Raw genomic sequence first — 72,089 nt, 5'->3', positions numbered from 1 at the left:
TATTTTACTTACAGTCCTCAAGTTTTAAGTGATCTAAAATATTTTTTCAATACAGAAGTTTAGGTTTAAGATGACCAATGAAAACGACCCCCTTTTAAGAACAAAAGTAAACTGATTGAATAAATAAATCTCTGTTTTCTTCCATTTATTTCAACATAATGCACAAGTTGCTTAGTGTTTATGAGGAAATCCTTCCTCCTGGCAGGTAGCTTACAGAGTGGGGCACAAAAAAACCACAACACATGCGTATTTTGCTTGGCTGCAGTTTGAGAAATAGAAAGTGGTACCTCTTTGACCACTTACTCCCAGATGATCAGTGAAATGAAAATGTTTAAGCTTGTGAGTAAAGCCCACATGGATGGGAGATACAATATTGTATACCTGATCGAGATTCTTTAAAGAGAATCTTCTAGAAAATTACTACATCAGATTCTCATGGTCTTACAGGGAATATTTTGGTAACGTGAAATTTCTGGAGAAGAAAGTGAAATAATTTGAATTTCTTAAATATTTGTGAATTCAATTTAGTCTTCTTTCTCATTCAAATGTAAAGGTACCTTTTCCTTCTTGACTCAATCTATCAGTATAGATAGAAGTTACACATATATATCATTGAATACAATTATAGTTTCTTGATTAAGAAGACATAGAATCCAAATAATTTACACAAAAAAATTTATAACTATAGATTCAGGACCAAAAATTGAGACTACTCCACATGTACTCTCTCATCATCATGCCTATAAAGGAGAAAAAGTATTACCGGCTTAGAGGTGTGGCACTGACTCTAAGCAAACATAAGAATGAGACCATATAGACTCTGAATTTTCACAGACTAAAATGACCCACAATTTCTTAGCATGAGCTACCTCATCTCTAGAAGCTGGGATGAACTTACTATTCTTGTTTTTATAATAGTTACTAAAAGGTGCTATGATTCTATTATTATTACAATACTGGAGATAAGCAGGGCTAAAAATTATTATTATTATTATTATTTTCCTTTAATGATGGTGCTAAAGTTCCTTCTACAAAATTCTTTACAAATAAAGATGGTTTCATCAATACCAGTTGTGAAAATATGACTGTTAGACTTCCTGTTTCTGAGAGAAAGAGCATTGTTCCAGTGCCTTTTCCATGTTCATTTGTCATACTGTATCTGGAATGTTTTGTAATACTAGCATGTTTCTTAGATGAGAACATGTAGGACCCCTTGTGTCTCAAAGTTTTTATGATTTTTCTTAATTGCATTTGTTGGCTCCACTTTTATCTTTTCTTTTAAAATAAACAGCTGGGACCATCCCAAAGGACAAGCCACGCACACAACTTTAGTCATGTATCTCTGCAACGCATCAAATTAAATGCATGCTTTTGTCATGTCAATGGTTTCTGTTTTTGTGGAATTCCTTTGAACATTCCCTTGCTCTATTTTATTTCCAATAGTGAAAAGAAAGGTGTTGTGATCATCTTTGTCATTTGTTTTAATTATAACATAAGAAAATGCCCTTCATCATGTACATGGTGACTTTTTAATGAAGATCTGCCTGCAATATCACTGACAAAGGTGACACGGGACTACTTATCATTGTTCATGCCATTAAAAGTGTGAGGGCGGTGGTGTTTGTTAGGGCCCTCAAGTTGGCCCCAACTCATCTCTCTATGGCAGAGTGAACCTCTGCCGGGTCCTGAGCCATCCTCACAAATGATTTTGTGTTTGAGCTCACTGTGCAGCTACTGTGTCAATCTATCTCATTGAGAGCCTTCCTCTTTCTGGGTGCCCCTCTACTTTACCACGCATGGTGTCCTTTTACAGGGGCTGATCCTCATTGAAAAAGGAAGAAAAGCAATTGCCTCTTCATTGTTGATAATAAAGCATGTGTTGTATAGTGGATAGCGTATGAATCTAACCTAAATGTTTTCAGAGTTGTATTTTCTACATTTATTTTGCAACATCATTGTTTTCAAAATTGGTGATTATTTCAGATCTATATTTTAAAATTGAGTTTTTTATATACCTGAAGATATTTGTGATTTTTGTTTGAACTAAACATTTCTTTAAGACCAAACTGTACAGGGGATGCGAGTTCACAGAGACAAATTAAGAATAAATGGCATGGCATACATCATAAAGACAATAATTTTCAGCTACTGAAATACTGATTAGTATTTGGAGCCCAGGAGAGCTATAAACGAAAGGCTTGCCTATATCATTCTAACGCCTCTCAGAGTTCTAGTCTGGGTTCCAGAGCTGCAACTACACTTAAAGCAGTGAGACTTTTTTTCTCTATTTAAAAAAAAAAAAGTGAAATGATTTGCATCTGGGAAGGATGGTGGCATTATGCATATTTATTATAAATGCTCTCTAAGTTTTAAAATGAAGAAAAGGAGGAAAAAATGTCCGAGAAATCACAAGCAAGCTGGAAAAAGTTCCAACATCTTCATTCTAAATTTGATAAGTTCTCCCATTGCTTAATTAATTTTTTTCCAAATGGAAAATAAATTCAAGAAAATTATAGATAGTTTTGCTTCTCCAAAGAACAATGTTTGTTATATGGCAGATAGCAAGTGCAAAAAAAATTTTAGGGAGAAAAAAAAGACTCAGAATATTACACTAATATCCTATTCCATAGTTAATATAAAACATCTCAAGATAATATATTTTTTTAAATCATGATTATTTCAGAGAGACTTACCCTATATACTCATGCATAAGCTGAGTTTTTCAGCACATTTTTAATTCTTCCTTTCTCCCCCCACCCTCCTCTAATCCTTCTGGTATCTCTACTCTCCTTGTTGGCCCTGAGGGGTTTATCTATCCTGGATTCCCTGTGTTTTGAGCTCTTTTCTGTAGCAGTATGCATGCTCAGGTCTAATTTGATTTGTAAGGTAGAATTGAGGTCATGATAGTGCAGTGAAGGAAGCACCACAGAACTAGAGGAAGGAAAGCTGTGTGTTTCATCAGTGCTATACTGCACCCTGACTGGTTCATCTCTTCCCTGTGACCCCTCTGTGAGGGGATGTCCAATTGTTTGCAGATGGGCTGTGGGTCTCCACTCCATGCCCCTCCCCCCTTCACATTGGGTATGATTTTGTTCTGGGTCTTAGACGCCTGATACCTGATTCCATTGACACCTCATGATCACACAGGCTGGTGTGCTTCTTCCATGTGGGATTTGTTGATTCTCAGCTAGATGGCCGCTTGTTTATCTTTGTCTTTAAAACCCCAGATGTTTTATATTTTGATAGCCGGGCACCATCAGCTTTCTTTACCATATTTGCCCATGCACCCATTTTGTCTTCAGTGATAGTGTCAGGGAAGGTGAGCATCACAGAATGCCATTTGTTAGAACAAAGTGTTCTTGTGTTGAGACATTACTTGAGTTGAAGCCCAATGTCCATCTGCAACCTTAATTCTTAACATATAGATATGAATACATAGTTCTATTCCCCTCTTGTTATATATATATATATTTACATATGTGCATGCCTGTATTTAGGCCTCTATAAATGTCCCTTGATTCCTGGTTCTTTCCTCTATTTCCTTTTTACTTCCCTCTAGTCCCACCATCATGTTCAGGCTTCATTCTGGTTTAGTAATTCCTCACTACTACATTGCCCTTGATTGAACCCCACTAGGCATCCTACAACCTTTCTTTCATTGATTTTAGTTCACATGTTGTTCCCCTGTCTCTGAGTTGTTCACATGTTGTTCCCTGTCCTCCCCATCTCCCCTCTCCCACTTCCCCTATCCCACCTCCCTTTCTCCCACACACCACCCCTTTGAACCACTGGTCATGTTCTTTTCATCTCTGAAGTATTTATCCTGCCTATCTTATCTAGATAGACACGCAGCTACATCAATAAGTGCAAAAACCAAATAAAACAACAAAGGAAGTCAAAACCAGCAAAACAATAATAGCAAAAGCCAAAAACAAAATAACAATAACCAAAAGAAAGCCACTGACAAAAATGGAAAAACCTATAAATAGTTCAAGATCCATTTGTTGGGTTTACGAGTGTTTTCCAGTTGAGTCTGATGGGGTGCCACACTTTTTCTCCACAGTCTATTTTTGGTATTCCCCAGGGATTTCATCACTCTGCTCCCCCTGTTGCTCTGCTGCATCCCGCGCCCCCCCTCCCCACCAGGGTGCTGGGGCCAGACCGTGCACTATTTCCGCACTGTCTCTAGTGCTGTCCCCCGCAGTATCATGGTTTAGTGAGGGATGCCGTGTCCCATGGTGGGGTCAACCCTACAGTCCTCCCAGTGTGTTGTCTGCTTTGAGCGGGAACATCGTCCTTGGGGCTTGGTGGCCCAGGATGTCTTCTCCTCCCTGTCCATCCCTTTGCATTTCCCCTGTGTACTCTAATCCGATGCATCCCTCTCTCCAAGCTGTAGCCCCAGCGGACCCGCAGACCTCTCTATTGGTTCCTGGGTACATGCCGGGATGTTGTAGACACGTCTTGGCACATCAGGTTGAAGCCTGGTCTCTCTCTCTCTCTCCTGTGGAGATATAAACAATACCCTCCCCTTGGGTGGATTAGTGCCCTGCTCCCCCCGCAACTTTTTCTCTCTCTCTCTTTCCCCCTATTATTTAGTTGGCTGCCGTATGTATCCCTTGGATTGGGTTTTTCCCCTGCCATATTTCTTGGACCTCACCCCAGGGAAATATGTATATAGTAACTTTTCCCCTATGCCCCGTTTTTCTTTTTCTTCTTTTTTTTTAAGCTTACCTCATTAGACTCATGTTGTACTTGTCCTTTTGTGCTTGACTTAATTCACTTAGCATAATTGCCTCCAGTTCTTCCCATGTGGTAATGTGCTTCATGTGTTCATTGCTGCATTTTAGGTACATGTAGTATTCCATTGTATGTATGTACCACAGTTTTTTGATCCATTCATCTGTTGATGGAAATTTGGGTTGTTTCCAACTGCTTGCAATTGTGAACTGTGCTACAATGAACATTGGAGCACAGATGTCTGGCCGTGGTTTGTTTCTTGCCTCTTCTGGGTATATGCCCAGTAGGGGGATTGCTGGGTCGTATGGTAGCTCAATCTCCATCTGTTTTAGATATTGCAAAATTGATTTCCATAATGGCTGTACATACCGACAGGTTCACCAGCATTGGACGAGAGTTCCTAACTCCCCACAACCTCTCCAACACTTGTTACTTTCTGACTTTTTTAATTGGGCTATCTTTGAGGGTGTTAGGTGGTATCTCATAGTTATCTTAATTTGCATTTCTCTTATGGATAATGATTGGGAACATTTTCTCATATGTTTATTGGCCATTCAGATTTCTGGTCCGGTGAAACTTTTGTTCAGGTCCTTTTCCCACCTCCTCAGTGGGAAATTAGTTTTTTTCTGATTGTAAGCTTGCAAAGTATTGTAGACTTTAGTAATAGGCCTTTTTCTGATATGCTATTGCTGAAGATGTTTTCACAGTCTGTGGGTTCTCTTATTACTCTGTTGGTAAATTCTTTAAATGTACACAAGTGTTTTATCTTCAGTATATCCCACTTGTCAGTTTGTGACTCCTCTGTATTTGTATTATTCCCTTTTACTGATTGCTTATGTATTCCCTGTGCCAAAGTTCTCAGGTTTGTCCTGATTCCCTCGTTAATGGCCCTACTAGTTTAGAGTTTTACCTCAAGGTCTGTGTTCCACCTTGAGTTTATTCTTGTGTATGGAGTAAGGCAAGTGTCTTGCTTCATTTTTCTGCAGGTAGATATCCATTTTTTCCAGCCCCACTTATTGAAGAGAGCATTTGCTTCCCACTTGATATTTTGGGGGCCCTTATCAAAAATCAGTTGCCTGAATGCTAATGTTTTTAATTATGAGTCTTCAGCTCTTTTCCACTGGTCTGAATATCTGTCGTTATACCAGTACCGCACTGTTTTGACCACTGTGGCCATATAATATGTGCTAAAGTCAGGTAGAGCTAGTCCTCCCACTTTGTCCTTCTTCTTGAGGATTCTCTGCTAATTCTGTGCTTCTTCCCTCCCCATATGAAGTTGGTAATCAGTTTTTCCAATTCTTTGAAGAAGGATGATGGTATTCATATTGGGATAGTATTAAACTTATATAATGCCTTGGGCAGAACTGACATTTTTACTATATTGAGTCTTCTCATCCATGAGCATGGAACATTCTTCCATTTGTTGAGGTCATTCTTGGTTTCTTGTAATTGTGTTCTATAGTTTTCCTCATACAAATCTTTTGGTTTATTTAGTCAGGTATATCCCTAAATATTTCAATTTGTCCTTGGCTATTGTAAAGGGTACTACCTTTTTAATTATCTCTTCTGTGATCTTCTTTGATATGTATAGCAGTTCAATAGACTTCTGTTTGTTGATCTTGGATCCTGGCACTGTGCCATATTCCTCTATCACTTCTATTATTCCACTTGTGGAGTTTAGGGGATTTTCGGTGTATAAAATCATATCATCTGCGAATAATGTTAGTTTCTCCTCTGCCTTTCCCAGACGAATACATTTGATGTCTTTTCTTTGCCTTATGCTGTTAGCTAGGACCTCCAGTACGATGTTAAATAGGTGGGAGGACAAGGGGCAACCTTGTCTAGTCTCCTTTTTCAATGGAACTTGTGTTATACAGGGTTCTCTAGAGAGACAAAAACAGATTGCTAATAATTTTATATATATTTATCCAGATAGATACATATGTAATATACAAAATAAATAGTTAATTAAATTATAAAGCAGTACAAATGGCTCTGTGCAATTCACTCCCATGAGACAGTTGTGAGACAGTGGCAGTCTTTCAAGTCTTAAGGGTTGCCAGGTAGTCCTCTGTAGAGCAATTCAGGCTATCCGGGGACAGGCAGCAAACAGCAAGGCAGGTCACCAACAGTCAGCCAGATGACAGGGTCTGAAAGTCCCCAGCTCAAGAGATGTATATTCCAATTGTGTGGTGAAGCAGGTCTTGAAGGAACCTCAAATTGCAGCGACACAGTTCAAGGGTTAGGTGTCACAGGTAGTGTAGCTTGAAAATTGAGGCACAGAACAAGCAAGGCAGCTGCACACTGGTCCGATGATCAAAGCACAAAAGACAAGAAAGGCGAGGCTCGCCGAGCTAGATAGCTCTCTGCCCTTCAATTAATCCCACATGTGTTTACCGGCCAGGTTGGCACAATACACTAACTACCTCAGAATTGTTTTAATCTTTTCTCCATTGGTTACCACATTGGCTGTTGGTTATTCATATATAGCTTGTATAATATTGAGGAATTTTCCTTCTATCCCTATCTTCTTGAGTGTCTTAAACAGGAATGCATTTTAGATGTTGTTGAATTCTTTTTCAGCATCTATCAATATTATCATGTGTTCTTATAATTTTTCCTGTCAATGTGGTGAATGATACTAATGGTCTTTCATATGTTGAACCATTGCTGCATCCCTGGTATGAATCCCACTTAGTCATGGTGATTTTTTTTAATATGCTTTTGTATTCTATTGGCCAGTATTTTGTTAAGGAGTTTTGCATCGATGTTCTTTAGGGATATTTGTCTGTAGTGCTCAATTCTTGTGGGATCCTTGCCCGCTTTAGATATCAGAATTATACTAGCTTCATAGAAAGAGTTTGAGAGTTTTCTGTCTTTTCCTATGTATTGGAAGAGTTTGTGTAAGATTGATGTCAGTTCTTCCCTGAATAATTGGTATACTTCTCCTCTGAAGCCATCTGGCCCAAGAGATTTTTTTTTGTTGGTAATCCCTTGATAACCTATTTCTTCTATTGTTTTGGGTATATTGAAGTTCTTGACATCCATATGGGATAGTCTAGGGAGGGATTGTTTTTCCAAGTATTTGTCCATATCTTCCAAGTTGTTGAATTCATTAGACTACAGGCCTTCATAGTACTGTGTAACTATCCTTTTGATTGCATTAGGGCTGTTGTAATGTGCCCTGTTTCATCCCTCATTCTTGCTATTGAAATTTGTTCCTTCCTTTCTTTGGTTAGGTTTGCCAGTGGTCTATCAATTCTATTACTCCTTTCAAGAACCAATTTTCAGCTGCATTATTTTTTCCCATAGTTTTATTGTTTCCCTCTCCTGTATCTCAGCTCTGATTTTATTATTTCTTTACTTTTGCTATTAGTATGATTGTTCTGTTGACTACTCTATTGGTGTAGGTTTTGTGCCAGCATATCAACCACAAGTGCCTCTTCTTTTTTCATGTGTGTATGTATTGCTATCAACCTTCCTCTGATAAATGCATTTTCTATATCTCAAATGTTTTGGTACGTCATATTTTCATTCTCATTGGTTTCTAGAAACTTCCTGATTCATCTCTGAACTGGGCCAATACCCGCTCTTTTTTCAATAGAGAGTTATTCATCCTCCAATTGTGTGCTGTTGTTTTCTTCATCGTACTTTTGTTTATTTCCAGCCTTATAGCACCATGGTCAGTGAGATGTATATAATAATCTCTATGTGCTTGAATTTACTCAGGTTCAACTTGGGTCCCAACATGTGGTCTATCTTCGAGTATGTGCCATTTAGATGTGAAAAGAATGTGAACTATTTTGTATTTGGGTGGAAATCTCTGAAAATATCTATCAGGTCAAGTCATTCAAATGTCCTGTTTAGATCTGTAGCCTCCCTGTTAAGTTTCTTTCCCTGCAATCTTTCTTTTTAAGAGGGTGGGATATTAAAGTGACCTATGATAGTTGTTGAGCCTGTGATTTCTTTTTTCATCTTTTGGAGTCTGATTTACGAGTTTGGCGGGCCTCTCGATGGGAGCATATATATTTATTATGATCACTAGTTCTTCATCTATTGTTCCCTTGAGAATTATATAGAGCCCCTCCTTGTCTCTTGTTGTGCCTTGTAACTGGAGATCAATTTTGTCAGAGATTAAGATTGCTACCCCTTCTTTTATTGCCTTGTTGCATTGCCATTTGCTTGGTATATTTTTGTCCAGCCTTTAATTCTCAACCTGTTTTTGTCTACAAACTTGAGATGTGTCTCCTGTAGGCAGCAGATCGATGGGTTATAATTTCTGAGCCAGGCTCTTAGCCTCTGACTTTTAATGCCTGCATTCAGTTTATTGATATTCAGTGTTATTATATCCATCTGTGGAGTCTGTGATGTCATCTTGTACATTTGGTGTTGGGTGTTTTCCTACATACCTATCTTATCAGTTTGTGTTGTGTGTGTGTGGCTCATTTTTGCCTTCTTTCCACTATTGAGCTAATGCTCTCTTGGGTCCTATTTTCTCTTTGTCGCCCTCTGGGTGGAGTTGTTCTATGTGACAGTCTCAGACTTGTGTTTGGTGAATGTTGGTCTTCTGCCCATACTGGGTCAGCAATGATATTTTGTAGGGCTAGGTTGCTTTTTTATGTATTTTCTGAGTTTTTCCTTGTCTGGGAAGACTCTTAATTCTCCATATATCTTAGCAGATAATTTGGCTGGGTATAGCATTCTTGCATTTGCATTATTTTCCTTCAACTTTTGGAATATGTTACTGCATTACCTCCTCTTCTTTGTGTCTGCTGATAGGTCTGAACCTATTCTTATTTGGTACCTTTATAAGTGACTGTGTTTCCCTAGCTGCTCTTATGATTTTCACCTTTTCCTCATAGTTGTATAATTTAACTATTATGTGTCTTGGTGACTTCTTCTTGGGATTCAGTTTGGCTGCTGTTCTTTCAGCCCCTGAACAGTTGCCTGATTTTCATTTATTAAGTTTGGGAAGTTTTCTTTAAGAATTCCCTTGCTATTTTCACTGTAAAGTTCTTTGTTGTGTCTTGTTCCAGTAGTCCAATTATTTTAATATTGTTCTTCTTCATAGCATCAAACATGGCTCAAAGGTTTTCTTCAGCTTCTCTAATTGTCTTAGTTGACTGCTTTTCCCATTTGTTGAGGTCTGCTTGGTTATCCTCTAGGTCACAGATGTGATTTTCTGCCTCCTCAACTTTTTTGGAAAAGTCTGTTAATTTGCTACTGGATTTTGTTATTTTATCCTTTAAGTCTTGCATTTCCCTTTGGTGCGCTGCCTTTATCTCCTCTATAATTTAATCCCTTTTCTGTATTTCTTCCCTCATATCCTGTGTGACTCCAAGCAGAATTCTGAAAATTTCTTTCTGTGTCAGGTCAATGTCTGCTTCTTCTATGCACATCACTACGTTCATGACTTCTTCTGGCATTGTTTTCTATTTCTCCTGCTTTTTCATTGATGCTGTTGGGGCTGGTTGCTGTTTACATATTGTTTTAGACAGACCCAGCCCCACCTGAGTCAAAAAGCAAGGGCTCTCTCTTGGGGGACTCATATGAGTGCTTCTATGAATTACCTACAGGTAGCTGCACTGTAGTGTCAGGCTACTGCTGTATCTTCCTCTGGTTTCACTCACCCTAGCCAATCAGTATTCCATTAGTGGAATTTGAGTTGGAAAGTCCTCTTCTAGGATGCTGGTTGAGTGGTTATGGGCCCACAAGGGTGGCGTTTCACTGGCTTATTGCTCAGTAAACCATAGTGATGTGTCTTGTGGTTCTTGGAACACCTCAGGTGGTGTGTGGTATTTCCCTCTGCAATTGGAGTGCCGCAGAGATCATGTGGGTATACCCTCCTTAGTGTAGAGCACCATAGATGGCAGATGGGGATTACCCTAGTCAGAAAGATCACTGTGCAGGTTAGTCAGATGTTACCGCAGCAGTATGGAGCACCCCAGACGGTATGTAGGAGTTCCCCGAATCACTTGTAGGGCCTTCGGGTGTAGGCAGGAGCTCCCACAGCCATTTGAAGGGGAGGTTCCCCCAGCCGCTTGGGGTATGGTGACAGATGGGTATGATTTCCCAAGCTCCATGTAAAGCTAACAAGTGCTAGTGGGAACTCTCCCAACTGGCCCACCAGAGTTGCTCTAGGTGGAGGGGAGTGACCTGGAGGTGGGTAGTGACTTGTGAAAGGAATGAGAAGGGGAAGAGAAGAAAAACAGAGAAAGGATAAAACAAAGATATGAACAAAAATAAAAAACAAACTAACACACACACAAGTGCAATGACAAAACAAAAGTAAAAACAGTCAAAAAGAGAAAACAACAAAAAGGAAAACTGGATCTGCTGAAACTGTGTAGCAAAAGGGAGAAGATATATAAGAAGAGAATAAAGAAGAAAATGCAAAAGAGGAAGAAAAGAAAGAAAAAAATATAGATAAAGCAATAGCTGAGCCCCGTGCCGTGACATGTGTAACACTGTCTCTTGACGTGTGCGGCACTGTCACAGGGGTCAGGCTGGAGCTCTCCCCACTGAGTGCATGGAGTTGCCCTAGGCTGGAAACTTAGGTTGGGGGCTAGAAACCAGCAGTAGCATGTGGAAGGAAAGAGAGGGAGAGGAGAGAAACATAAAAGAAGAAAGAGAAAGAAGAAGAGAAGAAAGAGAAAGAAGTGGAAAAACAACTGTGCTCGCTAAGATTGACTGTGGTGGGAAAGAGAGAAAGAAAAATAAAGAGTTAAGAGATACCTGATCCCTGACCCCCTGAATGTGGGGCTGGAGGGGTTTAAACCCTGCCCCAAGGTGGCAGGTTGGTGTGCCCTTTTAGTGCAGGGTCCCATGGTGCTGGGTGGAATTTCCCTAGTTAGCAAGATCACCATACAGGCCAGTTTGAGGTTTCCTCCATAGCATGGAGCACTGTAGAGGGCTGTCACAGCTGCCTTGTGTGTAGTGCAGTGCTCCCACAGAGGGCAGGCTGGAGTTTCCCCCTGACATTTGGGTTGAGTTGCCTAGGTGGGAGGCTGTGGACCAGAAGCCAGCAGTGGCATATGAAAGGAAAGAGAGTGAGAGAAGAAGAAAAAGAAAAAAAACGAAACAAAAGTGGGCACGTTGAGACCGACTGCAATGGGAAAGATAGAAGAGAGAAGAAAAAGAGTAGTAAGTAAGGAGATAACTGAGCCTTGATCACCTGACATTGGGGCTGGAGGAGTTCCAACCCTGCCTCAAGGTAGTGGGGTGGTGTGCCTGCTTGGTGTAGGGTCCCACAGATGCTGGGTGGAATTACCCTGAAAGGCAAGATCATAGCAGAGGCCAGGCAGTGCTTCCCGAAGCGGTGTTGAATGCTGGAGTTCACTGGTATAGCTGCCCTGTGCTGCAGCACAATGGGGTATTCCCTCAGCCCTGTGTAGAGCCCCAGGAGAAGCAGGACCTCCCCAGCTGTGTGTAGGATCAATGAGAGTGGAGTAGCTAGCCCACCCCTCCCATCCCCGGCTTGTTGTCTTAGCTTGTGCCAGGATTTCTGATGCCCTAGTAGCTCAGAGGTTTTGTGGGTTTTTTGTATTTTTTTCACACCCGGCCAGCTGAGTTATTCTGAAACTCAGGCTTGCTCCAATGGGTCTTTATTATGTTGATAGCCTCTGCAGCCAATTTCTGGAATACCTTAGCATGGGCTCCCTTATTATGCTAATGTATGTTAAATAACTCATTCTACCACCTGTCTTGGAGTTAAACAATGAGCCTGGGATTTGCAGATTTTATCAAGAAAATAGTTTGTCTCTCCTTTTTTATATTGGGCTTATGGAGTGCCCTGATTTGGGGGCTGTCACCCTGACCCCCAGAGAAGGAGATCCAGCTTATCAGAGAGGTTGTTTGCTTCTCATCCAACTGGAACTGAATTCTCCCCCTGGACTATGACTATCCGTTTACTTTCTGCCACACTGCGACCTGACTCAGGTGAAATACCTTACTTCTTTTCAATTGCTCCAAATCTATGGCAACCTGCTAACTCCGATCCTCAGGCTATGAGATCAAGGCAGCTAACAGCACGGTGAGCTCTGGTGTGGGGTCCTGTGACTACCTTTCAGAGATTCTCCTCCTGTCTGGGATTATGCCCCTTTTAGGGCATGAGCCTGGGAAAATTGCTACTCACTGCCAAATTAGGATGCAGGTAGCTGCTCAGCCAGAGCCCCTGACCCAGCATGCCAAACCTAGAGCAATTTAGTGCATTCTTGGTTCACTTTGTGAGTGGAAATTAAAAAAAGTAGGGTTCAGGACAGACCTCGGTACCCTGATTCTAATTTCAGGACTCCATCTCCCAGTCTCCTTCACCTTACCTCCCAATTTTCTAGTCTGGCAGCAGGAGCTCCGGGCAGGTGAATCTAACTAGATGCCATCGTCTTCTTCCTTCTCTGACTATAACTGTTAAATGGGAGTAGAAAGCCATGTCTTACTTCCATGGACTGGCTGGTGGTTTTGAACTGCTGATCTTGTGAATCGCAATCCAATTCGTAACCACTAAGCCACTGTGGAAATTAATATACAAATTATAATGGAACTTAAAATGCAAATGACAAAGTCAATTTTACAATGGTCACAAATTGAAATAGATTACAGCCTAAAAAAATCTGTTGTGGGTGCATGTTTTCCATGCAGATTTCATTTAAGGATATTGGTATTTTTGCATTGGAATATAAATTTCCATTTGACTCTTCAAGAAGTCACTCCATGCTGTATCTACTCTTCCTGCCCAGCGTGGTTACAACTGACCACCAAACCAACTAGACTAAATAAACCATTGTGATAATTGATATTAAAGAGAGTAATAGAACGGAAACACGAGAGAGACATCTAACTGGGCTAGACATTGGAGAGGAAAGAAAGTAGGGAAGGCTAGTTGGATAAACAGTTATTTAATGATTCCCAAGGGATAAAGACATAATCTTGAAAATGAATGCATGACCGATTAAAGAAATAAAATGAGTCATGTCTTAAAGGCATTTCCTTGAGGAGCTCTACCTAGGTAGGCTAGTAGTGATGGATAGAAGGGCTTGGTTGGAGACAAAGAGAAGTAGGAAAGGTAGGGGTGAGTCCTAAGTGGCCTGGTGGGCCCAGCTAAAGAGGTTGAAAGGTATTCTGAAAGAATTTTCAGGGAACCATTAGTGATTCCCAGCTGGGACGATAGCTCTATTCTAGAGTATCATCGGAAATGCAAAAGGTGATCACCATTGTCACAAAATATGGAAGATTTTCTAGGCATTTTGTCCAGAGGTCACGGATGTTAAAACTGCTATGTGGCGACCAGTCTTTTAAAACAAAACTGTGTCCCTCACAAAACACAAAAGGGTATTGAGACAGTAACACAAGTGCTGTGATTCACATCTTAGAAGGATAATGCCAGCAGCAATTTCAGGGCAATCTTTTAATGTGAGATCTAAGGCAAAGAGGTGAAGCAATGTTGGGCAAAAACGATTAGGGAGTGAGAAGTCAATATCCCAGGGGATGGAGAAAATGAAGGATATGAGAGATATTAAACAGACAGACTCAGGAGAACTAGATTTTAAAGACTGAAAGGTGAGAAAGGCAAGCAGTTTGAATTCTCAAGTTTCCGGGGAAGGCAGCTGATTGGAAAGAGCTGGCATTTACTGAGAAGGGAATATGGAAGAGCACAGATCTGTGTGCTGTGTACTCTGCACCATCCAGGTGGATACAGGGCACAATTATGCCTCAACCATCAAATAGAGTAGTTTTTAGACCCTTTGTAGTGAATGAATTCATTTAAAAAGGCACCAAGGGAGAAAAGTGGATTGAGAGAGTAGATCACTGGGAAATGCTGATGTTTAATGGGAGAACAGAAAAAGAGGAATGTTATATTCTTATTACTAAAAATATTTCTTAATTATAGAATAGTTTTGGCTATTAAAGGCAATCATGAATTGTGGAAAGGATAGTGTGAAGCTATCTCTAACACAATTAAATATTTAGACTTTTATGCCGAGACTCAAAAATAATAGAAGGAAATATAGAGAAAGATGAAAGGTCCAGTTGAAAATCAAACTAGACAAAGATAGCTATAATACCATTATCAGAGGAACTGTAGGGAAAAACACCACGCGTGGTAAATTAGAAGGGCAGCAAAAAAGAGAAAAGTCCTCTAGGAGATGGACTGACACAGTGGCTGCAACAATGAGATTACGCCTAAGAACAAGAGCGGAGATGGCTCAGGACCGCAATGTGCTTCCTGCTGTTCTGCATAGAGTCACTATGGGTCAGAATCCACTTGATGGCACCTAGCACACACTTAACGTGGTTATACAATCCTTTATGGTTTAGACTTGTAATTATCTGCAGAATTAAATTTTTATGAAATCAACATATTCTGTGATTTAATTCACACTGATATTTAATTGTGTAACTCTCTTACAAGATGACCCTGGTTTTTGTCAAACAAGATGATTAACCACAATTTAAGGAATGCGTATATGAAAGTATATGGGCATAAGCAATTATAACTAAATGTCACCCATACTGCTAAGAATTAGTCTGGGAATAAGTGAGGAAAAGCATGTAGATTCAAGTTATAACAGAGGAAGGTAAAACTGCAATGAATGATAATGTGAACTATTTTCCCAGCAGTAAATTTTATTTGAGACTGTTAGCAGATAGTGCATATAATGAAACACAGGTGGAGATACAGGATGATCACAATTGTTAGCCAATTTAATAAGGAAAAATGCAGCACAAATTGAAGACATCTGAAGGAAAACTGTGAGCTGGGGCAGGATCGGGAAGATTCAAGTAGGAAACTGAATTCCAAGCCCCGCCCTGAAACATCGAACATCTTTTGCTTCATACTATTGTGCATTGTGGGCTCTAACAGTTATTGCCTTACTGTCTTCAAATCAGGACTTTTGTGTTTACCATCTCCAGGTAGCTTAACTTGCAGACCAAGTTTGAAAATCAGACCCAACTAATTTTTATCAAAAGCAATAGTGACAACTTCATCTGTTCAGTCTCCTGTCTTCAAAACTCTTGATTTGATGAAAAAACCTTAGCCCTCAAGATTAAATAATCCTTTTTAAAACAGCAGCAGAAGCAACAGAATTCCAAACCAGACTCTTGGTGATCTCTCTCCAGACCCACGCTCCAGCCACATGCACACCAGGCTGCCCTTGTCACCTTCGCGCTGGATGATTTGTTCCTTAATGATTTCACTCTGGACCAGATGATTTCATCAACCATCTGTAGAAGGACACTTTCCAACTCAACTTAGTTGCCCCTGACCTAGTATTTTCTAATCAGCCACACATTTTATCATGTTCAACCACCCTTCCAAATGAATCACTGTCATGTTTCACTGCCATGTGGAGCACTGTTAGACTGGGGTTGCGTAACGTTCCTCTTTGTTCTTCCTTATTAAAGGGAAATGTCAGTTACATGACTTTTGATGTTTGTTCGTTATCCCACGTTGCCCCTTTAACCTATTCTTCCCCTCAAGTGCTTCTACAATGTCCGGGGTTTTCTTTGCTCTTCAAAGAAAATAAGCTCTGACTGTTGCAGGCCTCTCTAGTCTCATTCTTTTTTCTTCTAAGACAGAGATCGTTCTCCTTCTTCTGCTCAAGATATTCTGTCATGCCTCTCAGGATGATCGTGTCACCTCACCCACCCTTGACCGTGTTTTCTTTAAATAAATGCTTCTCTGTGTCCCCTACCCCTCTCTCCATCTTTCGCTCAGGATCTGTTTCTGCTTCACTTCTTAACCAACCCTTTACAACCTATCTTCAATTTCACAATTTGGCTGAAATTTGTCTCAAAGTTCACTAGATTTAGCGTATTTCTTTCTCAAGTTCAGTCTCCTAAATAGCTTTTATCAAACTTCATGAGTCTCATATGGAATCCTTATTGAAACTTTTTTTTATTGGAAGTAGGCGATGCCCTGAGAAAGCAGGAGACTTGGGTTCTACTAGCTCTGAACTTGCACCTCTGTCCTGCTCATTGCCAACTACATGTTCTTGAGATCTTGAGCTTTTCTTCTCAGTGTCCCTGTCTATGATGGAGGGTTGATCATCGTTACATCGTTACAGGTGTTTGGAAAAGATTAAACAACCTTGCTAAATGACAGGCACTTAACAAGATTTCAAAATGTAATCCTTACAATCGAGCTAGGACTTAAGTGTCATTACCACTGTTGTTGGAGATCTGAGGAAACTGAGGCCCACAAAACAAGCAATTTGTTCCAAATTTTAGCTATAAAAGTTGCCTGCCAGAGTTATATCTTTTTGCCATGCTTATTCAATCTCTATGCCGAGCAAATAATAAAAGAAGCTGATTTATATAAAGAAGAACTTGGCATCAGGAAGGCTTATTAAAAACCTTTGATGTGCAAATAACACAACTTGCTGAAAGCAAGGACTTGAAGCCCTTGCTGATGAAGATCAAGTTTTCAGTATGAATTACAACTCAATATATATTTAAAAATCCTTAAAACTGGACCCATAGGCAACACCAGGATAAATGGAGAAACGATTGAAGTTGTCAAGGATTTTATCTTGCTTGGATCCACAATTAATATTCATGGAAGCCACAGTCGAGATCAAACAACACAGTGCATTGGGTAAATCTGCCGCAGAAGACCACGTTAGAGCCTTGGAAAGGCAAAGATATGACTTTGAAGACTAAGGTGGCCTGACTTGAGCTAGGCGTAGTATTTTCTTTTTTTAAAAAACAATTTTATTGGGGACTCATACAACTCTTATCACAATCCATACATACATCAGTTGTATAAAGCACATTTGTACATTTATTACCTTCATCATTCTCAAAACATTTGCTCTCCATGTAAGTCCCTGGCATCAGCTCCTCATTTTATCACCTCCCTCCCTGCTCCCCACTCCTTCAGGAACCCCTGATAATTTATAAATTATTATTTTGCTTATCTTACACTGTCCGACATCTCCCTTCACCCACTTTTCTGTTGTCCATCCCCCAGGGAGGAGGTCATACATAGATCCTTATAATCAGTTCCCCCTTTCCACCCCACCTTCCTTCCACCCTTCCAGTATCCCCACTCTCACCACTGGTCCTGAAGGGATCATCCTTCCTGGATTCCCTTTGTTTCCAATTCCTATCTGTACCAGTGTACATCCTCTGTTCTAGCCAGACTTGCAAGGTAGAATTAGGATCATGGTATTGGGGGGCGGGAGGAAGCATTTAGGAACTAGAGGTAAGTTGTATGTTTCATCGTTGCTACACTGCACAGACTGGCTCGTCTCCTCCCCGCAACCCCCTCTGTAAGGGGATGTCCGGTTGCCGACAGATGGGCTTTGGGTCCCCACTCAGCACTCCCCCTCATTCACAATGATAAGATTTTTTGTTCTTTGAAGCCTGAACCTCATCCCTTCGACACCTCGTGATCACTCAGTTTGGTGTGCTTCTTCCATGTGGGCTTTGTTGCTTCTGAGCTAAATGGTCACTTGTTTACCTTCTTTTTTTTTTTTACAGTTTTATTGGCACTTCATCCACATATCATCCAATTCAATAGTTCAATCATACCAAGAATCAAGAAGAGTTGTACAATCATTACCACAATCCATTAAATTTTTTTTAATTAAATACCTTTATTGGGGGCTCTTACATCTCTTATCACAATCCCTCCATTCATCCACATGTCAAGCACATTTGTACATATGTTGCCATAATCTTTTTCAAAGCATTTCCTTTCTACTGGAGCCCTTGATATCAGCTCCACATTTCCCCCTCCCTCCACACCCTCCCTCCCTCATGAACCCTTGATAAGTTATAGATTGTAATTTTCATATCTTACATCATCCTCTGTCACCCTTCACCCACTTTTCTGTTGTTCGTCCCCTCATGCATGGTATTTTCAATTGTCTCATATGCATGTGAAATTTGGGCATTGAATAAGGAATACTGAAGGCCCCATGCAATTGAACTGCAGTGCTGGCAAAGACTATGGAAAGCATCAGGGACTGCCAAAAGGACAAACAGATCTGTCTTGGAAGAAGGACAGCCAGCCAGCCAGCCAGAGTTCTCCTTGGAGGCAAGGATAGTGAGACTGTGTCTTACACACTTCAGACAGATTGTCAGGAGAGACCAGTCCCAGGAGAAGAGCATGATACTTGGTAAAGTAGAGGGGCAGCGAAAAAGAGGAAGATCCTCAAAAAGACAGATTGACAGTAGTGGCTGCAACAATGGGCTCAAGCACAGGAACAATTATCGGGATGGTACAGGACCGGGCAATATTTTGTTCTGCTGTACATAGGGTCACTGTGAGTTGGAACTGATTGGATGACAACAGCAGCATATGCATTTGAAAGCTGGACAATGAATAAAGAAGATTGAAGAAGAATTGACATGTGTGAATACGGTGTTGGCTAACAACATTGAAAGTGCTACGGAATGTCAGAAGAACAACAAATGTAAGAGACAAGTACAGCCAGAAAAGATACAACCAGAATGCCCCTTAGAATCATGGATGGAGAAACTTCATCTGACATTCTTTGGGCTTGTTATTAGGACAGACTAGTCCCTGGAAAAAGACATATGCTTGGTAAAGTAGAAGGAGCAGCTGGTTTTTCTAACTGTGAGCCACATTAAATACTTCTGAGTTAAGAATTTCTTTTTCTTTTTCAATCCATGCCTGTTGTCTCTAACATTTATTGTTCTCTTATTGCCAGGCACTTATTGCCTCTGTTAACTTAAATCTTCTCGTTACAAAATTTATTTCATATGAATTTTTCTAAGTGAATTTACAGACTACAGATATACAGTAGAGATTTTGCAAGAATCCTAAATCACATCTTCATATTGGCATGTGTTCTTCCAGACACTAGTTAACCCAGTCTAACACATCCATCTTAAGAATATAGTTGTATAGTGAGTGGTTAGATCATGTGTGATAAATCTGCTCCAATATTTCTATCTCCTAAATTTCAAATTATATTTTTATCTGCCAAAAAGATTGTGGTGTCAAGTTCTTTTAGTATGGGGTACTTCTAAGACTTAGTTTAGTCAACCACTGATAATAATTATAACCTTCATAGAACTCTGTTATGTTCAAAAATGATAAAGTTTGTTGATTCCAAATTTAACAGTTCTCCTTTGACTACTATTTGAAAGCCCACCCCCATACATATTGCCTGTATTTTAGACACTTTAAATTAATTATGTTTTCCATGGTTTAAATATGAAGGCCTCCTGCTGAAACTGACCTTTGAAATGCTACCCCTTGAGGCTCTAGGATCTGATGCTAGTTATAAATTTGGAGACAATAAGCTGTTGGGGGAGTGAGGTCTGAGGAGAACTGGGCTTTCCTTGTAGGCATCTTGCATTTGAAGAAAAGCAGAAATATTACTACCAGGCAAGAAGGTTAAGAGGCCTTTTCAGTTGTCTAGAAGAACTTAATTTGAAACAAAGTATGCAAAGATCATTCTTCCAAAAATTTTAATTTCCATGATCATCACGTTTTCTCACAAGAGGTCTGGTGGTATAGCGGGTTACATGGTGAACTGATAACCACGGGTATGCAAGTCAAACCCACTAGCCGCTCCAGGGGAGGAAGAGGAAACTTTCTCTCTCCTAAAGATTTATAGCTTTGGAATCCTAAAGGGGCAGTTCTACTGTGTCCTGTAAGCCTGCTTTCTATAAGTCAGAACTGAGTCTATAGGAATAGGTCTGGGATTCTTTTTATGATCATCATTTAGTTGTTGGTTTGTCATATTGTGATGGCTTGTGTGTTGCTGTGATCCTGGAAACTGTGCCACCAGGATTTCAAATACCAGCAGGGTTGTCCATTATACGTCCAAGGTTTCAGCAGAGCTTCCAGACAAAGATAGACTACGAAAGACCTGGGTATGTAATTCTAAAAAATTGGCCAGTGAAAACCTTATGAATAACAGAGAAACATTTTCTGATACCGTGCTAGAAGATCAGCCTTTCAGTTGTAAGGCACTTAAATGCCACTTGGGGGTTAATGCCTTACCACTCGAAATTGAATTGACCTTAAAACACAAATGGAATAAAGCCTTCAAGATCCTTATTTAGTAATATGACAGAACTCAAAACAAGAAGAAAAAATCTGCAAACAGATTTGAACTATTCAATTATAACAAGGAATACTGGAAAATACAACATAACACACTAAGATTGATGTTCTAGGCATCAATGAGCTTAAATGGGCTATTATTGGCCAATTTGTATCACATGATTATATGCCAAAGAGGCAAAGTGAAGAAGAGTGATGTCATATTTATGATCAAAAATAGCATTTCAAGATTTACTCTGAAATACAACGCTGTCAGTGGTAGGTAAATATTCAGATGATGTGAGATCCAGCCTCACATCTGGACAGGTCCTAAAGAATGCTTGTGTAATTGAAGGGAAGAAATTAAGAGACAGACAAAAGTTTTGGGATGCTCACCTCCACCATGGCTTCAGGAACCAGGTCTGTGCAGCGATAAAGATTGTATTTCCAAAAACAGCTTATATACTCTTGGATAGCTGACAGCACTGCTCTTGTTTATTTGTTCACCTTTTCTATGTCCTCAAATCCTTTCATGTCCCGCTACATTTGCGGAAACAAAAAGAAGTTTCCCAGAGCGAGGTCAGGTGAGTAAGTTGTGGGGGGCAAGAGAAGCATGCTGTATTTTGCCAAAAACTGGTGCACTGAGATGTCTGAGTGAGTAGGTGCATTGTTGTAGTGTCAAACCAGTTTCCAGTCTGCCACAAATCAGGTCTTTTTTTGTTGTACCATCTTTGTAAAACCTCTAAATAGATAGCTTGATTAACAGTCTGACCTAGTGGAATGAACTCCAAATGAACTATCTTTCTCAGATCAAAAAACAAAAATAAAAACAAATGAGCTTTGATTTCATTTGACCAGTTATTTGGGGGTGTGGGGGTGTGTGAGGTGATGATGGCATCTTCCACCAGCTTGATTGATGTTTGCTTTCGGGCTCAGAAGAATTGCATCATGTCTCATCACTAGTAATGACCCTTTAAAAAGTCTGGGTTGCTTCAGAGCTGTTCTTTCAAAGCATGGCATATTTCCAATTAAAGCTCTTTTTCTGGGTCAGTCAGAACCAGAGGCACAAATTTTGCATCCACCCTTCTCATTCCCAAACTTTCTTTAAAATTTGCTGAGCCATGCTCCAAGATAGTCCAGATAACTTCCCCCTCTTCAATGGTCCATCGTCAGTCTTGAGCACAAGTGCACGAATTTTCATCCATCTGGGAAGTTAATGGATGTCCATAACGTGGTTTATCATCAATCGCTATTTCACCTTTTTGGAAATGAGAAAACCACCAGTACACTTGAGTTTTTCCCATGCACTGTTCTTGTAAGTTGTGTTCAACATCATGAGAGTTTCTGCAGCATTTGTCCTGAGCAGGAAACAAAATTTCACATACAAGCGCAGTTCTCTTAAATTGGTCATCACAAAAACGAGGTTCTAGTGAAACTGCTTTAACAAAAAAATTCAGTTACTAGAGAGAACCTTCCCAGGTGCTGCCACTGGGTGCACTAACTCAGAGAGAGTTGCTGGATGCTCACCTAGCAGGAAAAGCGCACACTATGAAAGTTCCCCCCAGTGGAGCCTTCTCCATTTTTACTGTTTTGTTTTGCTTTGTTTGGGGAGGGGGCTGGTGTCAGGTGATACAATGTGAGAAAGACTCAACTGACCATGCTTGGTTTTGGAGTTAAAGTGACCTGGACCTAAGGAATGTAGATATACTCTTGGGAAAAATCAGAAGACAAACTCTGCCTTCAGCTCTGGGAAGAAAGGCAGAGTTTTCTTGTGTTTGGTTTTTTTAAGCATTTCGATGTTGGTTCAGTGACCCACTTCAGAATTCGGATATCCAGAAATGTTGGACAGGAGATTTGCCTGGTTTTAAGTAAATAAGTTAGTAGTCACTTGTTACAGTAGCAATGAACAAAACAACGAATAAAACTACCTCTATATTGAAACTATTACGTATGCGTTAGGGATTGATTTGTGTTCCCCCCCAGATATATTTTGAAGTCCTAACCCCCACCTATGAATACAACCTTATTTGGAATTAGGGTGGGAAGACCCGAATTACTAGGAGGTCGTTGAGGTGATTTCCAATCTAAGCCAGCTGTTTGCTGATAAGACCCAGGGCAAAGGTGAAAACATGAGGGCAGGTGCACAAACAGAAAGGCAGCTAGGCCAGTGCAGAGCTGTCATTGAAGTGACGCATCTACAAGCCCAAGAGCCCCGGTAGGGCAGCCTCCATCAGAGCAGGAGGAGGCAAGGCAGAATTCTACCCAGAATTCAGAGGGAGCATAGCCCTGCTGACAGCTGAGTTTCAGATTTCTAGCCTCTAAAGTTCTGAGAGAATTAGTTTTCATTGTTTTAAATCATCCGGTTTAGAGTACTGTTGTATGGCAACCCTAGAAAACGAATATAACATTTAGCTCTGGCTGGCCCAATGGAAGTCACATGACTAAACCCTAATTAGGATGGAGATTGGTAAAGCCATCCCCACCTTTGTGGCTTCGAACCTCACCTGTGGTTTATTGCTTGGGAATTTCCTAAACAGGGTTTAGATGCTTGATAGCAAACAAAACAACATAGTCAACTGTAGCTTTTTACTCATTAATTTGAAATTAGACAGCAATAAAAATAGTAATAAATTAGATATATTGTTTGTTGTCGTTAGGCACTATTGAGCCGGTTCCAACCCATAGCAACCCTGTGGACAACAGAAGGAAACACTGGCCAGGCCGGCTCCATCCTCACGCTGGTTTCTGGGCGCGAGCCCCTTGCTGCTGCCACTGTGCCGATCCGTTTTGTGGAGGGCCTTCCTCTTTTTGGCTGCCCCACTTCTCTGTTGAAGCCCGTTCACTTTGCGCAACCCTGCTGGCACGTGAAATACCACTAACGTCTCTTCTAGCGTCGTAGTAAACACACGAGCCACCCCAGTACAACAACTTACAGACAAGTGGTGGCAAGTTATATATAATGAACTACTCTCCATATTTAGTTAAAAAGGAGACATATTATAGTGCATATATTTTCCTTTTTCTAAAATGAAGGGCTCTTTTAAATCAACACTACTGACTCTTGGTTCTCTTTCTCGCTTGCGTGCGTGGTATGTAGACACAAGTCTTTCTGCAGGATCCACAAGAGTGGCTAACACTGGTGTCTGCTAGGATGGAGGCAAAGCAGACTGTTTTGATATTTGATTGATAAGATTTTTTATTCGTTATTTTATTAACCATATATGGAGTGAATGAGTTATAAAGTCAAGTGCACACGACCATACTACTTTTTATGTATAGCAATGCAATGATTATGAGGTTGATGGTGGGAGTGAGCTCATGTGTGGTGATGGACACTCAATTTTAACTTATTAAAGTCAACCTGACTTGTCTTGACAGACCCAGCTGGTTTCACGCTAAATTACCAGTCTCTGCTTCCCTGAAACCACCCTTTAGAGGAAACCCTAACTTATTATGTTACCATTTTCTTGGGCTGCTCCTTTCCAAAAGAAAGCTCCCAGGGTCCAGTCTGACACTAAGGACTCCATTAAATACCTAAAGATCTTCAGGATTCTCTACTGAGTATTATCTGACTGAACACAGGTTATGACCCCTACAGCCATGATTATAAAGCTCAAAAATTAGAATCCAATGTGATCTTCAAGGACACTGCTAGCATACTTGAGCAAAGACACGCATTTTTAAAATGTATGAAAAGTCACAAAAAGCAGAAGTATTTTATTATGATATTTTATTATGGGTGTCTGTACGAAAAAAAGATCAACAACCACATACAAGCTTACAAAGTTAAATGTCAGCACATTCTCCATGTTTTTGTGACAAAGGCAGCCCTGTAATTTGTTTTGTTGTTGTTGTTGCTGACTTTTGCAAAATGAAGGGAGAGGATCCTGAAGTGATATGCAAATCAATCTTTTTGACAGGAGACCTGAACAGATGTGTGCACCTTTTTTTGAGTTGAAGTCAACAATTCAAACCTTGAGTTTTAAAAGATAAAGTACATTACATAGCACCATAACATGTGTCTTTAAAGTTTTCCCAAATATTGGTAATCTTATCGAGCAATCGACAGGAAAGGGAGAAGCACCGTGAAAAGCATTTGATGCCCAAGATTAAAATCACCGCGACTTTCAAATATGTATTTAGATCCTTGCATTACCTCTAACTTTTTTTCCTACCAATATTTTAGGGAACAAGTCAACGAAATTCATAAGTTTCACCAACTTGTATAATTTTTTCTTCTTCTTCAGGACTCAGAATTCATCTGTGCTTCTGATCAGGTTGAGGTAGTTGAAACAGGGAGGTTTTTTTCTAATTTCGTGCTTGACTGGTCAAAAAGAATGGTCATGTTTTTACGGTGAGTGTAGTCATTGCTCTGCAGGTGGGCTAGGATGCAAATAATGTAACACAGTGTTATTGTAAGAGTGTTGAAGTTTATTTATTATAGCACCATTGAGACATTTTGAAATGGGAGTTGGTAAAAAAATAGAAAAAAACACACATTTGAATTGTAGTTGATGGAACAGCAAAAAAATATCATTATTTCTCAAATTATAATTTTTCCCCAAAATTTGGAAATAAATAACTGGAATTTAGTTGGTCACTTGTACTGGTTGACAAGATTAGAACAAGAGGAACACATGGCGTGTGAAACTTTTTGCTGGGTTTTCAGAGAGAGTTTAGTTATAAAAAGCAAACAGGGCCAACGTCCGCACCGAACTCTTGATCAGGGCCACCAATATCATAGGGTGCAATGTCTATAATCGGTAGTCTCATAGCCTTGCGTGTTCGATATTCGAAGACTGTCTTGCCCCATTCCCCAGTGTGTTTCTGTAAAAAGAGCAAACAATGTAAGTGATAATTTCATTACAATTGTTTAGACAGTTTCACTGACAATGCAAGTTTTTTTGTTTTTTAAATGCTGCTTTAGGGAAGTTGCCAGTTTGCCATGTCTATCTTGTAAGGTCAGCAGTTCAAATCCACCCATTTCTCCACACACAGAAGAGGAGGCCATCTGCAAAGTGAAAATGTACAGCCTTGGAAACGCTATGCAGGCTCATGATGAGTGGAATGCACTCAAGGACAGGAGCTTTGGATATCTTCCATTCAGGAATTGAAGGCTGTAGAGCCTTTCGAGATGGTAAACCATGTTTTTAATTAAAAGACTATGTGGCATATTTAATCAGCAGGGTAATCAACATAGGGTAGGCCATTTTTGAAATTTTTAAATTTGCTCATTATTACTGAGAATAGAGTCAGTTTACTAAGGAGTAAATTGTTCCCTCACAATGGCATTTCAAATATTAGATGTGTTTGTCTTATGGACATAAATAACAGATGATAGATATGAATTTAATCTCTAAAACTAAATGTTAATTAATTTGAAATTTTGATTTACTTAAAAATTTTATATCAAATTTTAGATGGAGTCCATTCAGATTATTTAAGACAATATCTATTATAAATTTAAATTGCTTTCATATCAACTGGTTCTCATTTGGAAGCATGTCCTGATAGGTGAGGGAGAGATATTCAGTCAGAAACGCTATCCGTATGATTTCAGTAGAATGCTATGTTGAGTAATCATAATCAAAGATTAAGAACCCAATAAAAATCAAAAGTATTGCTTATTCACTCATACTTATGTCTTCTACATTTTCAAAGTTCTCATGTGGAGCACACGATAGTACAGAGTAATACTTAATCCTCAGAAAAGAGCAATATTCAATAGTCTGGTCCTCAAAGACATCTACGGGTTCTACAGATGGTTTGGAGGTTTTTTGGTTTTGCTTTATTTTTTCCTCCAGACCAACACTCCTTCCTTTTAAAAAAATTCTCCCTCCTGTAAGATTTCATTGTCTCTTCATCAGAGATAACACCTGTCTACCTTCTAGCCAGGAGTCACCAAACGGTGTCTCTAAAACCATATGCAGTTCTTACCGTACATTCATATGGCTCTGAAGTAAAATTGAAAAATTTAAATGGGTATTATTAATGGGATTTCATAAGTTGGTAAAAATATATTGGTGGCTCTCTAGTAATTTTTAAATTGCTGTGAGGAACAGGATCGGCTCTTCTGTCTCAAAGTCTCTTGACCTCTACTCTAGCCTATTGTTTCCTCCGTCCTCCCTTTCCACCCAGTCTGGGTCACCATTAACATTTATTGCTTTTTCTAGGAAAAACTTTATCTTGATTTTTCTTTTACTTTTAGTGAAGTGGTCTCATGAAATATTTTTCCTGCTATGATTGACTAATTTTACTCATAATGTTGGAGGGGGTTCTTAGCCCTAGAAAACTTGGTTGGAATTTTTATTCATATTTGTTTGATTTTCTCCTAAACAGCATACATAGCTCTCACAGAATCATAAAACATTTGTGAGTCACCAATGTGGAAGCTCTATTGTTCAGTCCTTGTGATACTTAACATTCCCAACATTGGTTTTATATCGCTCATGCCAAATGCCATCTGTAGTGCCCCCCTTTTATTTCTATTTCTTTTCAAAATACTTATTGTGATGAGCATACAAATGCTGAGCTCACTATGAACTAAGTTTACATAAATGTTGCTACTTACAGTACAACCATCCTCCAGAACTGTGTAGGTGAATTTGCTATTTCCTTCAGCCTTAAATTCACCCTCATTAGACCCCATGAGCTTCAGGGCTTTCTTTACGTTCCCACTGGCATGGTCCATGTAAGCGATGCTATTCTTGCAGTGATATGTGATGTTCTGGGAGGCCCGGCTGGAGAGAAGTCGGAGGAATGAAAGCTGGACGTCCAGTATATCTTCAGGGAGTTCAGGATTGCCATAGCTGAACTGTGACAGGGAACACAGAAAACTGGTCAAACATTTTAGTTGTACCTGCATGTAGGCATTCATGAGCTATTGGCATGGCCATTGGAATATAGATTTCCCATAAACATTATACATGAAAATTTTATACAGATATATTTTAATTGCATGTATACGGTATCATATAAGAGTAGATAGGCTTTGAGAATTGAAAAAATGTTGTTTGAAAACAAAGTATAAGTCATCTAGCTCAGCTCTCAACAACAGGCAAGTTGTTAAAGTATAGACACCTATACTTTTATATATAATTATATGGCTCTTCTATTTATTAAGTTGGGTTTTTGATGAACAAGTAGTAGGAGTAAACAAAAGTAAGTCAGAATGAGGTAGTATAAATGGTATGTTGTTTCTCACCTGAAAACCACCACTCATAGACTCTCCAAACCAAATGTATTTCTTCTCAGCACCAGAATCTGTCCACCAGTTCTTACTTGGAATTTTCGAAGGACTGGCGTGTATGCATGTTTCCCCAGTTTCCATATTACAGAACACTTTGATCGCATCCAACTTGCAGCCTTGGTTAGGATCAATCCAATATTCTCCTGAATTGTCACAAAAAATGGAAAATGGGTCTTAGTTATCAAATCTGGTAATAAAATTTAGATCAGAATAACTTTGTATAGGTGCTAAGGCATTCACTAAGTTGACTGCTAATACAACTTGCATTTATATATGTGTATATTGTATTATGTCACTATACAGGAATGGCTTTAGATCAAATTGGTAAAATAAAAACACTCGCTATAATAATTAGAAAGCATAAAAATAAAAATAACATTTTGCCTTTGAACAATTAATAATATATTAAGTCAAAATATTTTGAGTGGTATATTATATTTGCTTTGAAATTTTTAAATTAAAATCAAATATGTACTTAATGTACATGAGGTGTCTAGTTCATATTTATTTCAAAAGCCTACTATACAGTTTTTATATTTAATGATGTTCCTAATTTCAACTTGTAGAACTTACGTCCAATGCTCCCTGGGAAGGCATTTTAAATTTTGAAATAATTTTACCTTTCAGATAGAATTAAGCAACTGTTTGAAAACCTCTAGATGGTTACACTATTCTACATAATGCTATACAATATTCTGAAATTTTAAAATTATTATTTTTATTTTGAAAGAAATATATTTTAGATCAAAATTTGCATTGGGCATTATGTTTAGTTTAAATTACCTGTATGTAATCCTTAGAACATTTGAGCATATAGGTTGCTTTATCAGTCCTACATCTTTGTGATGATCTTCACAGGCATACCAACTGAGTTGTGTTAACATTAGAACAAAATTACCTTGAAATTCTTCCATATTTGTAGTACTTATTAGCTATGTTATATTTTGTTTGCCTGCAAACCTGGCTTTGCCTTATGATATCAAGTAGTGTCGATTCAATGAAAATTTTAGGTATTGTATCTGCTCTAGAATATTTTCCACTCACAGTAAAAGTCCTCTCCTCCCCGGTTTATACTACAAGCAGCTCTCTGCCTCAACCTACCACTCTTCAGCTCAGGATGACAGAAGTTCAGGTCTCTGCAGTTCCGAGCCGGGTTTTTACGAGAGCCGTCTGGGCTAATGAGGTTTTCTATTTGCCCGTTCACGGATTTCAGTGAAGACATAATCTCTTCGGTGTAGACTTTGAAATCCATTGGATCATCTCCATAATAGGTGCCAAAGCCGCCAGCCTTCTCTGATCCACCAACAGAGAGGGCCGCGCTGCCACCACAGCATGGACCAGGGGCCCCAGGGGGTCCGGGAGGGCCGGGTTGTCCAGGGTGGCCTGGGGAGCCCTTGGATGAAGAGGAACATGCATCACTGAGGAGCACTTACTTTGTCTCCCCAAGAAGAAAATCTTATTATCCCAAGAAAATGAATTACAAATGTTGTGTGAAATTATTTCGTTTGAGTTTTTATGTGATCACATAGTAATCAGTTTTCAACTACTACAACTAATTACCATGAAATTAATAGTAATGTGCTGCATAAGAATTAGAGATGTTAGACCACAATTTTTATTCCAGCCCAGTGGTTCTCCACCTTCTTAATGCTGCAACCCCTTCACACAGTTCCTCATGTGGTGGTGACCCCCAACCATACAATTATTTTCGTTGCTACTTCATAACTGTTATTTTGCTACTGTGATGAATCAGATGACCCCTGGGAAAGGGTCATTGGACCCCCAAAGGGGTCACGACCCACAGGTTGAGAACTGCTGTTCTATCATGTGTTCTTTTTGCATCAAAGATGTGAACAAACAATTCATGAGCCTGGTTCTCCCTTTGCATTTTTGATCTGTTCACTTGTGTTTTAGTTGCCTCATGTGTTACTGGAGTCGCCAGTTTTTCTTTCACCTACGCCACAGGGGGAGATAGGGATGGGCTCGGGGTGATAGCCTCAGTACCTTCATAGGAATCATGGGTGTTTGAACAGTGGCACAGTGAGGTAGGACCACATTGACCTGCTAACCACCAAGACAGTGGTTCAAACCCACCCGCAGACGTAAGGTGGGGAAATGAAGCTGTCTACTCCTGTAAAGACTTAAAGTCTTGAAGCCCAAAGGAGTAGTTCTACTTTGTCCTATAAGGTCACTATGAGTTAAAATTGACACAATGGCAGTGAGTTGAGTTTGAGAGGTAAAATATACTAAATAAATGCAGAGCATCACAATTCTGATTCCAGCATTTGTGAGATCAATGTTGGTATAGTTCATTTAGTTAATTGGGAAATTACTCCTCTAATTTAATGTAATATAACTGTTAGTGCAAATAAAAAGTTTTTAAAAACTAAATATATGTTAGTGCCAACTGTTATGTTAAATTAAGTTATATATATGCATATATAAATAGCTTTTAAAAACTATATTAGTTAGTATTTACAGTTATATTTATAGATCTATTTCTGCCTATTGTCACAGTGCAATAGAGAAAGTCCCAATGTGTCAGTGGTCATTTGCTACATCAAATCAGGTGATTGTATTCTGTGGAACTCACTCTCTCAATTTTTAAAATACTGAATAGCATCTTTGCACATTTGGAAATCCTAGCAAATTAAATACACATATTTAAGGGATAGCTTACCTCTGATCCTCTTTCACCTCTGTTACCCCGAGGTCCTGGTGGTCCAATAGGACCTGGATGTCCACTTGTTCCGTCTTTGCCAGGAGCCCCACTGGGTCCCGTGGGTCCCTAGGAAAATATTGTGATGTCACAATGCTAGCATGTCTTCACACAGGGCAAACATGTGTAAAGTCTAGATGTTTCTGTTCCCTTCTCTGGGACTTACCCGGGGGCCTGCAGGTCCGGGACTACCAATTGCACCTTGATGGCCAGCAGGACCCTGGAAGGGAAGGAATGGTAAATATGAGAAACAACTTTTTTTTTAAGTTTAGGAAACTATACACTCAAGATAAGTCAATAGACATGGGAATCACAGTGGAAAATGGTTTCCTCTTTCCTACGACCCCCCCCCCCCCCAATTGGGTCTGACTGTTCTTTCACAAAAGCCCTTTCTCCATTGCTCGTCTTTTCTGGCACATGCTTTGAGAAATGGGAAACTGCTCTCCAAGCTCTGGAACACACAAATGACTACAGCACCATTTCTCTAACACATTGCTCACAATGCACACCAAACGGAAGTACCTACCGGAGATCCTGGGGCCCCTGGATTGCCAGGAAATCCTCGGTGACCTTTGATGCCATTGGAGCCACGTTCACCTGCTTCCCCTTTGTCCCCACGTGGACCCTGAGGACCCTTTAGAGGAACATTTAAACATGTGTCATACACATACGTACACATAGGAAAAGTAACATGGAATCTGTAAAAATCATGTCCACCTTTTAACGTTCTGTTGACTAGAAAGCCACATCAGTAGATACTGTACACGTGGCACAGTACTGCTTTGTAGCTGTTTGCTTTGTGACGAGTGAGGGCATGAGACACAGTAATTGTTGAAAGGCTTGTCCAAATAGATTTTAGACCCTGAGCAAGTTTCTGTATGGTCAAGTCAAGTTTAGATTCTGTTCCATACTTATGTAGTTTATCATCTCCCTTTTATGAACATGCCCGAGAATTACAGACTCCGTACCCTTTACGATGGGTTTAAAAAGCGGAAACAAATACTCACAGCGGGGCCACGGGCACCAGCAGGACCTGGAGCACCGGCTGGACCAGCAGGACCCTAGAAACAAAACAAGTTTTCACAATCACACACTCACACAGAGGTGCTCATTGATTGATGAACATTTTGTTTATAAACGGAATCTTTTGTTGTCATGCATAATAATATGTAAATTCCTTTTGGAAGTTAAAACTAGTTTCTCCTTTACAGGGGTTTCCCTGAGGTCTGAAGAGACAAACTCGCTGAAGTTCTCTTATTCAGCCTTGCCAGGACCCTTTGAATAGAAACTTGGTATGATTAAAACCGTTTCAGATTTTAGTAACTGACTCTTAAAATACTACAGCCAGAAGCTTCTGATATGTTCTTCCTTGTCACAGCTACCTAAGCCATGACAAGTATAAAAACTACACAACAAATGATAGCAGCTCTTTTGGTAAGCATAACTGACATTCTATCTAACTTTTTACTAAGAAAATAGACAAGAGAAGTGACATCTCTTAGAACTCACATTCTCTCCTCTATCACCACTCTTTCCAGCTGGACCAACGGGACCAGGTGGGCCTGGATGGCCAGGAGAACCAGGGACACCAGGAGAACCATTTTCACCACGATCACCCTGTAGGCAAATTCACAGATGGAAGATAAGTTTGATAAGCAGGATTCATTTCATTCTACAAATCTAAGGTACATGTGCTGTTATACCTTGGAACCAGGAGATCCGTCTCGACCTGGAAGACCATCTGATCCAGGGTTTCCCTGATAAAGAATGAGAAAAGGAAGTCAAACTCTTTGAAGCATGCCTTGTTGATGAAGGTGATACTGTCCTTGAGGGGATAAAAACTGATCCTTGAGAGTGACTATTCTTAGCTAGTACAGAGACAAAGGTCAAAGCATCTAACTCTACATGCTGTATAAACGTGAGACATGGCAGAAATAGAAGAAGAGAGCATGAATAAGAAAACAAGGCCTGACCTGGAGGGGCTCCGTGGTGGGCATGGGGGATAAGTAACAAAAATGTAAAACAGTGATCTATGTGCACGACAGGAATCTATCATTGATGTTTGGGATGGGGGAATCAATATTCAGAATATTCTCACACAAATGTCATAAATTGGGACTCTTGATGACAATTTGTTTCCTTAATTAGCTAGTGATCATGTTATTTTCTGCTAATGGTCACTCATTCAGTAAATAGTTCTGACTATAAAAGTAAAGACTCTTCTGAGGTGTGATTGAAAGAATATCTGTTAATAGCAAAGAAAGGATAATTTTGGCATGTGGCAATATCCACCATCTTAGAAATCAATATCCTAGTTAACCTTTGCTTCAGTTACTGACAGAATTCTATTAATCGGGGTGGACAATTCTTGACAATTGGGACTTACATCTCTTCCAGGTTCACCCGATGTACCAGCCAGTCCAGGAAGGCCCTGGGGGCCAGGCGGACCACGCTCTCCGTTTTGACCACTAGGCCCTGGTTTCCCATTTTCACCCTGTGCATGAGAAAGGAATAAGGTATATTTTGTTTTAATTTAAGAATGGAATATATATGTTATTATCAGATAGCTTTAGTTCCTGAGGGGGGTGGGGATCTTGTTTTCTTCAACTTGCAATGAATTTGTTCCTAAAACTTTTTCCGTTACTGGAGGCACGCCTTTGAGAAGAAACTTCTTGTATTTTCCACTTGTCCAGTGATTTTAAACACCAAAAATTTGGGTAATTACATTGACTATCATATGTAAAATACAGTCTAATATGAGATGTATATGTCGACATTTATAATCAGAGAAATAAGAAATGCAACCATGACGCGCTTTCACTGTGCTATAGGCTTATGGTGTCTCAGGATTAGGTTTCCTGGAACAAGAACACCCATTTATTAAGCATGTTCATATGAATTGAATAGTTTAGAATGGTAAATTTTATTCATTAAAATATCTGATATTTTGTTGAAACAAAGTGTCAAAGTGACAGCCCTAGTAGAAATGGAATTTTGTTACCTCACTTGTCAAGTGGATATTGAAGATGCTAATCACTGTTATTTAGTAACAACCAGGAAAGAAAATCAAGGACGCAAAATGACCTGAGTTGATGGGTAAGTGGATTCCATTAGAGACACTTATAGTTCAATAAGTTACAATAATTTTTCTCCTTTGACACAGGCAGTTAACAAACTGGAGAATGCTCACAATTTACCTAATGGTGGTTTTTGAGATAGCAAGATGTTTTTTCTATAATATATTTATTTATGTTCTTTTCAAGACTAAGATGAACATGGTTTTCATGTTCAGAGAAAACGAAACTATTGATGAAAAAGGTCACCCTTTGTATAATTTGTATATACAACAGGATAACTTGTTCGTTGTTAAATGATCTCTGAAGGCACTAAAGGGCTCAAGAACCCAGTGGAAATGGCTGTACTCACCTTGATACCTTGTGGGCCAGGACTTCCCCTACCACCTGGCATGCCTGGTGGCCCTGCAAGACCCCGTGCTCCGGCAATCCCTGTAAGTCCACTTGGACCTGGCGTTCCCTAGAGTGACAGATAATAATGTCTTGGTTCTTCTTTACATGACTGTATTTTTCTCTATAGAAATTGTAGCATAAATGTCATCAATCAATAGAGTAATAAAACTGCTCACCGGAGGACCTGTGTTGCCAGGTTGTCCTTTCTCACCTGGTGGGCCAGCATCACCTTTTGGTCCAGATATTCCGGGATTACCAGGAGAACCATTGCTACCAGGGGGACCTGGGGGGCCATCCTTGCCTGGAGCACCACTGTTGCCAGGAGGACCTGGATTACCCTACAAATAATAGATTGACATTTTAGTTATTTTCTTAAGAGAAATGGAACTTTTTCTTTTCTTTTTTTACCTACTTTCAAATAATTTTTAAGGACTTTATTGAAGAGATAGTTATCAATGTGCAACTTTCTCATGCTATCCACAGAGGAATACCATTTCTGAACTATATTATCCAAAGTGAAATGGCACTTACACTATTACCAGCAGGCCCGGGAGGACCACGAGCACCAGGGAAGCCCGCAGCACCCTGAAAAATGAAAACACTTCTTTGAATTTCAAAAGTTAACTTGTTCAAATTCTCCACTAGTCATTAAAAAAAAGCCAAACTATCCACTCAGTCAAATATACGATATATGGTAGGATCTGATTCTACCTCCCAAACTCCAAACCCTAACTCAGTGCCGAGCCGATGCCAGCGCATAGAGATCCTATAAGACAGGTGGAACTGCCCCCTTCAGTTTTTGAAACTGTAACTATTTTCAGGACTATAAAGCCCTGTCTTTCTTCCGGTGGTTTCAAACTACTGATCTTGCCACTACGACGCCACCAGGGATCCTGTGATTCCTCTTTGGGGTAGGTTGTGTTTTTACCGCCCCTTTAGAATTTATATATATCTCATATATCAGAGAGTACTTGGAATTTTATATGGTTTTTAGGCCTTTAAATGCATTTAAAAGAGTTTTACACAGAGGTTTATCAGGAATTGTCAATAATAGTTTAAGAGAATCAATACTTACAGGACCACCAGGACTACCACGTTCCCCTTTGCTACCTTGAGGGCCAGGTGGACCCTATATGGGATATAAGGGGACATTTTTTTCTGTAATTATCACAAGACTTGTTAAAAATCATTTTATTGGGGGCTCATACATCTCTATCACAATCCATACACACATCAATTGTGTAAAGCACATTTGTACATTCGTTGCCCTCATCCTTCTCAAAACATTTGCTCTCCACTTAAGCCCCCAGCATCAGGTCCTCATTTTTCCCCGCTCCCTCCCCGCTTCCCCCTCCCTCATGAAACATTGATAATTTATAAATCATTATTTTGTCTTATCTTACACTGTCCACAAAAATTTTTGAACCATCTTTAAGCCTTTGACAAATTAATTTCAAGGATTTGCTAAAATAACGGGAATAAGTTTATGTCTAGTCAACTAGGATGAAGACAGAAACCCAGACATGTTCTTATGAAGATGGCTTCTGGCAAGTACAATTAGGATGATCACGTCACCGGTGAACGTAAGTGCTTCCCCTTTGAGGGACGACAGACAGACGGTACTTACGGCAGGCCCGGAACCTCCAGGGGGTCCTGCGAGTCCAGGGGGGCCTCCTTCTCCTTTTTCACCAGGAGCACCTCTTTCTCCCTTAGAACCAGGCTCGCCGTTCTGCCCCTGCACGCGGAAAGAGCAAGAGCCTGTAAGCTGACGCCCGGCTTGCTCTTTTTCTGCACAATACAGAACGTTTGTTTCCTATGCACAGACAGTGAAGCCACATGGGAAAGGCAGACTCTGAAGACATGGGGAGATAGAGGTCACCAAAATATTCCCACGATAAAGGGGGATTAATAAGACGGTTTCTGCAGCGTTTGTATATTTGAAACAAACAAAAGCAAATGAGGTGGAGAAGCAGTTCATTCGGACTGAAGGTGACCTCCATGAGGGCCAGTACTGTGCTCGCTGGGGTTGGTACGGACAGCTTTCTTTAAGAACATGACTTGGAGCACATTTTAATTAAGCTATCATTTTATAACTACAGAACCTCACGGTGCTGTCTCAGACTCATTACCTAGGCAGAAAAACAGGGCAGGCATTTTAACCCTCATTTTGTAAAGAGGGAGAATCAAGGTAAAGAAATAAAATAATTCCACAGGGAATGAGTGGCTAGACTCAGGGAGAGTCTAGAATACATCTCTCTCTCTGGCAAGATGATCATTCTGGGCTGCGCAGCATACTTACAGGAGCACCAGGGAAGCCAGCAGGTCCTGGAGGCCCATGTTCACCTCTCTCACCCTACAGGGAACATATTCTGTTAAGTCACAGCATGTACACATTTATCATAGTACCCTTTTCTTCAGTTAGTGCATGTGCAAAGCTAACTCTTGGGGATGATCGTTTGACTTAATAACATGTTTCCGTCTGACCACAAAATCTGGAGTAAAAAACACCAAAACAATTTAGTCTGTCTGCCTCTCACTATGATCTCAATGACAAGAAAAGTAGAGTGAGCATTGTAAAGGGTTAAGACACTTAATGACATGTCACTACTAAATATGCCAGTATTTTTCAAATCTTGAAAACGAGCTCATTGAGAAATAATTGATTCATTAAAACAATATTAACTATATGTCTGACGTAAGTCTCAAGACCCTAAAGATAGAGAGAGATTTAAATCTAGAAGACACCACAGGCATAGATCCTAGGCGTTAAAGAAAGAGTTACTTGCAGATGCATGTTGTTTATGCAAATTTTATTTTTCAAGACTTCTATAGGAAAGTCTGACTTAAACTACTCTTTAGTGAATATTATATAAAAGAAATATAACCTTTCCTTGCATGTCATAAGGTTCCTAAAGACAGTACCTCCAACGGAGGATTAGGGCTCTGGAGTAAGAAATGCTAAAGAGAGAACCCAGAGTACTGTAGTTGCTGCTAGAAGAGGAGTAAGCATAGGTTGAAACTGTCTTTGCACTTACAGGGCCACCGCGAGGGCCGGTTGGACCTGGAAGTCCAGGGGCACCACCTTCACCCTGAAAAGAGAGCAAGAGAATAACTGATGTAGCCACTGTCTGGCATCCAGAAGCATCATATTTTATTTTCATTTCTGTATAATGGCAAGCATCACCTTATCTCCATTCTGCCCGGGGGGACCAGGGGGGCCAATGGGACCAACTGGGCCCTGAAAAAAAAAAGAAAAATATTTTTAATTTTTGAAGACAAAGTATCATTTTTCATATTAATCAAGTCTATAAAGGGTTACTTTTCATCCACTTAATTTCAAATATGATTTATTTCTTAGCTTGGGTGACATACTCTTTACTTGTACTATAAATACTACAGAATATAGGATTCCAGGAGAATGCTCCTAAAAGACAATAGGACTCAGCGGCAATCTACTGATCCATTCGTTTTTCTCTCTATTACAGAAGATGTAATATAAGACATGATAAGAAAATTAAAGTGCTTTGTTCTACTCCTGGATGATCAAAAAATATTTTGATGATCCAATAAAATCATCGTTAAATGAAGATTTTTCAATATTAATTTTTACTTAGCATTCATAAATAAAGTATTAGGTATCTTTTTGTTTTTATCACTGGTCTAAATTGTCAGGAGCATTTATGAATTTCTCTAGGGCAACTGTAGTCAGAATAGTAGGTATGAAATGGCTTACTCATCACATTTGTCTATTATAATAATATCCAGAAGACATTTGATAAGGAGAATAGAATTTATTGAAATGTGGCTTTGTTTTACTTTTATCTCTTATTTTGAAATAGCTATAGACTTACATTACACTTTAAATAAATGGCAACAGAAGACCCATGATGGCTGTCTTCTATAACCACCCAAATGAAGAACTAGGCCTTATTATAATCCTAGCATTTACTCATATTTTGTGAGTTATACATATATTTGTGTGTGTGCATGTAGCTCTATATAATTTTATCAGTTGAGTAGCATTATAAAACCACCACTACACTCAAGATATACAACTATACAATCACCAAAAAACTCTCTTGTAGTGTAAGTTTATAGACAAAACACTCTCTAATTCTCTCATCTTAAAACTTAAAAATCACTAGTGTGTTCTACATTTATAAAATGATATGTTTCATAAATAGTACATGAATGGAATCATGCATTATATATAGTTTTGAGACTGGTCATCTCTCACCTCTAGGTTCACACAATTGGTGCACGCATAGATAGTCCACTGACTTGTATGACTAAGTAGTAGTCGCTGGTATAGATGAACCACAAGATTACTGTACCTATGAAAATAGGTCTCTTAATGAGCAGAATCGACCTTCTTGGATCCCGAGACTCCTCATGGCTTGGTCCTTTATCTTGTTTTGATAATTTTCCAGAGTCAGTTCTGACTCCTAGTGGCCCTCGATCAGGTTTCTGAGGCTGTAAATCTTTGTGGGAGCAGAGAGCCTCGTCTTTCTTCCAAGAAGTGAGTAGTGGATTTAAGCCTCTAACCTTGTGGTTCACAATCCACTCTTGGGTCACTATAGAATTACCAGGCTGGGAGAGATATAAACCCTGCACTTTGGTCATCAAGACATATGGTCTTCTTAATGCCCAGGGGTTGTAAACTGTGATATAATTTACCAGAAAGAATTTAAATGAGAACAGAAACAGTTGAAGATAAGACCTGTTTATCACCAGTGCAGATGTGCAAAAACTCACCCTTGGACCATCTTTTCCTGGAGCGCCATCGATACCCGAGCTGCCTGTTTCACCCTGTAAAAGGCAATCCAGTGTAATAAGATATATGAGAGGAGTTTGACTCACGGTGAATCCACGTGACAAAATAGAACTACTCCCTAGAAGAGGTTTTTCCCTAAGGCGTGATCTATAAGGGAGCACAGCACTGGTCTTTTATCCCATGTAAATCAATGGCCTTGAAATGCCCAGCATTTGCTTAGCAGTCCAGAAAATTGCCATCGCTCTAAGATTATAACCCTGTACATTTAACACCTGCCCATAGTAACAACCTTTAAGACTTACTGTGATGTCTATTACACAGTCTGATAATCACTCTGAATAAATCTGATGACTTCCTATTAGGATTGCTTTTTTTTAAACCTATAAAGACTGTTATACAATAAGGAGAAATCAAGTCAGCACCTTGTCACCCTTTGGGCCTGCACCTCCAGGGCCTCCTCTCTCGCCAGGCATCCCTTGAAGCCCAGGAGAACCAGCAGGACCGGGTGGCCCAGCAGGACCGGCAGGACCCTAAAATGAAAGGAGAAATATTCATTCACAAGAAAGAAATGGCACGTCTTTTCTAACATTTCGATACATTGCATTTTGCGGAGTTACCTTTCCTCCTTCAGGACCGGGGGGGCCAGCTCCACCTCTAACTCCTGGGGTCCCTGGTTGTCCAGGAGCTCCACGTTCCCCAGGGGCACCAGAATCACCCTGTCATAGGAAAACGTAAAATCTGAATTAGAAAAAGTATGGCCCTGAAAATAAATGATGCAAAACCATTGTTCCTTAATCTCTGTCCTTTTGAAGAGGGTAACTATATTCTCAATGTTTATTTTTAAACAGCTTGGAAATATGTACAGTTATTAAAATATTTTAACCATGTTTTGGAAACTAGCAACTCAAAAGAATGAACCCAATTAAGTAACTGTTCATTCATATTTGGTCTGCCTGCACATGTCTGAACTACCTTTGAACTATTTAGTATTATCCTATTCACAAGAGTAAAGCTTTTTCTCTCCAACCAGTTTTATTTGATAGAATTAGTACACTGACATGAGTTTTCCTTCGATAATTTCAGGACCACAGTCGCTCCTATGGTGTTCATTCACATCACGGAACTGGCCTTTCTAGGGGACGCAAATGCAATGAACTGCCTTCGTCTCGGGATCCCTAAGGCCAATCACCAAACACTGCACTATGTTGCTTTTCTAAAGTGAATGTTAGTTTGTGGCAGTAAGTTTATATCACTAATAAAGTTCTCTGTTCTGCTCTGAGGAGACGAGAGAATAGATGAGAGGACATTTACCTTGCCTCCTGGTGTTCCAGGTGCACCTACATCACCCTTTGGACCCTAAAAGATGGATGTTATTCATGATATGAAAATATGAGCAAAATTCATATTTGATTCATGTGCATATTACACAACTAGTAAAATGTTGAAACTATATCGTTTTCTCAATGCATTTTATTTTGTGGTAAAATTGAAACTCTATATGATAGTTACCATTTAAATATATTTCCATTATTTTGGAAGTGGGTATTTCAACCCTGCATGATAAAACTCTGATACCATGGCAAGAGAAAATGCAAACATTAACACTTCATAAATGATTGCTACTCATTTTCCTTATTGCCGAGTTTTGAAAAATGGCAGGCCACTTACGGCTTCACCAGGTTTTCCGTTTTCTCCAGGAGGACCTCCAGGACCAGGCAAGCCCTACAAAGAATCACAGGGGCACCGTGTCATCATGGCAAGCATTGCTTCTTCAAGGTAAACATGTGTCTACAACTTATTTAGAAATTGGTGCAGACGGCCTCTGTAGAGGTAGAATATTTATGCTAATCCAAACCAAAGTCAAAAATACAATAAGCATCTCTCACAAACGTTTCACATATTATTCTGTTCTTTCTATTGCTGCATAAAAAAGTGGAATTAATGCATGTGAAATGATGGATTTAGAACTGGAAGTTTATATCATAATGTTGGATTGTGTGAGTTTCACTAGTACTCTAGAAAAATAACAGCAATACAACAATTCTGAAATGAACATGGAATAAATATTGCCTGCCATTTACATTCAAGGTAAAAGGCAAATTTAAAAATCAAGCTTAAACAAAGTGGCAATACATGAGTGGAACAGCACATTTGAACACTTCATTAAGTCAACAAATAAAGAAATCAAAAGGAACGATTTAATTGCTTGATAAACGCAAGGTCCCTGATTCATATGCAAATAGTAAGTTCTTACCTGTAGTCCAGGTGGGCCCGGGGATCCTGCTTCTCCCTTGTCGCCAGATGCTCCCTATGTAAAGAAAATATAAGGAGATGACCCACTATGAAATACTCTTTCATGTCCAGTCTATGCAGCCTTCCGTGCAGCATAAAATTCATTGCTGATTTTAAAAGTAATGGCATGAAGAAGGGGGCCACATGGGCTGGGATCGAGGTGCAAGACAGGCACGGACGAGGTAAACATCAGTGGGAGCATTTCATGAGTTACCTAAATAGGCGTGTTTCAAAACTGCTTTGGGGAATGATAATGAAATAGTGTCTGAAACAATGTAATTCTTGAAGTCTGCCCTTCCCCCTGACGACAACTCATGTTCACTCATGATCTACACTTGATCTTAGACAAAAAGCTGGGAAGCGATTCACCCACGATCTATATAAATAAACGTACGGTAGGTCCTGGGGGCCCCTGAGGTCCAGTTTCGCCATTCTTTCCTGCAGGGCCCTAAAGGAAAACAATAGTTAGAGAAACAGAAATCATAAAGATAAGAGAGAGAATTATATACTTAAAGATTAGTGCATCTATTAGAAGGCGAGACACACATTGATGAGAGTCAGGTACCTGAGGTCCAGGTCCTCCAGGGCCACCCCGTTCACCATTCTTGCCAGGAGCACCCTGCAGAAATGTCCCATAGTTAATAAGTTCCAAGGGTAAATCACTAATACTGCTTTGGACTGCTTGCTTCACACTCACAATCCACAACCAAAGACTATCTCCTAGAGCCTGTTCTTATCGCAAGTTGCCATCAATTTGATTTCAACGACTGGCCGTTTTGAGAGCTAGGTCTCTGTAAATGTTGAAGAGCTGGGAGAAAAAATATTTTAGCCCTCTTCTCACATGCATTTGGATTTTCATATATTTTTCCTGCTCCTTGAGTGAAGATCAAATTTGGGGCATATCTACATTCCCAGATGTAAATTTAAAGGCCATTTTCCAATAATTATGTATTTTAAGCCATGAGCAAAGACACTTACATCGTTTCCTTTAGGACCTGGGAAACCCATCACACCAGGCTGACCTCGGGGACCAGAGGGGCCAGGAGGACCTGGTCGACCACTTTCTCCTTGACTTCCCTAATACGAAAAGAAATAACATTCGTACGAGTTCGCAAAAGATAGGAATCAAAATATGTATTCAGGCAGAGGTCACAATATGTATTTTGTGTTACATTGAGTTTGTGACATGAGGTTTTTCAAAAGGTACCTACCGGAGGGCCTGGTTTCCCATCACTGCCTGGGCCTCCTGGACTTCCGGGCATACCCTGAGTAGAAGAAGGCAGTCAGTTGATTTAATATTATGTCTCCATGAAATAAGCATATATGTATTGGAAGAGTTTTTGAGATTTTCACATACTTTTTTGGGTTAATGTTTACAAGTGTCTTGGTCAAGTGCTCTGTTCTTCCTTCATCTATTCTAAGGTACAGTTTCTTGAAATAATTTTTTGATTTGTTTTGAGCCTTATCAAAAACCCAATCTGACTTCAGTTATCTTTGATCCTTCTTTATTCACTGTTAGCCTTCCTCTAGGAATGGAGTCAACTGAAACATGAGTCACTGTACCCTCATTCCTGGACCTCCAGGGAGACCGTCCCGGCCGGGTTCCCCAGGACTTCCTCTGGCTCCCGCAGGGCCTGGACCACCACGTTCCCCAGCGGGACCCTAGGGGAGAAATAAGTAACCAAATACTTAAAATATCCTTGAATGACCTGGGCATTGACAATATTTATATCAAAGCAAAGAAATTAATTTCTCCTTAAATGTGGTTATGCAGCTGAAATGCTACATATAAAATCACAGTTATCTATTAGCTTATATTACCACATTAGACAAATCTTAAAAGGACTATGAGGAATTTTAACTGTCTTGTGAAACAAACAAACCCCACAATGATTAGTGGGTTTAATAATATATGGCTGTAAATAAAAAAGTCAAATATCTTTAACGATATGCAATCATATTTGTGTAGTACTTTAGAGTTTTCCAAGAGCCTTTAGACATTTTTGTTTAGATATTCTGTACTAGCCTGCATAATACTAAGATCAACGTGTCCCAGTTGGTACATAAATTAAAGGCTCCTGAGAGATTGACTTATTTTCATTACAAAGCTAGGAAACGAACAAGGACTGGGAATCTGTTTTACACAGGGCTCTATTTTCCTAAACCCGAATGTATTTCTTTCAGAAATTAAAGTTTTCATTCATGAGAAATATAGAAAAAATGCTCCCTTGTAGGAGTATCATTCTGGAGAAGAGACAAGGAGTTATCTACCTTTTCTCCTGGAAGACCATTGGCACCAGCAGGTCCTCGGAATCCAGGGGCACCCTGGGAATAATGAAAGCCAAGTCATTTAGTCGAAAGCACTTGCCGTAGTTCGTGGTTGGCAGTGTAAACATTGATGTGTTATAGATTCCTTTAAAGCAATAATTGGGTTTAGGTCCTTAAGACAAATGACATTTGGTTGACGATAACACTTATGGGGATGATAGTGCTTTGTATTGTTCGGGCCTCCAGAATGACGTACCCTTTCTCCCACATTTCCTGGGAGTCCATTTGCACCAGGTTCTCCGGGAGACCCGTCTTTGCCATCTTCACCCTTAGGCCCTGGAATACCTGGAGAACCAGCTTCACCCTAAGCAGGTGACAAAGAAATGGGGACAAAGTTGGATTACATAATTTACACATTTACTTCCCAATTTTATTTCCTTCTTATAAGAGATAATCATGTCGGGGAGGAAAACACTTACCCGTTCACCACGTTGTCCCGGTTCTCCTTTGGCACCATTTTTACCCGCTTCGCCCTGAGTGAAAGGAAATTTTGCTTTAGAACAGGGAGGCTAGACCACAGGCTTCGTGTAGAAGCCCTGAGTGAAATCCGACTACATGCAACCGAATGGGAGAAAAATGATAGTGTTTTCTATTTGTAATGTAGGAATGAATCCCCATCTATTGGGCCACAAATTAAAAACAGGCTACTTACTGGACCACCCCGAAGTCCAGGAATGCCGTTAGTACCAGCTGGTCCCGGAGGGCCTCGAGCTCCCATTAATCCTGGAGCCCCAGGAATGCCAGCAGGACCCTAAAAATAACCCAGTAACATTAACGTTGAACAAGCCAAACTTGAACTTTCTTTTCTGACTGTTTAATTAAAACATCACAAATCTATCGCTAGATAAAGTGCCAAAGGAGCCAAGAAGACATATGTGGGTGAGGGTTGCGGGGTGTGAGCAGCTTACCATTTCCCCTTTACCGCCAGGACTCCCGTTGGTCCCAGGGGGGCCCTAGAGAGGAGGAGAGCACGTCGATGAGAGCACTAACAGGATAGTTGGATTTGAAGTTGCTTTAACGTGGGAACATCAATTTACTGGGGAATACAATACCTTATAGAAAGTAGGTGGTGTTTTTTTCAACTATAGCACACCACATAAAAATATTGGCAAGAAGAGTTATCATGGTCTAAATATGTAAAGCGCAGCATACACTTCATCTAAGTTATTAAATACTGCAATTAAATAATAGGAAATGTTTTGGTCTTGTTTCTTCCCTCAATTATTATAACTGGGTCTTAATTCAGGCACATTCTCCAAAGTATCAGATAATTTATCTATTTTCCACTTCACTCTGTGCCATATAAGAATTAAATTCTAGAAATGTGTATGTAACCTTCAAATGTGAGCTTTTTTACTATGTAAGTCAGGCTTTACCACATCTAGTAGAGCCATTGCAGACTCCCAATCCATTTTTTTTTCAAAAAGAAAATTTCAACCGATTGAAACATATGCATTTATGAGTTCAGAACCACTTTCCCTATCAAGTGCTTCATGTATTACTTACCGGAGGACCTTGAGCACCAGCATGTCCCTGAGGTCCAGGTTCTCCTCGTTGTCCAGGGGAACCATTCGAACCAGGAGATCCAGCAGGTCCAACTTCACCCTAAAAGATAAAGGCCTAAGAAGTCAGTTTCCTTTGCCACTGAGATCACTAAGCCAGTTTACTCTTAAGTCTTCTTAAACCTATCCCCCAAAGGCTAACCTATATGACTGAATTCTGTCGCCAAGCAGGGACTATTCACCATGCAGACAGAGAAAATGGCAAATACCAAAAGGCTTCCAAAAAGGTTCATGAAAACTCCATTATCCTCTAATTCCATTTGTCCGTGAACTTTTCAAAACCCTTTCATTTGTGATAACTGTGTTCATTTCACTTCCCAGGAAGAGAGACGATAAAGAGAGGGGACAGGAAGTGCCATCTGGGGAGCTGAATGCTGGGGTAACAAGCCACTTTAATCTCAGGAACATGCTTTCTAAGATTAAAGATATTCTTTGAATTGGTAACCAAAATCGCTTTTAAGAAACAACTCAATATTCTTTTGCTGTCTCCTAGACACATTTTATATTCTTCTATAAACCTGCAGACACACACAAACACAAAGCTCACTGTTATTCAGCCAATCCCTACTAATAGTGACCCACCAGGACAGTGCAGAACTACTCTATAGGGTTTCAGAAGCAATTGCCACCTCTTTTTCCTACCGAGGGGCTTTAGGTTTGAACTTCTGATCTTTCAGTTAGTGGGCAAGCACTTTAACCACTGCAGCATTAGGGCTTCTATCCTTCTAGGAATGCATATTTACCTTAGCACCAGGGGAACCAGGGAATCCCGCCGTTCCTGGAGGACCAGGGGGGCCCTAAAAGTTAAATACAATTGTAAGAGGTCTTAATCAAATAAATTAAAGCTAACACTACTAATTAATAGTAAGGAAACCCTTACAAAACCATAGAAGACATTTCTGCAAATTAATTATACAGAATATGGAAACCTATTGCCAGTAAGTTTATCTTGACTCATAGCAACCTATAGGACAGATTGGAACTGTCCAATAGCGTTTCCATGTCTGTAATCTAGTTCAGAAGCAGACTCCCATGCCTTTCTCTCACATGACCAACCAACTCAACCAAACTCACTGCTGTCAAGACCATTCTGACTCATAATGTTCAGAGAAATGAAGAGTGAAATCTAAAGTTCGAAAATCAGAATTCTCCTTGGTGGTTTTTTTTTCACTCTGTAATTTTTCCAGGTGATCTGGGCTGTTGTGCTCTCTTCTTTAAAATAATGATTACATTATTATTTTTATCAGAGTATCACAATCAATATTTAATTGTCTTAGCCAATAGCGGATATTAACTGGCACTGGGAGCAGTACACAAATGCTAACAATGTGTCGAGTCTATTAAGGAAGACCTGATCTAGATTTTGTTTATGGGTTCTGTGTCAATTGCAGTCAGGTATATGTTGGCATTGTTGGATATGGTTCTAGAACAAAATTAATATAGCTATGTATCTAGAGAGGGCGAACATAGACACTGATAGACACACACACACACACACACCACCACCACCACCACCACCACCACCACCACCACCACCACAATGCATACACTATCTCTCATTCACCTGGAGCAAAGCCCAGCTGATAGAATGTTACTTACTGGTTGACCATCACCACCTCGAGCACCGTCATTGCCTCGAGACCCCTAAAAAGAGAAGTTTGTCAAGTATCTTCCTAATTTGGAATGACTTGTCACAGTTAAAATTCTGACTACAATTTTGACTCAATTAAGTCAAAATGCCCTGAAGCACATTTAAATCTGCTTACTAATTGTAGATGTTTATAGACAAACTATTAAAATTCTGCTCTAGTCAGCAACATTTGTCTATGTGAAGATTCGAGTCTGTCTTTCAAAGAACTGCACATGAATACCTGGCGCTAACTCAAAAGGCTTGTGGCCATCGGATTGATTAAAATTCATATTGCTCCAATCACACACAAATTAAAAAAACTAAAGCCCCTAAGTAGAGATACGAATTATAAAATATTCTTTCCCCTGTAGTTCTAGTAGAAATTTAATGAATGTGACTTTGAGCATGATGTTATAGAAATAACACTGTCTGGTGACTTTCACAGCCTGGGACTCTGGCGAGGAGTCTCGTATTTGTCCCTGGGGGCGGGTGGTCATCGGATGCCCTCAGTAGCACACTTACAGCAGCTCCAGGAAGCCCAGGCCGTCCCCTTTCACCAGGACTCCCTCTGGGACCCTGCAGAGCAAAATGAACAGGATGGGTTTACTGGAGAGTCTGTCAGAACTATTGACTGTGAGGAGGAGTGTTAGTAGCTAAACTGAAAAGTCAGTGATAAGAAGGGTCATTACCATTGGTCCAGGAGATCCATTTTCACCAGGAAGACCATTTTCACCCTAGAGAAATGAGATATGCCATTATTCTGTGTAGTCAAATCCATTTTATAGATCTTTAAGTACAGCATATTATGAAGAAATTGTTACAAGATCTAAGGAAAAGGTACATTTTAATAAATCAGATGCTGGTTAGCAGTTTATCAGGAATCTCCATTTCTGCACTTTAAAAGCTTAAGAACCAAACAGAAGTGTTCACGGAGCCACACTAGGATATTCTGTAATAGTTAACCTGAGCACTTTGATTTAACTTTCCTGGAAACTTTAAGATAAGACCTTAATTATAATTTTTCATCATCCACAGGATAAATTCAGGTAAATCTCAGAAAAAAAGCTAAACTCCAAAACACGAGTCTTAGGCATAGCTATACAATTTTTCATGTAGCTAATGTATGGAAACATTCTTCTTTGGTGATTTACCTTTAATCCAGGAGCACCAGTTTCACCCTTTTCTCCATTTCGCCCATCAAAGCCCTATGGAGCACATGAAAGGAGTACAATTTATTAACATTTGTTAGTGATCCAGATTGCTCTACATCCATTACATTGAACCTTTCATTAGTAGTTTTTATCCCTAGCAAATTTTCAAACATTGACTTACATAATGTAAAATGGTTTTCAATGGGTTGAAGACATTGGACATTTTTTAATAGCACAAAGATATGAACTAATTGCAGAGTATTACTCAGCTCAAAAGAAAAGTTCCTTGATTTATTCAGTGAGAAACATCAGACCTCAGTTTTACGTCTATTAAGATGCTATATTTTGGGTCAGTTGGTTAAATCCACTTGTTTTAACATAGAAATAGGAACTAGATTCAATAAACACTGAGAATTCTTGACAAAATATTTCTATTTTTTCAGATAGTGGTGATAAGAATGGTAAATTATACTTCTTGAAGGATTCCCATACTCTATCACTTTGTGTAGAAAAACTAGTTGGTTTGTTAAAAATATAAAGTTGATAGACTTTTATTTTTCTATGAAAATATTGCACACCTATTCAAAGATTAATATGAGTTCAAGGTATTAAGACATCAACACTTTTCTGAGTAACAGACAATTGGGTGTCAGAACCAGCCATTTTGGAGACGACATACTGAATTTTCCAATAAACTTGGTTAGTTAAAGAAAGACAGACAAATGGGACAGATTATAGACAATTTAAAAATGCTACTTACTCTATGTCCTTTTACACCGGGGAAGCCAGGCATGCCAGCAGGACCTTTGATACCCTAAAAATAATTAATAGAAATATTATTAATAAAGCTGCAAACAGAATCACAATCTAGTAATAAAATGATTTTTACTTTTAATTGTATAACACTTTACAAGCGAAGGTAATTGTGCATTGCTCCAACTGCTTTGTTGGATTCTCAAGACTTACTGGCGGCCCAGGCAATCCTCGCTCTCCAGATCTTCCGGGTCTTCCAGATTCCCCCTAGGTGGAAAAATAAAGAATCCATGTGTGCTTGTGCATGAGAAAACACATTACAGACAATTAGGGAACTAATGTCTTTGTATTTTTATCCTCTGTTCGATGACTAATCAAAATAGCTGAGCTAAAGGTAGAATTGTTACAGAACTTTCTTAGTAAATGGTCTTTGGCCACCTTGGTATAAATTAAGGAAAATATTACAGTTATCTCTCCTTACTGACATGTCATGACCATCCCTCAACCCAGTGCCATAACATAATGTTAAAGATTTTTACACTTTTGAGCTTACAATGTCCTGATAGTCATTTCTTCTTTACAGAGAGCAGAAGGGAGAAACTTACTTCTTCTTCAGTTAAGCAATATATTCACTAACTAAATCTTGAGAAGATCAAGCAGGTTATTTGGGGGTTACTACTACTGTGGAATTTAATAAATGGTGTATCTAAAGTTACAACTATCATACAGCTAGTCACCGATTAATATAAGGTACAATGTTGTTAAGACATAAACATTTTTAAAAATAAGCCCGCCCCCCCCCCCCGAGATTCTGGCATATAGTAAATGTTATTTAGAATATTCCAAGCTGAATAATGAACCTTAACTATCTCAATCCACCCCTTGACTACTTGGCACTTGTACACACCTTGCCAACTTGGCACCTGTATCTACATTCAATCCTAAAAACTTACATCTTTTCCAGGAGGACCAGGTAGACCAACACTACCAGGAGGTCCGGGAGGACCCTAAAAAGGAGAAAATAATTTAAAAACAGCAACTTAAAACAGCAAAATAAAAGCAAATGTACTTGTAACATTTTTTGTATCAATTTACTGCTATATACTATGTATATTCTTGGAAGGAATCTTCTTTTAGAAAACACTTTCAATGTTACCGTGAAATTGACAATTGGTTGATATTATACCTATCTTGTAGCTAAAATGTACTATTTATTAAATTTATTTTAATAGATATTAAAATCATCAAGTATCTATATTTTATGTATTTATAAATCCAAATGTACTAATGACATGCCTTTCCAAGTACTTTGTAATATTGAATTAAATGAATTACACCTTGTTTGCTTACTTTCAGAGCATATTCACCTGGAGAACTTTATTCCCACTACCATATATTGGGTTCTGACTCTTAGTGACCCTCTATGGAATTTCCTAGCCTGCAAAACTTTACAGGGGTCATATAGCCTCATACGTCTCCCTGGGAATGACTGCTGAGTTTGAGCCACTGACTTTCCAGCATATACCGGACAGCACCACCAGGAGCACTCTATTAAATCGCACTATTCCAAAATGTTTAAAGATGTTATGTAAGACAACTAGATGTAAGAATGAACTGGGTAGCTAGAAGAAATGAAACTTATATTTAGTAGAGAAAGGGTCTGTATCCACATTGGGAAGTAGACTCTCTGATGGCTAATAAGCCAGGAAATTCAATGGTGTCTCTCAGATAATTAAAAGAGTTGAGAAATTTTGGACATTAATTCAACTATTTAAAAAAGACTATTTTCTTTTTTAAAATTTAATCTATACTTGGTAGGGATCAATGAATATATTCCAGAAACTGAAGCTGGTTCCTAAAAGGAATTTTAATTTACTAAATATATATTAAATTACTACTTACAGCAGGACCAGCTTGTCCCATTTCACCAGGGGGACCTTGGTATCCTGGGGAACCCTAAAGGATTGAAAATAGGTAAATATTTTGAAAGCAACATTATTCATTATTCATATTATTCATTTACATCTTAAGGATGATGAGAAATCAGGATTTGTTAATGTAGATAATTTGCTTCCAGTTTATAAAAATTGGACTATGTATTGCCAGGTCAGAATTAAGTTCATGCATTCCCTTCCATTATATTACATGCAGTAAAATGAATTGTCTTGGACTTGAAGCCCTATACCATGTCAATTAAATATGTCATTCAGAATTATCAAAGCTTTTATTGTTACTAGGTATTAGTGGAAGGGCATTAAAAGCAGAATTTCAGCACCTTTAAAAGAACAGTACGTTACTTGGGTAGGACATATCTACTCATTTGTGATTATGCGTGTTGTGAATGGAGCAATCAAAGTAGGAATTTCTATGAATTTGCTTTGTACAATATTCCTGAAGAAGAAAACACCACCAAGGGCTATACTTACGGGAGAGCCAGGATGGCCTGATGTCCCAGGGAGACCAGGGGGGCCTGGGGGACCCTGGAATGTAAATTTGAATGATAAACACAACATGAATGCATACAAAATATACTGTATTCGTGCATGAAAGAAATGATTCTATTTAAATCTGATTTCGCCACCTTTAAAATGAGAACAGTTATATTTCCTTAAAGTATTCATGACTCTGATTTGGGAGCTCTACAAAAAAAATAGAGCTCAGTTAAAAAGTCACCACTCTAACTTAAATTCCACTGGATCAGTAAACATTCATAACAGTAAAAATATGTTTCCATTTGTCTCCTAAAAACAGGGCTTCAAAATATGAAATAAGTCAGTCCAACGTGCCGTGAGAGGCTCTGCACTATTCGACTGATGGGGGCATCGAAGAACACACTGTTCCCTGGCAGAAATGCCCAGTATTATCTGCTCACTTTACATTTCCTGAGCTGTATTTATAAAACAGGGCTAGAAATCAATCCCAAATGTATAGCCACATTGATATAAATGTTGCCGCATGAATATTTTATCTTGGCAGTGGTAATGTGTGAACCACGGTAGCATGACTACGTGACTCATCAGGGCTCAGAAATTCAGATGAAAGTAGGAAATCTTCAGTGTTGTGGCATGTTATTACTAAATGCCGGTGAGAAATTTATGAAACAACAATTTGTAATGTAGATGATTTGTTTCCAGTTATAGTTTTGGAAATCACAAATAAGAGACCAAAAACCTGCGCAGTAATCTTTCATCATCCCAGAGAATCTAGTCCATTATCATGTCTTCCTTCACATGTGCCTACACTGTTACTCACCGGGATGTTTTCTCCTTCCTTAGTTCTGGGCTGGACCAACGGTCCTTTACGTGGAAATCCTATTGTATGTGCATGTGCCCAAGTGGAAATGTTTTTGAAATTTTCTTCGATCAAATTTTAGTCCGTTTACATGGAAGGTAAACCCTTCAGATAGAACGTGACTATTTAATGCCTGAGCCAATTCTGCAAATGCCTCTGGGAATCTCTGTGTTTGAGTTGAAGTCTTGTTAGACAGATTGCTATGCTGAGGAGTCACCACTTGGTGGGCATCCACAGAGTCGCATTTAATACACAAACACAAACAAACAAGCATTCTGAGAAACTGCGTTGAGTAAACAAAACGGAACACCCAAATAAAACAGCTACAACTCCAGGACTACCTAGGAATGTCAGCTCTAAGCATGGAGGGCAGCAGACCCTCCGTGTAGGTACTTAGACCGACGAGGAAGGACAGGCGGTTGAAACAGTCACAAAGAAGTGATGAGGAACCAACACAGCAGATAGAACACGGAGCACCATGATGCCAGGGTGTACCGATCCTACTGTGGTTAATTTCCTAACAATATTGCCTTCCCAAAATAATAACCATCCAAGAATGGACAATCTTGAAGCCCAGTTAGAGCTCTGGAATGATGAGAAATATATGTACATACAGGTGGCCCAGAATAGACTCCTCCTCCTCCTCCGCCTCCGCCTCCAGCCTTGACATCATATGAATCAAACTGGGGAGAATAGTTCTGTATCAAAGAGACCAGACATTTATGAACAATTAGTATGTACCTTACAGTTCTTTTCAAAATTATTTAGCAGTTCAACATTGACTATTCACTGATAGCTTCTGCATGCCAGAAAGAATCATGACAGTATTTCAGTTGTTTTTTGTCCAGATATTCTTGGGCTTTACCATTGGGGCTGGAGAGGGACGAGAGGACAGTTTCTCTAGGTTATTTGGGGAGTTGACGGTTCATCTCTCAAGCATGGCATATATGTTAAATGTCTTCTGAGAAAGGGAATATGTAAAGACATGGGAATATCAGTGATAACAGTATGAGGAAAAGTGGACATTTGTAAAGGACCTGGAGCTTGATACATACAAGCACTAAATCAAAATTTGCTAAAACACAAAAGCAGGGAACAGATGGTGGGAACCCACAATGTTGAGAAGTAATATAGTCCAAAGACAAGGGAATGAACTAGGTAGCTTTGAAGGTTGGGAGAGAAGGATTTTAGCCCTGTAATTTATTACCTGACCACCGTCAGGACATGATTGGCAGATTCCAGGAGCACCGGGTGGACCAGGAGAACCTGGTTGTCCAGGAATACCAGGGTCGCCATTTCTCCCAGGAATACCAGGAGGACCCTAAAAAAATAAATTCAGAGATTAAAATATATAAAAGTCAGAAGATCTAGTGCTTCAGAATCATTATCACACTGTACCTTCTTTACCTGACAAGAAGATGAATTGATAGGTAATTTAACTTCTTGGACGTAAACATATTTTTATCTGATTCATGCTAATCATTTAGGTGTAATTTGTTTTCATGGAGCACTAGTGGTGGCATGAGTTAAGCATTGTGTTGCTAATCAATTGGTTCAAATCTACCATTTCTCAGGGGAGAGAGATGAGGCTGTGTGCTTCTGTAAAGGCTTATATATAGCCTCAAAGCTATTCGAACAGTTCCACTGTGTCTTAGATGGTTGCTGTAAGTCCAAACTGACTTCATGGCTTGGGGTTTAGTTTGGGTATTGATTATTTTCACCCATGATTTATTTTTTCACATTGAGAGTGAAGATAAAGTCATTATATGAAGTTTGAGAACTTTGAATATTTACATGTACAATGAAGGAGTCTGTCATTTTAAGTAGTAAAATAAATGTATCCATCCTAAAAGTTCAAATCTTAGAAGGATATGATGACAAAAAATATATAATGGAAACATAACTGTCATTTCTCATTTCACTAAAGACTCTTTACTTACTGGATCTCCCTTAGGGCCTTGAGGTCCAATGCCATTAGGTGTATAAGTAGGCTGATAAATGGAAAAGACACAGATTAAAAAACCATAAGAACAGTTTTGTCATGAAGTATGTCACAATTTACACAGTGACCTCTTAAATCTAATCACACTTCACCCCAAGTATTAAATTGGAACATTCATCATTCACTGGTAATATCATTCTGATTGTTTGAAAGACAGGGCTCAGGGCTTTCGGTATTCTCAAAGGCTTCGAATGATCAAGAAAAACAGAACAATACATATTTTTACAGCAAAGAACACCCTAATAAGCATGAAGAAGCCAACGGTTCTGAAAATTCATAACCCACCATGTACTAAATCACAATCTCACCAGGCAACATTGTATTCTAGTCACTGTCTTGATGTATGTATGGCTATATCTCTTTAAACTGCCAGATTTCTCCAAGGAAAGTTGTTCATGTTCAAGTGCAGACACACACACTATTTTTCTTATGGTGGCTGTAATAAGTGCTAAAATAAGTAAAATTGGGCCTATATCCATATCTCCCCCGAATATCAGCTGGAAACCCAGATAAACTTAGCTTTTAACTATCTTAAGAACCTAAAAATTAGCTGCTAAATGATCATAGCATATTTTCATTCATATTCATTCTTGATTTTAGTAGAGCTGAATGTAGCCCTCAAATAAGTATTGTATGCCTTTTTCTTAATTTTGAAATTGAGACACATCAGGGGAAAGAAAGTGTTTCCAGTATTGCTTTTCCCGAGTTGGTATCGTTCTTTAGGCTGTGAAGCACTAGGGGCATTTAGACCATGATGTTTGCAACGATGGTATCACTGCAGGACTTTGAGCTAGAGCTGTTGCCCCACTGTATTTGGACATTTCATTAAGAAATAAAGTACCATACTCAGCAAAAATTGTACTCCTAAGGTGATACCCTAAAGAGACTAGAAAATGTCTGGCAGATAAGAAACATCTGCTAAATGAATGCGGTGATTCATTTTATTGTGAAGAGAGACCCTAGCAATACCTGCCTCTAACTGCCTATTGAATGATTTATGAGGAATTCAATATATGAAAGAATAAAGTAAGCCAAAGATTGTTACAAAGCCAAAATGCACTGTAAGAGCTATTCGTGCAAATATGTGGATTTTGCAATTTGCCGTTTAAAAAAAACCCAAACTCACAGATACCGGAGGCTGCGGGCAAACTGCACAACATTCTCCAAATGGGATCTCAGGGTTCGGACAGTCTAGTTCTTCGTCATCACAGATGATCTCATCACAGAGAACAGCCCCTGAGTCACAGACGCATATTTGACACGGCTCTGGTTTCCAGACATCTCTTTCCACGTAGTTCTGACCGAGATGGGAGCATCCTCCGGTTATGACTGGAAAAGAAGTCAAATGGCATGATGCCTTCTCACATTTTGCTTAAAGACATTTACAAAATTATACCTCCCTGACTATGTTCAATAGCTGTCTAAGCAAAAGTCTCTTTTGAACTTGAAAACTGGTGAGCCTTTTCTGACAGTTTACCAACTGAAAATGCACACACAAAATCAAATCTGAAAACTCGCGGATGAGATTCAGCAACTTGATAAGAATATTTGCTTAAGGAATGAAAAATAATATCTCCTAGAAGTTCAATGACCTATGTTTGGATCTCAGTTTTCTCTTAAACACAAAGTACGGGTTTTATGTTAGATATGCATTTGCCTTTCAAAAGAATTAGCTATGTCTTTTAGAATTTATCATATTTCTTTCACATTTCTTAGAAACCATAATAGACTTAGAGCTACCATTTATGAATAGTCAGCTAAAAGAATAGATGTGTTTTTAGGCATTGGCACATACAAATCACATTTTAAAGCTTAACAGACCCAAACACTTGAAGATATTTTGAAAGAGATCATTTATTTTATTTTCAGTAAATGAATTTGTGAAGGTGCCAAAAAAATCATATTTTTTGCAGAATCTGCTAAAAAAATAAGATAATGCTTACAATCCCAAATCTATTTATTAAATACATCAGTATTGGGATACAATAATAAATTTTCAAGGTCAATAGGTATTTAATTTTTTGTTTAATGGGGATTTAATTCCAATGACCATCATTAAAGTCCACAAGTATATATTTATTGTTTGTGCAACTGAAAAGAACTTTCTACTTAATCACTGTTCTTTGCTTTAACAGTCGATGGGAATGCTAAAGAATAAAGAAGAGTTTATTATTAATTCTGAAGAGTTTTATTAACCTAGTTGAAAAATTTGGGGGGGCAGCTAAGCTTCTCTTGTCTGTGTAAAAATTCTTTCCAGACTTTCCTGGGAGCAGATTGTCAAAACTCATTCTACGTCTTCAATGTCGGTGTTCGCTCTGGTTGTTGGATATCAACAGGTACACGCCAGGGTGTAGCAACATACTGTATGCCCCATATCGATGTGAAGAGGCTTACAAATCACCGAAAAACAAAACACTTCAAAAATAGGGGGGGAGCTTTTTTTTCCCTCTTTGAGAATAAAACACAAATATTGGCAAAGAACAATAAGGAAAAATATGAATCATTACCATGCATATTTGTGGCTTAAAATGGTCAAAAATTTTGCTTCAACCAAGATTTGCTTCCTAATTATATGTTAGGAACTGAAATTTCAGCAGCTATTAACAATGAATCAGCTTAGGGTTTGCCAACGTAAAACCTGGTCTCAATTCTTAAGACATCAGCTGTGGCTTGTGGTTAAATACAGCTTTAGTTCTTAAAGAGTACTATGATAGCTCGCCGGTAATTGAGTAAATAAATAATGTTTCTAACCATCTGTAAAAAGTTTGCAAACAACAAATGGTGTCCTGTTTAGTACTTTTGTATTTTGTGAGACATTGAAATTTTATTTTCTCAAAGCCAAGATCTTTGAAAAGTCTGCCAAAGGAGGCCTGCTTAGGCGGAAACAAGTGCTTTAACAACTGCGCTCTGGGCTGCTCTGCAGGCCAAGGGCCTCGGCGAGGCTTCCGCCCTCTTCTCCATCTGGAGATGATGTGCAACCAGGAGGATTACCTCCTTAAGTAACAAGTCAGTCTTCTCTTAACCATTTATTTTTATTCTTTGTTTATGTTTGTATAGGTTCGACTGGCTTAGTACAATTAGTGAAAAAAGGAAAACAGAATTTCAGATCCTATCGACTAATCAAAATGGGCTTGATCCCCACTTTCATGTAGGGGACAGATAGAGCGTTGGAGACATGATTCAGGAAGCTTTTAGGAGTTCGTGCACATACTATGTTACAAGTTCCCAATGCAACTTACAGCAAATAAAAGGGAGCAACATTGTTTTACTGCAATTTTTAATAGATAAAAAAGAATCTGTCTGAGAAACGATGTACAAATGCGCTTTACACAATTGATGTGTGTATGGATTGGGATAACAGTTGTATGAGCCCCTAATAAAATGTTAAAAAAAAAAAAAAGAATCTGTCTATTCTTTCTGTTTATCTCCATTATTCTAGGTTCTCATCCCTGTTTGAAGCAAATAGGTTGGATTATTGGAAAGAAATATTACCTAAGCTTTTTAAAAGAGCATTTCTTTCTACTTAGTGAAGATAAATAAAACGAAATACCAAAATGTTGACGTCAATGTAAATGCAGTGAACCTATTTGAATGGTGCTAGGAAAGATGTATTTAAAAGAAGAACAATTACTTTCTTTCATGTAATTATGAAAGGTGATCATATCAGAGGGTCTAGGCAATAAACTCATTTGTCTTCATAAGGAGAACTGAAGTCTTATGCTTTAAAACTGTTCTTTTTCACCAAAAATGATGTGAAATTTTTAATAAGATGTTATGATTGCTCAGTGAACTAAAAGCACTGATTGTTGCACCTTTTGTTCTTTGCTTGGGGCCCCCCTTTCTTTCTATGAATCTTCTTTGAAAATTTACATCTATATTCCTGCAGAATAATTTTGGATCAAGACATTCTCACTAGTAATATGAACTGCAAACCTTACCCTACCCTTGAAAATACTAGTTTAAAACGTTGCCTTCGTTTCTGGATCAGGATGTTTCTATGCTTGCAGGGTACCTGTGTTATAAAAAGCAAGTATCGGACACTGAGGACACAGTATACATGAAGGAAGGCGGCAGCTAAAGCTAGATCGATTCATTTCATTTTAAAATTATCTGCTCTTCATGTATTCCTTATCATCTTGAAATTAACATACACCTTTGATAGTCCGCGTTTTCATCCTCCTGTGCTTATGTCTCTAGAGTGTCATAATATCACTAGATTTACAATATTTCCCATTTGCCCTGCAAATTATGTTCAAAATTGAGCACATTATTGGCTTATAAAATTGTATGAGAATTATTAGAATTAGGTTTTATCCAATATTATATAAATAAAAATTGTTGTTTAGCCTCTTGCTTTCAAACTCTATTAGAAACCATCTATAGAATTTTAAAAAGGCAAACAGATGTCATTTTAAAACTTGAGTTATTTTAATGTACTTTTTTTCTGATACACAGTGACTCATTAGGGAGGAGAAGAGAGGCCCCTGTGAGAGTCTGAGACAGTGAACCTTTCACAGGAGTACAAGCCTCGTCTTTCTCTCTGCAGCAGCTGCTGGTTTTGAACTGCAGGCCTGGCAATTAGCAGCCCAACATGTAACCAGCTCGGGCACCAGGCATGACTTTTCATCCTTCTCACTTGCTGAGGAGTTAACATGGTGAATATGTAGCTTGTCAGCAAGTGAGAATCCAACTATTCTAAGTAAAAGAAAAAGTTGGCTTGTTTGAGAAAATAAAGATCATTACAGTTTTATTGACATAGCTTATTTCATATACACTTTAAAAGAAATTTGACTCTTGTGAAAAATCAATTCTAGAAACATGGTTGAAACTCAGTCCCTATGTTCTCTATGTCAATCACCCTTGTTGAAGACAGGGAGAATTGTAGGCAGTGTCATTTAGCATACTGTTCTGCATATGACAAAATATGGCTGACAATATTCCTACTGGAAATCAAACCTCTTACTCAAAGGTCTCCTAGTTCTCAGTTTTAGCACCATAGCCTAGCTATGTGTGTGAAAATCCTGGCATTGTAAAGAAAAGAGTGCTCCAGATTCCAAAGAAGTAAAATATTATAATCTTTTGCATTTAGAAATGAGATACTGAGATGGTGAAATAACTGTCATGTCATATAAGTCCTGTCTTATATATCATGATTGTAGAGAAGTGTGTGTGTGTGTGTGTGCATGTGTGTGTCAAAATACTGTTAACAAAAATATTAAATACAAGGCAAATTTAATTTTTACTACTAAGCAAAGTAATAGATTTTTCAATTTTTTTTATACTCGTTTAAACTAAATCTTCTTCCAACTCCTCATGTCACTTTGTGTCTTGTTCCTTATTGCAAAAATCCGTGTCTGAAATGTATTTGTGGCCACACAGGTGATGATTAGATTAAATCATCTCCATCCTTGGCTCTAAATTACAAAATAATTAATGAAGATAGCGCAGGACATAGTCCATTCTTATCTTCCTTTATTTCCCAGTTCTCATTTTTAGAGCATCAGAGTAAAACTTTTAAAATGATCACAATCTATTCTATTTGTTGATTTTATTTAAGTTCTACAAATGATAAGTCGGGTAGAGTTTTTGGACTTTTATCATTGTGATTTGAGTAGAGTATATTAGGCTTGTCTCAGAACCATTTGTTGAGTAAAAATGATCCACATTTGTGGAGGAAAAGTACTATTCTCCTAAAATATTCGATTAAAACTTTAATTTTGCTTTGGTGACAAATTTTTTTCTCTTCTTACTGAATCCTTGTCTCGAGAAAGATGTTCTATGATCTGCACATCTAAAAATAACAGATAAAGTAAGCTATCATAGCATTATTTTCCCTCTACATCGGAAAGTTGAATGATTTGTAAATGGGGGTGCATAGCATTTACATTGTCTCCAAGTGAAATATGTTTGATTTTTAAATACCACATATGCTAGGAAGACATTTTTATTACATAGAGTTCTAGATGTGGGTAGGAAGATCTTAAAATATGTTAGATGAGGTAACAAAATGGGCTCTGCAGGGAGTATGTTTAGGCCTATATAGATGAATCTTTTTAAATTTGAAGAGGTATCTTTCATGAACAAAGTAAATTCTGTTTCTTCTTGTCCCCACCAAAAGCACAACAAAACAATAAAAAACAAATGAACAAAAAACCTATAAATGATCATTTCCAGATGTTTCTGTTTTATTCTTTATAGATACATGACTTTTACGTCTCCAAACAAAAATTTTATTTGAGTAATTAACAGTTTACTCTACCAAAGCAAAACAAAAAATAATTAGAAAATTTTAACATCTTCTATATGCCATAATCATTTATTGTGTCTGTAATGCAACGTGAGTCGTGTCAAATAATAAAAGCACTGAATGAAATATACTTGAATTTTTCTAAAGTTGGCAAACACCCTTAAAATTTATACTTGGTATCCAAGAGTTTACAATTTACTTTCTTTATCTCACCCAACTGTTGTTGTTAATTGCCATTGAGTCCACTGGGCCTATCGTCAAATACTTTTAGTCTTTCTTTATGGCAAATTTGTTAGCCAATAGGAGGGAAACTAATACTAGGCATCATTTGCATAGCACCGCCCATGTGACGGCCGCTGATCCCGTTGCTTTGTGCGTCTATCTTATTTAATCCTCTCAAGAGCCCAAAGTCTAGTTTTACAGCTGAACAATCCCAGACACCGAAAGGAAAAGTAATTTTCACCCGGTTACATGCTAAGTGATGAAGCTAACATGGGAACCTAGGAGGCTGGCTCGAGATTTGATCATTTTAAGCACTACATTTTATTCCCTTTTTGCTGTGCCAAAGATGGTCGAAGAGGAAAGAGATCAACTTCAAAGCTTTGCCCCAGTAGGGTGTGCAAGCCCTGCAAAGTGTAGAAAGGCATGTTTTAAAGAAATAACATTTTTTCTACAACATATCTTCACTATCTGGTCTCCAAAAGAGGACAAGCCTCTGCAGTTTAGTTATACTCCGTTGTCTCTTGGCCTTATGAAAAAGAATTGTATCTGCAAGGCCTCCCTAAGGACAACCAACAGGATTCAAGTGTGGTTCAGAAAGGCAGCCTTCAGTTTCACCTTGTCCAGGGAAATGGGATTCTAAAAACAACAACCCCCACTCCTCCTTGTCCCCCTCTCCCCCCAAATGTACAAAACAGATCAAGGTCTGAATCCATTGCTGAAATTATGTTTAGGAGATCTCCCTAAAGTTGTTCTTCAGAAAACATAGCTACCAAATGATTCATACTAATGCACTGTTAACTTCAGTAGAAGTTCCCCTTTTCAGTTTGGATGTTATAAACATGCTATGAAAACCCAAAGGAATGCTTCTCTGACTTCAATTAACTTGAGAAGTGTATTCATGTGTTCCAGCCTCTATCACAAATACAACTAAAAACAGAGTCTTTGGAAACTAAATGCTCCTCCTTTACTGAGGTAGAAACGTCTCAATGTTGTTTTTCAAAACAAATTTTACTTTCAGTATGTTTTGAAACTTTCATCTTGGATTTTTACATCCTTGGAGCATTTTAACCATTGCCCCACATCTTTGAACTTTTCATTTTCTTCATTAAAATGACAAGTTAAAGGCAATTCCTTACTTCAGTCATGGAAAATACCAGGGTTTTATTAGTTTATCAGAAAGGAATTCGCTAGTGCTGTGTTTTCATTAGGCACAGACAAAGACTCTGGTCGTTAATGTAACTCTCCACGACGCACTTAACAAATGATTTGTGGGAGAAACGCTGCCTCGTTTTTCCGTTGTTGTCCTGACAAGAAACATGCAGAGCATTCCTTCTCCCCCTTGAAAACACTGGATCTTTTTTAAAAGGCAGACTCTTAGGATCTTTTGTTTATGTGCTTGTATTTGTGAATGTGGAAAACAATGGGATTCTTTTTCTGGGGAAATAAGTTTTATAAGAACCAGTCCGCTGAGATGTTTCTGGAAAGCCATTGTAGATCTGGAAACTTTACAAATGTTCTTCATGGTCAGCTAGGAAACATCTTTCATCTTCAAAGGTTGAGCTCTTAAGCAATCCACTTTAATCATTTCAAGGCGGTGAGAGCATTTGATGCTACAAAATAAAAGAACTAGGCTACATAAATCTTTGGAATTTGCACAAGAGTCATCCAGATGGCAACCCTGTTGTTTCCGTGGATGGCACCCTTCACTGTGAGGGGCTACAGCCTAGAGCTGGCACGAGACTAAGAGTGGAGCAGTGGCCTTTGTGAGCATCTGCCCTTTCAATTCAAGGAAACTTCTGGAAAACACACAGCCTTTGTTAAAAAGTTCGTCTGTAGCTAAGACATCCACCCAGGAATTAGAATGACTGAATGACATGCAATGGTAGTCTTCCTCTTCCGGTCTTCCAGGGGCTTCCGCTCTTCTCGTATAAAGCTGTTTAATTTGCTTTAATTGACTCAGGATACCTATTTACTTCCTGATATTCACATCAGCTGATGTAAAATGCTTTTGAGGTGCTAAGGAAACGTAAGGCATCAGAAATGAAAAACACACACTTTTGTATCAATAAGACTTTATTTACTTACAAGTTATGCAATTACAAATTTGATGATCATCTCTGGTTAAGTTATAAACTTCTAAACTTCTTTTTCTCAGTAGGATCCCCAACTCAAAGTTGAGTATTAAAGACAAAAATATCTACCTTTTTAATGCCTCTGTATGTGCCTTCATTCACATATTTTCTAGAACAATATACAATGTCGGTGAAATAGGTGAAAAGAAGACAATGCAGACACTAGACATTCAGTGCATTGTTGTGTTCTCTAGTTACCTGGGGCTCAACCAAATGATGGTTCCGGTTTTAACTCTGTCTTAACGAAGGCACTGAAAACATGTTAGATGACTGACATTGATTTGTCTGAGCAATTATGCTTTCTTTTCCCTCAAAAGTCCCAGGGTCTCTCATGATTATGTGCGACATGTTTTCCCTGTTAGCTCATTTCGGGGAGGGAACATAATCAGAAACATGAAGGTTATGTGATTGGTTAACAAGTAAACACAATGGAAAATGGACTTGCATAACAAGTAATAAGAAACGTATTTGGAGTTCATTTACACGTTTATAATTTCCAAGCAAGTAAAGACTCATGGTTTATTCTACGGAATTATCAGAATAGTTAAATAGAGAAGTCCTAACATTAGAACATATTTAATTAGAAAAAAAGTCTTCTTTCTGCCTTAATTACTTAGCAGCAGTTATCTAGCCATCGTTTATCTAAAAAGCAATGTGCCAACTACTTACATTAAACAAAGATTACATTAGAGACTTAAAACTTTTTAATTTCTATGTACTTTTGGAAGCAGTCACATTACTGAAAAAATATTTGCATAGTGTTGCCACTGTGTGTCAATACTATAATAGAATGACATTTAACGCTAAAAATCATATATTTAACATTTGAAATTTCACTTTTAAATTCTACTTACTCCAGCTACGCAGCATTCCTAGCGGTATTAGGAATAGGCATTTTGCTGTCAGCCACTAGGTGGCGACCCCTGACGTTTAAATTTGTCATGTTTTATAAACTAGAGGAAACAGAAAATAGACGGTGTTTCTCCGTTTGTGGACCAAACGTCATATTGCAGAATTTTCACAGATTTGTAAAAACACAATTCTTTGTAAAGACGTGTTTTATGCTTCAGAAAACTCTCATGAATGGAAGTGATTATTCAATAGAAGTGTGCTCAAAAACCCAAGAGTCCAGAATTCTTCTGACTGTTCCCAAATGCTGCGCATCTTATCAGCCCGTAAGCGCCCTCAGACTTAGCTACCTACAGGGCTTTCTTGTTGAATCTATACAGAAAATAAGACGCATGATTAAACACTCAACCTGTTTGTTTTACAACAGACGAAAACAACACTAAACTTCTTTTTAGCTTATGAACACTTAAATGTATCAGATACATTCCCTAAGGAACTCTTATTTCCCACAGCTAGAAAGAAAAGACTGGTGGCTTTAGGCAACATAAAAATACTGTTGGTATCAAACTCCTTTATTTTCTTTCTAAAGTTGGACTAGAGAAGAAAATATTATGTTTTTAAAATACTGCAAGACTTTAGACAACTGCAACTATTTGCAACTAAAAATGGAAGATTTGCATCTTTTCAATAAATGAGCAATGAGGTGCATTTAGTAGCCTACCAAACGTCCCACCTTGCCTTGGGCGAGTGCAGGGTGGTCCTTATTTGGTATCCTAATCAAATATTTTCTTGGGAGACAGGATAGAGAGGAAAGAGGAAGAGAGAAAAAAAATGGAAGGATGAAGGTTCGAGGGTGAGGAAGATGATGGGGGATGGAGGAAGGGGGAAAAAGAGGAGGGGGAAATGAGGGGGAATGTGCTTACCCAAGAAGGGGGCGGGGTGATGAGCAAAAGAAAGAAAAGGAGGAGGAGTTCCGAAGGAGCCAAAAGGGGTGGAGCGATTAGAAGGAAGGAGGGGGGAGGAGGCAGGGAGGAGGACAGGAGAGCGGAATGAAAGGGTGGGATGAGCACGTTTTTTTTTCTTTTATGGCCATGAGCTGAACATGAAATGGCATTGTGTCTCTCCCACCCACCTTCTTGTTACTTGTGAAGTCACCGCAAATAATTGATATTTTATAAAATCTTGCTTTCATGCCCAATGTTTGCAATAAGTACAGATCTAAACATGGAAGCATTTTTAATTATGTGCAAATAGAAAATGAAATGTCTTTGTAATTATTTCAGTATCCTTAAATTTGGCATTTTAATATGTTTATATGGAAATGTTCATTCCAATTTGCCCAGTATTTTCATGGCTAAAAGGAACATAAGAATTAATAGACGTGATTGCACATAAGTAATGAGACAATAGGGAAATAAGAACATAAAAATCACGACATGCATTTACTAGAAAGCATATCTAAATAACTTTTTGAAGTCAAATGGGACTAGTAGCATTTGTAGAAAGGTAAAAACACATTCGTGTTTAAAATATATTTGTTAAAGTATACTCTTCATTAATGCAAGTGCAGGTAAAATAGAGCATGCAGAAAATACTTCACTCTCAACAATATGTTATTAGAAAGTGTGCGTTAATCAACCCTGTAAATGTTAGATACAGAATAGAAACAAGATGCTGAAACACTTTTTAACCGTCTGAATGCATTAAAGAGTATTGACTGATACCTTGCCGACATTGTACAGAAATACATTTAATGAATCTAATAATACACAAGAATTTCCTTCCGATAGTTTTTAACGCATGCTATTTTAAAACACATGATCTGATTGGAAAAACAATACTCAATATTCATATTGTATCCTCACAAAGGATGCAGCATACAAAGGAGAACATAAAGGTATTACAAGAGGCCAATAACTTCCAGACAGCCCAGGGAAGCATTCCAAGATGTTAACAATCCAGGAAGGGAGTTTTTAAAAAGTCACATTAAAAGTTTCCAGTGCCTTTACCCTGAAAACAAGTTAAAACAAGAACATTTCCCCCCTGAAAACACCCAGAGAGCTTTTAAAAACACAAATGATACTGTTCTTTTTACACAAATGGAAAAGGCCCCATCATGATTCATTCAACATTACACTGGGAACTGAAAGGAGACATTATCTTTTATCCCTCTTTGTAAGGAGCAGTAAAGACACAAGCCTCAGAAAGTTCGTGAAATCAGTACCTACTCACCATCTTGGGTCTGTTGTGCCAAAAGAACAGTGGGGTGAAGCAGAGCAAGAAGCAGCCAGGTCCCCTTTTGCACAAAGCTCATCATGTCTAACGATCAGACATGAGACTCTTTGTGCAAAAAGGAGAAAAGAGAAGCAGTTCAAAGTAGCACCATCAGTTGTTCCCTGCCCTTCAGCACCGGGCCCGTCACAAAACTCAGCCACTGAGCTTGCTTTGCTTTGGCCTTAAATAGGAAAAAGCTTGGCTTCCCTCACTTTCCAGCCCCTTTCTGAAACATGAGAGCAGCACCCATCCCCTCAGCAGTAAAAGAAATGATTAATATTTCTCTTCCCCCTTATAGAAGACCCAGCCCACAGAGCATGGAAAGCAGCACATCTGGAACTTGTGTGTGTCTGCTTATGTAGACGTTTCTTATAGGTTTTCAGCTTTTCTATGTGTGTGTGCATGTGCGGGGGTGTAACTTATGAACATATATTGAAGTACTCTGTTTTATCGTGTTCTAAGAATCAAATGTATGTGCTTCTTTAATGACTCTCAGTAATATTGTACTTGTGATATAAGTTTGAGAAATGGCTTCATACCCATTTCTTGGGCATGACTATTTGCAAACTATCTTGCCAGAAGGTTTTTATGTCGATGTTTTGCCAGAATCCATCCTGGCTCAATTTGAAGAGAGACCTGGAAGAGATTAACTGGTTTGTCGGGCTCACTCACCCCCACCCCCCACCCCCGACGGCCTGGACGTTGGATTTCAAGCAAATGTCAAAAACCTCTCTGAGCTACGTCGAAATGGCACCCTGAACGTTCGATGCTGATCTGGACTTGCTTCTCTTTTTTTCACAGAGCTCTTCAATAAGCCAAGAATTGCTTTCTTGTGAGTTTTCAAATTTTTATGCTGCTTGTGAAAGTCAGAACAGATTTTTCTAGAGAAAATCCAGCCTTTTTCACGTCCTGATTTTATGAGAAATTTAAAGAGAAACAGCTTCTCACATGGTATGCCAGGGCAAAAAAAAAAAGTTGTTGCCTGAGCTCCTGCAACTTACAGCCACCCCACGTGACCAAGGAGGCCCGTCCTAGGGGTGTTCTAGGCTGTCATCTTAGTGAGAGCAGAGCACCCCATCTTTGTCCTGGGTGGCTTCACACCACCTACCTTTTGGTTAGTAGCCAATCACTTAACTATTGCTCCAAAAAAAAAAAAAAAAAAGGAAAAATTCACATTTTATGTGATTTGAAGAAATATTATAGGCCTTTGATAAATCTCAGCAGGAAAACTATGCTGGTTGACAACCTAATAATCAAGAGCTGGCTTTACATCCTAATCATCAGTGCGTGATCCCTTCGTCGTCTCTCCATGTCACCACAGGGCTTCCAATGCGACTCCAGGTGATCTGAATGTATTGTTCCATGCAAAACGTAGTCAAGTCCGTCTCCCTGTGGGCGAACTTTCACTGCACCACAGAGGTGCATAATGGCTGATTCCCTAAGACCCAACCCAAAACGTTTGTCTTGGTAGAATGCCTTTGTCTTTTTCTTTCTCGAAATTCATGTCTCCCTATTTTACTCAATTTATGTTGTGTTTCCCAGGTATGCTTTCATTCAGTGAGCATGAGCTGACAGTGGTCTGCTTGCTTTCTCTGTATCCCTAGTTGCCAGGAGCCCAAACCAAGTTGGCCCCACGAGGATAACATCATCTCATGACAGGGCAGGGCAACTCGTTGGACCAAGTTGTGCACCTTTTCACTTTCAAGCGGAAAGCCACGTCTTTTATATGCTATAATCAAATAGCTTCTCTTATTATTTTAATCAATTAAAGTTGGACGTTATTAAATTTGCTCATGTAAATATTTTCTCAACAGGAAAATTGAGTGTATTATTTTAAAAAAATAATGCTTTATTTTTGATACTACATGTGTAATATGGTAGTTTTATTGCAGTTTTTGTTTTTGCTCAACTTCTAAATTTAATTAGCATTCAAATACTAAATGAGATCTTATACTCATGAGAAAAAAAATTAGTGTTCAATGATTTTATAAAAATTAACCTATATTTTACACATCAAAATTCACAAGGGGATAATTCATATACCTTTTCTAATTTTCCATTCTTCACAAAGTCATAATCCTTTGTATTTTATGTTCCCTTCTCATTCTTGTCATGTCAAAGCCTTTCCTGATATGGTGTCTAGTGGGACGTGATTCTAAACTGGTGTCACCATCAAGTGACATGCATATGGTGAATCCCATGATGCTATTGAGAAGCTGGTCGTAATCTGGACACACGTTTCCTTCTACATCCCCATGCCTTGCTTGATATTCACCAGGACACACAGACATGTCATTGTGCTCCCTGGATTGCCTTTGGAGTTTCAGCACAAATCTAAACAACTGAAGCACTGATTATTCTGGCTCCTTCTTCCACAAAGCGAGTGACTGGAAAGAGGAGCTAAAACAAGGGAGTGGCAGATTATCAACCAAAAATGGAAATCTGTTCTCTTCAGTGGAAAATCGGGCTTGGGAGAGCTGCACGGAGCAGCTGTGATGAACTCCCCGGCCAGTGAATGTCAGCAGCGCTCTCTGCAACAGCACTGAGCAGACCAGTCAGGTCCCAAAGGAACAACACATGGAGGGACAGCCCTCCGAGCACTTTCTCTGGCCCCTTCTCTCTTGTCGCCAACATTTCTCTCCCTCTCTCTGCCTCTCCTTCCTCTCTCTTACACTGTCTTCGGTGCCCTTTTCCTTTTAAGCTACGGACATGTTTTGTTTGTAGGAGCTTTTTTTGTGCTTTTATATCACTGCAAAACCACTTAATTTTTCACTTAAAAATACTGAATCCATAGCAGAATTGAAACCTAAGTTAGGATAATGTATCATGAAATTGTAAAACTACAGTGTGGGAAGATCTAATATTCTGTTACTAGTGAAGGGATTAGGTCACTCAGTTTACATGGGTAAGATCATATTTGAAGAGTTGAATTCTCTTTAAACATATTTGAACAAATACCAGTGTATGTGGACTAGAGCCACAGATACGGTTAGAACAAAGGCCACAGAAATCCCTAAGATTGAGGTCATGACACTAGTAAAATATGATAGCCAAGTATTGAATGATTACAATCATCCAATGATTACAATCCATTTTCTATTTTCTTTTTCTTTTTTCTATTTTCTTTATTTTTTTCTTATTTTTTATTTTTATCTTAATGTCCAATTTTCTTTTGAGTTTTGATTCTCTACTTCCATATCGATAACCACTTTTTGCTAGACAAGAGGTTCTACTTTTGTACAAGACTAAAATTTCCTTGACATTTATTTTAAAAGTTTAAGCAATGTACTAAATTTAGAAACATTGAGACCTCTATATTTATATATTCTCTTATACCCTTTATTATAAAATCCGACATTCTGAATTTTAAAAAATCATTTTTTATGGGTGCATACATGTCTTATCACAATCCATCCATCCATCCATCCATTGTGTCAAGCACATTTGTACATTTGTCACCATCCTCATTCTCAAAACACTTTATTGCTACTTGAGCCCTTGATATAAGCTCCTCATTTTCCCCCTCCCTCCTCCACCCTCCCTCCTTCATGAACCCTTGATAATTTACAAATTATTGTTAGTTTTTCATGTTTTACACCGTCCAATATCTCCCTTCACCCACTTTTATGTTGTCCGCCCTCCAGGGAGGGGGTTCTATGTAGATCCTTGTGATCGTTTCCCCCTTTCTACCCCATCTTCCCCTTCCCCTCCATTCTGAATTTTCATCATTATATCTTTCCACTGAAGATTAATTGAAGAACAGAAAACAAAGTCCAGAGGTGTTACTTGACTCTCAAAATGACTATTTGCAATTCAAATTAAAGGAACATTTGCCAGATTTTCCCCATGGTTTCCACTTGAGTTCATCACTATTTATGCTGCCCGTAGCCATTGCATCCACTCCAGCTCCCAGTCATCCTGCAGGGCAGGGCAGAACCGCCTCACAGGTTTTCCGAGGCTGTGTAATTCACGGAAGCAGGCTGCCACATCTCTCTGTCCAGAGGAATGGCCGTCCTACACTTAACCCGCTATGCCACCTGAAGCTTTTTCTAATCATGGTACTTGTACTTTTATGCAACTTAAGAATTGGATGAATACAAATTCTGTATGTGTTCTAATGACAGATTGTAAAAAGAATGCAGAGAGGGAATAAAGAACAAAAGTGCAGAGATCATGGCCAGTTTGAAAAAACAACAACATTCTTCTCACATTTAGATCATCATTGATCTATGGGCAATTTTCAGTATTGGCATAATTTCTAGAATTTCAGTTAAAAACTCATTACTGATGATGAAGTAAGTCTTAGAATTCACATGTGTGTATGCATATATACATATGCTTTTAGAGCCTCACAAAAATTTGAGCAAATTGACGCTTCTGGAAATGGACTTAATATACACATAAAAATGATTTGCATTTGTTACTAGTTATTCACCATATAAATAGATTCAAATCCAAAAACTTTCTCTTGTATTAATATAAACCTGTCACCTAAAATCTTGGATACTTACTAGGCCACATAGTCAAAGAACAGGAAACTATTGGCCAACACCTATTTGAATGGCCAAAGCTTCTGAAGTGTTCTAAGCATGTGCTCCTGAGTGAACTCTTCATGCTTAGAAACCAGCGATGCACTTATTTGCTGTGGTCATTTATTATTGCAATTACACTTGAAAACTCATAGAAAATTGGGATTCAGTTCATCCTATAGCACACTGACTTACTCATCAACTGTGTGGATATTTTATAAAGTTTGCTGCAAGCCCTGATCCGGGGGCTGGAATGCAACATCTTGCTGGAGTTCCCTATTGGGTCTTTAGTTAATCGTTCTCAGGATGGAAATCCTCATTCTGTAAACCCCACAAGACTCTCTATCAAATATGATTTGTCATCTGAGTCATACTTAGGAATTTTCAGCCATATCCAACACAGCTGCAACAACTCCTCAAATGTAGCCAGTTCTGTCTGAAGATAAAAGAAGGCCAAATCACCCCATTCTGATATGGCAGAAGATATGGACCAAAGGCCAACCAGTGACTGTGGATGCTTCAAATGATTCTTTATGTTTAGCTAGTCAACGAGGCTCAAATTGAAGGTCTTCTAAATCCAACTAACTTTTAAAAACCCAGAAACCCAGAAAATCTACAATCATTTCCCACACAACTAATGCAAAGTAAATATGTTTTAACTTATATTGAATATTATTACACAGCTAACTCTTTTTCTGGTCACCAGTGCTAATGGGAAAAAATTCTGCTTAGGTATCTGAAGACCTTGATTCCTTCTATATATTAAAACATGCTAAATTAAGGTCTATGTTTAAATAGATTATTGGTCTGTGGAATAACATCAACATGAAATTCTTGTGGGAGGGTGTAATAACAAACAGATTCTTTCCAAAGGACCTAAATGTTGTGCTTTGGAGTCTTGGTTTTCATGAAAAATACCCTCTTCAGTAGCCTTCATCTACATGGACTATGTTAATTTCATTTCTGATTATACATCTTTTAAAGGTATTTCCCACCTTCACCTTTATTTTTTCACATCGAGCACAGAAGTAAGCCCGGTCCTTCTACAGAGTTGGGGCTGCTGTGAGGTGCCACCAAGTCGATTTGATTCATTGACATCCCATGTCACAGAGTAGAACGGCCTTGCTGAGGTTTTGGTTACCAGACAAGAAATGAAGTGTTGTATGACCATAGCTTCTTTTGTATGTAGTTTGTACCTACAAATGTAAAGCAGATGATTGTATTAGAATGGTAGTACCTAATATATTTGATACTTGGTAATATAGACATGTGGTACCCCTGGTGGTTTAGTGGCTACACATTGGCTGCTAACCACAAGTTCAGCACTTTGAAGCCACCAGCCGCTCCTTGGAAGAGAGACGGGGCTTTCTCTGTAGGCAGAGTTACAGTCTGGAAAATGCACAGGGGAAGTGCTACCCTGTCGCTATGGCCAGCATCAACTCCATGGCAGAGCTTGCTTATTTTATTCTTTGGAATATAGTCATGCAGTAAAGATTTATAGAACTTCAAAAATAGATGGGAGGATGGATGGATGGATGGATGGATGGATGGATGGATGGATGGATGGATGGACGGACAAATAACGAACTGAATAACAATAGAAACAACTAAACTCATGGTCGCCAAGTTGATTCTGATTCAGAGAGACCCTATAGCACAGACTAGGACTGCTGCTTTCCATTTCCGAGGCTGTAATTTGAACGTCTTGTTTTTCTCCTTTGGAACAACTGATGGTTTGGAACTGCCGACCTGGTGATTAGTAAGCCAAGGAGTAACTTACGATGCCACCAGGGGACCTAGATGTCCTTTAAATCAATCACTGTCCTACCTTAATTTACAGATGATGTGAGATGCATT

General features: G+C 38.9%; 2 protein-coding genes across 3 annotated transcripts in view; one reads left to right on the top strand and one right to left on the bottom strand.

Annotated features, from left to right (window-relative positions):
• COL5A2 (collagen type V alpha 2 chain) overlaps positions 1 to 1,463 on the top strand; it is a 170,518-nt gene extending 169,055 nt beyond the window's left edge. Inside the window, exon 54 of the mRNA XM_004701485.4 lies at positions 1 to 1,463. This exon is cut by the window's left edge and continues 330 nt beyond it. The gene's annotated coding sequence lies outside the window, so the exon portion shown is untranslated.
• Positions 1,464 to 24,474: 23,011 nt separating this feature from the next.
• On the bottom strand, positions 24,475 to 65,824 carry COL3A1 (collagen type III alpha 1 chain). 2 transcript variants are annotated; one of them, XM_004701484.2, is made up of 51 exons: positions 65,662 to 65,824; positions 55,106 to 55,308; positions 53,918 to 53,968; positions 53,185 to 53,298; positions 52,592 to 52,675; positions 51,113 to 51,166; positions 50,589 to 50,642; positions 49,640 to 49,693; positions 48,900 to 48,953; positions 48,694 to 48,747; positions 47,934 to 47,987; positions 47,472 to 47,516; positions 47,305 to 47,358; positions 46,752 to 46,796; positions 45,896 to 45,949; positions 45,097 to 45,195; positions 44,499 to 44,543; positions 44,243 to 44,341; positions 44,010 to 44,063; positions 43,787 to 43,894; positions 43,534 to 43,587; positions 42,826 to 42,924; positions 42,474 to 42,527; positions 42,241 to 42,339; positions 41,828 to 41,881; positions 41,657 to 41,710; positions 41,225 to 41,278; positions 40,639 to 40,692; positions 40,282 to 40,326; positions 39,588 to 39,686; positions 39,393 to 39,500; positions 38,952 to 39,005; positions 37,381 to 37,434; positions 37,232 to 37,285; positions 36,496 to 36,549; positions 35,824 to 35,931; positions 35,272 to 35,325; positions 34,728 to 34,781; positions 34,373 to 34,534; positions 34,156 to 34,263; positions 33,116 to 33,223; positions 32,433 to 32,486; positions 32,239 to 32,346; positions 31,737 to 31,790; positions 31,256 to 31,363; positions 30,896 to 30,949; positions 30,691 to 30,798; positions 29,112 to 29,403; positions 27,966 to 28,153; positions 27,333 to 27,575; positions 24,475 to 25,588 (listed from the first exon to the last, which is right to left on the bottom strand). In XM_004701484.2, the coding sequence occupies exons 1-51, from the start codon at positions 65,744 to 65,746 to the stop codon at positions 25,442 to 25,444; spliced, it is 4,404 nt and encodes a 1,467-aa protein (XP_004701541.1). In that variant the 5' UTR covers positions 65,747 to 65,824; the 3' UTR covers positions 24,475 to 25,441. The 2 variants fall into 2 exon arrangements, with proteins under 2 accessions (XP_004701541.1, XP_045150638.1); XM_045294703.1 differs by having other exon boundaries at positions 55,112 to 55,308.
• Between the last annotated feature and the right edge of the window lie 6,265 nt (positions 65,825 to 72,089).

Source organism: Echinops telfairi, unplaced genomic scaffold, assembly GCF_000313985.2.
Source record: "Echinops telfairi isolate 266 unplaced genomic scaffold, ASM31398v2 ScPeMD7_3;HRSCAF=10, whole genome shotgun sequence".
Lineage (NCBI taxonomy): Eukaryota > Metazoa > Chordata > Mammalia > Afrosoricida > Tenrecidae > Echinops > Echinops telfairi.
This window is presented reverse-complemented; position numbering and strand designations above follow the sequence as displayed.

Bases quoted from the DNA above. Each gene is read 5' to 3' on its own strand.
- COL3A1 (XM_004701484.2), bottom strand. From the start codon at position 65,746: ATGATGAGCTTTGTGCAAAAGGGGACCTGGCTGCTTCTTGCTCTGCTT. The intron at 45,196-45,895 runs GTAAATATGCAT...TTTATCTTTTAG, and splicing joins CTGGTTCCCCTGGTGCTAAG to GGTGAAGTTGGACCTGCTGG. The intron at 30,950-31,255 runs GTAGGTACTTCC...CTTCCCTTCCAG, and splicing joins CAGGGGCCCCAGGATCTCCG to GGTCCTGCTGGCCATCAAGG.